General features: G+C 39.4%; 3 protein-coding genes and 8 pseudogenes across 11 annotated transcripts in view; 5 read left to right on the forward strand and 6 right to left on the reverse strand.

Moving 5' to 3' along the window:
• Window positions 1–740, forward strand: part of LOC308420007 (transcription initiation factor IIA subunit 2-like) — a 1951-nt pseudogene extending 1211 nt beyond the window's left edge. The window contains exon 2 of the transcript in view: window positions 561–740. The product of the transcript in view is annotated as a transcription initiation factor IIA subunit 2-like (transcript). The remainder of the gene's footprint in view (window positions 1–560) is intronic.
• Window positions 741–1284: 544 nt separating this feature from the next.
• LOC308420008 (transcription factor-like 5 protein) lies at window positions 1285–4319 on the reverse strand (annotated as a pseudogene). The gene is made up of 3 exons: window positions 4222–4319; window positions 3271–3332; window positions 1285–2706 (listed from the first exon to the last, which is right to left on the reverse strand). The product of its transcript is annotated as a transcription factor-like 5 protein (transcript).
• A 685-nt stretch (window positions 4320–5004) lies between these two features.
• Window positions 5005–10535, forward strand: LOC308420009 (serine/arginine-rich splicing factor 7-like; annotated as a pseudogene). Its single transcript has 3 exons — window positions 5005–5010; window positions 6198–6954; window positions 10454–10535. The product of its transcript is annotated as a serine/arginine-rich splicing factor 7-like (transcript).
• A 3398-nt stretch (window positions 10536–13933) lies between these two features.
• LOC308419491 (thioredoxin reductase-like selenoprotein T) lies at window positions 13934–14498 on the reverse strand (annotated as a pseudogene). Its single transcript has one exon. The product of its transcript is annotated as a thioredoxin reductase-like selenoprotein T (transcript).
• A 1152-nt stretch (window positions 14499–15650) lies between these two features.
• LOC308420010 (TD and POZ domain-containing protein 5-like) lies at window positions 15651–16748 on the reverse strand (the record flags this gene model as incomplete). The annotated part of the gene is made up of 1 exon (XM_080915976.1): window positions 15651–16748. The coding sequence occupies one exon, from the start codon at window positions 16746–16748 to the stop codon at window positions 15651–15653; it is 1098 nt and encodes a 365-aa protein (XP_080772102.1).
• Window positions 16749–34487: 17739 nt separating this feature from the next.
• Window positions 34488–35585, forward strand: LOC308420011 (TD and POZ domain-containing protein 5-like; the record flags this gene model as incomplete). Its single annotated transcript, XM_080915977.1, has 1 exon — window positions 34488–35585. One exon carries the CDS (start codon window positions 34488–34490, stop codon window positions 35583–35585), a length of 1098 nt encoding a protein of 365 aa, XP_080772103.1.
• Window positions 35586–36737: 1152 nt separating this feature from the next.
• Window positions 36738–37303, forward strand: LOC308420234 (thioredoxin reductase-like selenoprotein T; annotated as a pseudogene). The gene has a single exon. The product of its transcript is annotated as a thioredoxin reductase-like selenoprotein T (transcript).
• Window positions 37304–40938: 3635 nt separating this feature from the next.
• On the reverse strand, window positions 40939–48609 carry LOC308420012 (serine/arginine-rich splicing factor 7-like; annotated as a pseudogene). The gene is made up of 3 exons: window positions 48511–48609; window positions 44299–45055; window positions 40939–40942 (listed from the first exon to the last, which is right to left on the reverse strand). The product of its transcript is annotated as a serine/arginine-rich splicing factor 7-like (transcript).
• A 22-nt stretch (window positions 48610–48631) lies between these two features.
• LOC308420013 (transcription factor-like 5 protein) lies at window positions 48632–50019 on the forward strand (annotated as a pseudogene). The gene has a single exon. The product of its transcript is annotated as a transcription factor-like 5 protein (transcript).
• A 1960-nt stretch (window positions 50020–51979) lies between these two features.
• On the reverse strand, window positions 51980–52508 carry LOC308420014 (transcription initiation factor IIA subunit 2-like; annotated as a pseudogene). Its single transcript has one exon. The product of its transcript is annotated as a transcription initiation factor IIA subunit 2-like (transcript).
• A 13359-nt stretch (window positions 52509–65867) lies between these two features.
• LOC308420016 (TD and POZ domain-containing protein 1-like) lies at window positions 65868–66929 on the reverse strand (the record flags this gene model as incomplete). Its single annotated transcript, XM_080915980.1, has 1 exon — window positions 65868–66929. The coding sequence occupies one exon, from the start codon at window positions 66927–66929 to the stop codon at window positions 65868–65870; it is 1062 nt and encodes a 353-aa protein (XP_080772106.1).
• Window positions 66930–72089: the final 5160 nt, after the last annotated feature.

Below are 72089 nucleotides of genomic sequence, written 5' to 3' on the forward strand. Positions count from 1 at the left end.
CTTTCAATTAGATGCTTGTACATTTATCACCCACTTGCTCCTTAGTATAAAGACTTTCACCAGTAGAAATTTGAGGCTCTCCCACCCCCCAAAAAATCAGTACTGCATGTCATAACTAGATTGGAAAGGGAAGTGAGATGAGTGGAATGAAGACACTGCTATGAGTTTCCTCGGATCTGATCCTGTCTGTGTTTTGGGAGGATCACTGATATTTCTCTGGTACTACAAAAGTTATTTTGAGGCCAAGCTGAGCAATTCAGGAAAAGCTGAAATAACCCAGATTCAATCAGTAACAGCTCATAGGAGTTTTAAGTCATCCAGCCAGAGCTCAGAATAAACTAGGAAGGAGTGAGTTTATTCAGCTAAATGTCTCGATGACTAAAATGATCTAGGCCTAGAAAAGATTTTCCAGAGGCATTCCAGGCCTAGGTTGGCTGGTAGAGGTTGAAAGTACCAAAGATGACAATAAATAGAGGTGAACAATATTACTTTTATAATAAATACATTAAATTCAACTTCTCTGTCAATTCTGGAGGTAAGTCTGGTTAATGTATCTTCAGGTTAGATTCCAGTGTCCAGAAAATGTGAAAGATATTATTCAAGACTTTCCAGGACTCAGAACTGAGGCTTGGGTTTCTCCCACGAAGGTCTTGAAAAAAGGAGAAACAGTCAGTGATGTACCACCTGTGCCCGGAGAATTCTCGATGGTCTCTCCATGGATAGTCAGTGGGGAGAGATAGTGGCTGTCCACCAGTGTGCTCAGGTGGGAGAGAGTGCTTCTGAGGCTCCTCAGCTCTCTGTAGGCAGGCCCCGAGTCTTTTTTTTTTTTTTTTTTTTTTTTTCATTTTTGCTATTCTTGCTTTCATTTCCTTCAAAGTATTTTTTTTTCCTTCCCTGGGGCTTCATAAACACTAAGCAAGTACTCTGCTACGAAACTACATCTGCTGACCTTACCAAGTCCGTGGAGGAAAAAATCATGTCCTGAATGCTGTTCAGACCCAACATAACAGACTGTGCACAACAGGTACAATTTGGTATTTGACAATTGAACTTAACAGTCATATATTTCATAAGCATATCGTGAAAGTCCTGGTTGTGACTATGACTTCAATAAATGACATCAGCAGGGAGAACTCCCTTCATACTAGACTTCACTTCTGGCCTCAGAACCCAGGATACCCAGCGCAGTCTAGCAAGAGGGATCAGAGGCAACACTGACAAATAACAGAAAATTCTCAAGCTCTGCCCACCTGCTCAGTCACCACAGCAAGAGAATCCACATTTTCACTGAGCAAACTGAGGAATACCAAAGTCCACTTCACGAACACTCACCTTTTTAAGAGAATCCCCATGTCTTTCCTGAATGTACTTGAGGAATGCTGTGGTCCACTGAAGGGTTGTTGCTTTATCTGTCTCTGCATTGCAGAATGGAACTAAAAGATTCAGCTCATCACAGCAAATGCGGATTCTGTGCCTTCTATCTCGTTCCATTCGGTTATGTCTCTCGTGAAGCTGAGACCATCCTCCCTGGGGTCCGCTCTGAGTCTGCTCCCCCAAGTTTGACTGTGAGGACTCTGAAGACTGCCAGGTGCCCCGTGAGGCTGCAGCGCCTTCGCCCACGTTCTGAATCTCTCCAAGGGCTCCTCGCTCCACGCCTGTGTCCAGCTGGCGGATTCTACTCTGATTCCGCTTATTGATAGCTTGCTTACATAGCACTTCTTCTCCTACTTTAATCCAAACCTGCTCCAGCAAGGCTTTGTTTCTATCCCCTCCTGTTTGTTTGGTGGACTCAATCTCTTACTGGTAACAGAAAGAAAATGCTCTAGGCAGTCCAATATCCTGGTGCTTGGCAGCTTCCAGTATAGAACATGAGTTACTAGAACTCTGAGTCTGTCCCAGGCTGGCGTTCCCACCCGTGGAGCAGGCACTTGTAAACAGTGGGTAGGTGAACTGCAAAGCAGTGGTGGCAGCAGCAGTTTTATTTTTCACTAAGGTCGTACATTTTGTTGCTGGTGAAGAGGAACATTCATTAATTCAGATGGATGTCGAATAAGAGTTACCAAATTGTTGAGCGCCACGCCCGACTCAGCGGGCTCCGCACCGTGCGGCATGGGGGGCTTTGCCTGCACACTGTTGAAGCGGTCCTCCAGGCTGATGCGTACAGTCTGCTTGGCCCGGACCTCGGGTGCGCCTTCGGGCCCCGCGCCGCCCGCGCCTTCCTTGGCCGCGCCGTCTGCCCGCGTCCGCGTCCAGTCCGCACCACCAGGCGTCTTCTCCCTCGCGCCCGCCTCGCCAAGCAGCATCATACGCAGCTCCTGGAAATCTATGTGGCCCAGGCACGGCGCGCCGGCCGCCAGCGGCGGGCACAGCACTGGATACACCAGCAGCCGGAGTGCAGGCGCGCCTCGAGCTCGCCTTCAGCCGCATCCATGTGTGAATAGAGAATGTGCTGCAGCTGCGTGTACTCCACTTCCCTCATCTCCACCAGGCTCAGGTGCCTGGTCGTGAACCTCAGCCCTGGCTCTCCCAAAACTGTGTCCCCGCCGCCCGCGCCCTAGGGGCCCGCCTCGCCGCCCGTCACGCCCTCCTCAGGCGGCAGCTCCCGCGCCCAGGGCCCGACATGCCAGCGCGGCGTGGCCCAACGACGGGGCGCCGGCACCGGGAAGGCGACACGGACATGGGCGGGCGACGAGGAGGGGTGGCGGCCTCCTCAGACTTCGCGCCGGCCACCGCCAGCTCACCAATGAGGGAGGGAAACTGCTCAGGCCCTGAGTAGTACTCAGGACTACTAGTTCTTATTTTCAGATCCACTTTAACCTCCAATCTTCTTCAAGCAGAAATGCCAGGGGACCTGGATCCCAATAGCTGTGGCTACACACATATCTGTGTTCATGAATTCGGCTACAAATGTACTATTAGCAACTATTCATTTTGCATGGATGGAATTTGGACAAACTCTGCAAGCCCTGTGTTCTCATTAGAGGACACGGACCAAGAAGCATGGTGTTTGAAGGAACACGCAAATGGTTTTGACGAAGAAAGTAAAGATTACCGGTCAGTTTACCTGACACTTCTCAGGTGCCCAAATAGCCCAATTTGGGCCAAGTTTCAGTTCTGTATCACAAATGCCCAAGGAGAGAAATTCCAAAGTAGGATGAGGTCTAACATTATATGCTTTCGGCAAAACCAACACCGAGGACACAAAAAGTTTATTCACGGAGATTTCCTTCTCTCCTATCATCAGTGTTTTCGCCCTGAAAACCAACTCACCCTCTGCTTCCGGTTGAGCATAGTAGGAAACTTCTTTAGCATGCCTGGACAGAACATGATTCCTGCAAACAAGGATACAAAGCACATGTTGACTGATGACATGTGGACTGAGCAGAACAGATGACTGGAGCCAGAGCAAAGTAGTAATTGCACATGAATGCTTACTCTTCATAGAAGGAGAGGCAATAAGACATTTCTAAAGACTCAATTTGTGGAAACTCAGGTGCCAAAGCAATCACTGCTATCTGAGAGGCCTCTGGTTCAGTTCCCAGCCCCCACTAGAGAGTTTTTAACCACCTGTAACCGGTATTCCAGAGGATCTGAGACTCTCCTCTGTTCCCCATGGTCACAAACAACTCCATAGACAAAAAATTCACTTAATAAAAAATAATAAAAGTAAAACTTTTGAAATCAGTCTGTGGATTCCAGAAATGTTTATGATCAGAGAGGTCACAGGTAGTCCAATCAGCCAAGCTCATGTGTGGATGTCTGTGCAGAAAGAACCCTTGATGTCCCACCAACATTAGAAAATTTTAGTCTTTTTTTTTTTGCATATAGTGTTGGCACATTAGATCTCCACCATCACACTTTTATGATGGCTAGAAGAGTAGGCAAAAGCAGAGGGTGTCTAATTCTGAGACAGAAGTCTTTGTGGGTCAAGACATCCAAACATTTTTATCTGTTTTAAAAACAGAAGGAATTGATTATTTTCAAATTCATAAGTCTTAGGCCAAACTTCTTATGCTCTGACCCTTAATACAATTATTCAAGTTGTGATCGACCACAAATATTTAATTATTCTCTGTCTACTTCATAACTATAATATAGCTACAGAATATCTGACATTCAACCACTATGAAAGGGCCATTTGACTGAAAGGAGATAAAAATGCACACTTTGAGATACATGGCTTTAGGTCATGATTGGGAACAAATCAGGTAGACTGCTTACAGATAGTCTCTTACTTCAGTAAGAGAATTCCAAAATCTGAATTCCACCTCTGTGTCACTTAGAGATGACTCCTGAAGAACGATAGGATAAATCACCATCTTCAGGTGTTAGTAGAAGACACGTGTAAGGAATAACTGGATTTAATTAAAATTATATTGTTATTATCATAATTATTAAGTACCATAATATTCTTTGTACTCGTAACAAGGTTTAGAAATTGCTGGGCACTGTGGGTATTTGTTTTTATTGCTTTTTTGTTTTTATTGCTTTTTTGTTTTTATTTGATATTTTATCTATTTACCACTGTTATGTTCTTTCTTCACTTGCCCATTTCCCCTCCACCATTCTTCTGTTTTGTTGAAGATACTTTTATTGCCATCCACTCACTCACACCTCAACAACCTGGCATTTAACTACACTGGGGAAAGAAGCCTTCACAGGATCTAGGGCTGTTCCTCCTATTGATGTCATCCTCTGTACATATGTGGCTGGAGCCATGTGTCTCTCCATGTGTACTCTTTGATTGTTGGTTTAGTCCCTGGGAATTCTGAGGGGTCTTGTTGGTTGATATTGTTGTTCTTCCTATGGGGTTGTAAACCCCTGAAGCTCTTTAAGTCCTTGATGTAACTCTGTCATTGTGGCCCATGTGATCAGTTCGATGGTTGGTGCAAGTATTCTCATGTGTATAGGCAAGGCTCTGTGAGAGCCTCTCTGGAGATATCCATATCAGACTCATGGTATTTGGGCCTTTTCCCAGTGGTTATAGTTGTACACAGCTGACTTATGAAGGTAAAGGTATTTTTTTTAGGTAAACAGAAAGGGTGATGTGTAGATTTACCTTAAGGCAATACATGATTGGACAGTAGAAAAGTAGGGAAGGACTAGGAAAGCAGAAGAGGAAGTGGTAGGCTGAGATCACAGGAAGAGTGGAAGACAGATTCATATGTTTCTCTTGACACATATCTAGCTTTATGAAGTTGTCATGATTTAATCTAAGGGTTTGTAATAGGTCTAATTTATCTCCTATAGATGGTGAGTTTATATCTTTGTCCATTCCTTTAATTCTTATTGTGTAAAGGGTTTATGGATTGAGATTTTAACATATAAACATGTTTGATAAGTTTATAGATATAAGTGTTTTTTTTCCCGGGCTGTGGAGAATGTGAGATACTTTTCAGCTGGTAGAGTAGTAGTTGGTGGGAGTGGTTCCATCGTGCTGGCCTGTGGCTTTTGTAGAACTAGCAACCACAGCTCTACTCTGGAGTATCTCCTACAGAGAGACACCTAGCAGGACTGGTAGCAGCAGATTACTTTTAAATATTTACCTACAACACATGTTTTCATATAGTCTTTCACCAAAAGGTGTAGCACAGATTAATGGTGTATTTTATTTCACAATATCTGGATCACTAGTGGGAGTTCCTACATCAAAGCACTAGATTACAAAGAGATTTAAATACTAAAAACCAGTCAGTAAAAGTTGCATATGTCTGTTCTCCATTTTTTAAATAATAATTAAATCCAGATACCCTCAAACTTTTTACCAAGAATAGCCATCACAGTCCATGAGGACTACCATTCAATTTAAGCTGGAGCAGTGTTTTCCTTGCAAACTTAGGTGCCATTGGTCTTGGGGCACACATGGTACGAGTTAAAATGTCAGTTTGGGGCATTCTGGCCCAGCAAGAGGGCTGGGTCACTGACATTAAGACTCAGGACCTACCTGCAGATGGCTGAGACCCCAGAACTGTCTTATAATCACTCTTCTGCCTGAGCCCATAGGAAGATTGCCACATACCATTCAGGATCCAAATAACAGGAAATAAAAATCACTGTTACATAATTTCTCTGAAAATTAATGGACTCAACTCCCCAATAAAAAGACATAGACTGGTCATGCCGCCGGGATCATTCACAGAGGAGTTTTATCAGCCGCTTCTCTCCCTGCTACTTGCTCTGTGAGTCTTGCAAGCTAGAGCCGAGTATGCCGGCCGGCCATCCTGTCATGTTACGGGCTGTATGGAGGAGAAACCAAGGTGTATTTTGGCAATCTGGGTACTGGTGCTGGTAAAGGAGAATTAGGAAGGGCATTCAGTTACTATGGGCTCTTAAGAACTGTATGAATTGCCAGAAATCCTCCAGGATTTGCCTTTGTGGAATTTGGAGACCCAAGAGATGCGGAGGATGCTGTTCAAGGATTGGATGGGAAAGTGATTCTTGGTTCTCGAGTGAAGGTTGAATTATCAACAGGCATGCCTCAGAGATCTACTTTTAATAGGCCATCTGCGCGCCGTCCCTTTAATCCTAATGTTAGATGTTATGCATATGGTGAAAAGGGACATTATACTTATGACTGTCATCACTATAGCCTATGAAGAAGAAGCAGTTCATGATCTAGTTCACATTCCTGATCCAGCTGAAGGCGATATTTCGCTCATGCAGTAGGAGCCATGGAAGGAGGTCAAGATCACCATCTCCTCGGGGATCCAGGTCTGTGTCTTTTCCTAGATCAAGTTCAGCTTCACTCAGAAGATCTAGGTTCGGTTCTATAATACGATTGAAGTATTTCCAATTCCGCTCAAGGTCAAGATCTAGATCCAGGTCTATTTCACCACCAAGAAGCAGCCGATCACAATCCAGATCTCCATCTCCTAAAAGAAGTCGTTCCTCATCAGGAAGTCCACACCGAATTGCAAGTCCAGAAAGAATGGACTTAAGGTCTCAAGTTCAATGGTTAGGGAAAAGTTATTTTGTTTACATTGTTATAAGGGGTTTTATTATGTCTGTAATGTGTAACCTAGTAAGAATCATCAACCATCTAATAAAAATGGATCTGGATTATTACTCTGTGAATTTCACAGCAGTAAATATTGTTTTTCTTGACTGTATTAACACATTTTGGCCTGAAAATGTGGGTTTTTATTTGACACATTTAAATAAAATGTTTCGAACTAAAAAAAAAAAAAAAAAAAAAAAAGACATAGACTATCAGGCCTGATACATAAACAGGTTCTAGCATTTTGCTGCCAGCAGGAAACTCATCTCAGAGAAAAAAAGACACTACCTCAGGGTAAAAGGCTGAGAAAAAACTTCCAAGTAAATGGGCCCATGAAACAAGCTGGAGTAGCTATTCTAATGTCTAATAAAATAGATTTTTCAAACAAAAGTTATCAATAGAGTTAAGGAAGCATACTTTTTACTCATCACTGGAAAATTCCATCAAGACGAACTGTCAATCTTGAACATCTATGCCTTAAATACAAGAGCACCCACATTTATAAAAGAAATCTTATTAAAGTTCAAAGCATAAATTACACAATGTACAATAAGAGTGTGAGACTTTAACACCCCACACTCATCAATGGACATAACATGGATACAGAAACTGAACATAGACACCACACAACTAGCAGAGGTTATGAACCAACTGGATTTAACAGAGATCTACAGGACATTTCATCAAAAAATACAGAATTTATGTAATTCTCATCACATCATGGTACCTTCTCCAAAACTGACCATACATTTGGTCACAAAACAGACCTCAAGAGATACAAGAAGATCAAAGTATTCCTATACATTCTATCAGATTACCATGGACTAAGGCTTGTCTTTAATGACAAAAATAAACAAAACCAAAACAAACAAAAGCTTCCATACACATGGAAGCTGAACAATGCTCTGCACAATGATAACATGGCCAAGAAATAAATTTAAAAACATATGGATTTTTTAGAATTTAACAAAAATGACACCACTAAATAACCAAACTTTTGGGATGTAATGAAGCAGTACTGAGAGGCATACTCATGGCTCTGAGTCCCTCCAAAAAGAAGCTGGAGAGCACAAACACTAGCAGCTTGATAGCACAGCAGAAAGTCCTTGAACAAAAAAAAGCAGACACACCCATGAAGAGTATACTGCAGGAAATGATCAAACTCAGAGCATAAATCAACAAAATAGAGACAAAAAGAACTATACAAGGAATCAACGAAACCAAGAGCTGTTTTTTTTTTTTTGTTTTGTTTTGTTTTTTTGTTATTTTTATTTTTGAGAAAATCATCAAGATCAATGAACCATTATTCAGATTAACTAGAGGGCACAGAAAGAGACTCCAAATTAAGAAAATCAGAAATGATGGGGGAGACATAACAACAGAAACTGAGAAAATGCAAGAAATAATCAGATCCTACTACAAATGCTTATACTCAACAAAACTGGAAAATCTGGAGGAAATGAATAAATTTCTAGAGAGATGCCAGTTACCAAAGTTAAATGAGGATGAGATAAACCATCTAAAAAGTCCCATAACAAATAAAGGAATAGAAGAAGTCATCAAAGGATCCCAATCAAAAAAATCCCAGGACCAGATGGGTTTAGTTGAGAAATCTATCAGACTTTTATAGAAGACTTAATACCTATACTCTCCAAACTATTCCACAAAATAGAAACAGAAGAAACACTACCCAACTCCTTCTTCAAAATTACAATTATGCTGATACCTAAACCACACAAAGACACCACAAAGGAACAGAACTTCAGAACATTTTCTCTCATGAACACCGATGCAAAAATACTCAATAAAATTCTTACAAACTGAAACCAAATACACATGTAAAACATCATCCACAATGACTGTGTAGGGTTTATCCCAGGGATGCAGGAATGGTTCACCATATGGAAATCTATCAAAGTAATCCACCATATAAACAAACTCAAAGAGAAACACCACATGATCCTCTCACAAGACACTGAGAAAGCATTAGACAAAATTCAACACCCTTTTATAATAAAAGTCTTGGAAAGATGAGTAATCCAAAGCCCATAACTTAACATAGTAAATGCAATGTACAGCAAACCAATAGCCAACATCAAACTAAATGGAGAGAAACTTGAAGCAATCCCATTAAAATCTGGACTAGACCAGGCTGCCCACTGTTCCCCTACCTATTCAATATAGGAAGTCCTGGCCAGAACAATTAGGCAACAAAAAGAAATCAAATGGATTCATATCAGATAGGAAAGAAGTCCAAATAACACTATTTGCAGATGATATGATAGTATACTTAAGTGACTCCAAAATATCACCTGAGATCTTTTTTCCTTAATATTTATTTTAGAAAAATCATAGAAAAATGTACAGATTATTAAAAGGATTTTAGTGTAAATACATAGAAAAATATTTTTGTCAGTACTTGATTTTTTTAAATGTTTGATAGAATGCAGAGAAATCTTACTATGTACAAAGATCATAAAGTATATGTAAAAGAAGATATAACATGGAAATAGTCAATGTTTACTTGATGGGTAAAGATTGAACATAATAATTTTTATTTACCAAAAACTGCCATAAGGCTTTCTTCTTAGCTCTTGAGTTATTAATGATTTAAGGTCTAGGTGTACATAATTTTGTGAGGGTGCTATAGACTTAATGATTTTTTATTGTGAATAACTGAGGCTTCTAATATTTGGTCGTTTTTTTTTTTTTTTTTTTTTTTTTTTTTTTTTTTGATATGATCTGTGAGTTGTTTCTTGGGTATTCAGAGCTATCTGGGGCTAGTAACCAATCATCAGTGACTGCCTATTGTGTCTGTTCTTTTGTGACTGGGTTACCTCAGTAAGGATGATATTCTCTAGATTTATCTGTATTTTTCCACCATTCTCTCCTTTGTTCTGTCCTTTGTCAACAGCCTGGGATCCAAACACATGCTTCCAATTCATTTGCCTCTGAGATTGACCTTAGTTTTTCTAAGGATAAATGTGTGTGTGAGTGTATGTGTGTGTGCAGGGGAGGGCTTTAGGGAGCAGTTGATCTGGCTAGAGTCTACATCACTCTCTCCTGTGGAGGTGGGGTTTGGGGCATGGCTAGTGTTTTGCACAGATGCCTAATAGTGGTGTGTCCAGGAAAAGTGGATTTACAATCTGATTTCAGAAAGCACCTACTGGTTCATGATGATTTGCATAACCATTCTTCAGTGCTTCTACTGATCTCACAGCATTTACCTTTGTGTTTTGTATTTACAGCATTTACCTATCTGCCCCACGATTTTAGTTGCATTTCTTTAAGTTTCTCTCCATTTTAGTTGATGTTGGCTATAGAATTGCTCTAAGTTGCTTTCATTACAGTCATTTACATTCCTTGTGTCTCTTCAGTCTTTTGTCATATGTATCAATGATTTTCACCAAGGCTTTTTCTAAATCTAATGAGATGATTGTGGCTTTTGACTTTCAGTTTGTTCATAGGGAAGATTGTAGTATTAGTGTTGAAGATCCTATGCCAAATGCTCCAGCTCATCTTATACCAAGAATGGTAGATAATACTATAGAATGAACAGCAAAACTTTTTACACTGTGAGCTGGAAATCTGTTGGCATAAGCACCTTCTTTTCTTTTATACCCTCTTAATACCATATTATAGCCTGAATCCCTTCTGGTGACTTATTCTCTTTTTTTCAATGAAGACAAGTGTCAGTTTGTTATGAAGTTAGTATTTATTAGAGAAACAGTGTTTTCTGCATTTCTAACTTGCTTGAAGAAATCGATTTAAACCAGGGTTCCAGTAGATGGAGCCTGTGCTTTCATAATCCCACTGTGCACAGTAGTAGCCCGAGGCTCCATCCCAGTCTCTCTGATGGGCCTGATAGTATGCGTGAACACAAACATATTGATTTAGGATGTATTTTTCTCTCCTAGGGATCTAACTGGTGATACAACAAATTTTCCACATCAAAGTATTAAGTATATCAAATGTCTTAGTCAGGATAAGGGTACCTATTCCTGCACAAAGATCATGATCAAGAAGTATGTTGGGGAGAAAGGGTTTATTCAGCTTACACTTCCCCATGCTGTTTTTCACCAAACGTATTGAGGACTGAACATCAAGCAGGTCAGGAAGCAGGAGGTGGAGTCGGGGCCATGGGGGAATGTTACTTACAGGCTCATTTCCCCTCATTTTTTCAGCTTGCTTTATTATAGAACCAAGATCTACCAGCCCAGTGATGGCAGCACCCACAATGGGATAGGTGCTTCCCACTTGATCACTAGTTTAGAAAATGCCTTACAGCTGGATCTCATGGAGGCATTTCCTCAACTGAGGCTTTTTTCTGGGATAACTCTAGCTTGTGTTAAGTTGACATAAAATCAGCCAGTACAATTGACCCCTTCTCAATTTGACACACAAACATATGACTATTAATCCTCAACCCTTACTTTCCTGTTCTCTGCGAAGATCTAAATAACAATTTTTTCCTTTCACATTGGCTTAGTTATTTTCACAATACCACTAAGAAGTCCCAAATCTTTACAATTCTTTACCTGCTCTCATTTATTTAAAAAAGGCCCCTAGAATATCAAATTATGTTTAAAAAATTTAACTGAAATTATTTAAGTTATGACAATGATAGAATGTGCCAGTCAATCAAAATTCCAAACTATTAAACCTCTGAATTAAGAATGAACCATGACTGGATCTCACCCTGTTTCACAGCTCTGCCAGCTGAGCACCTATCACTAATGCTAGTGCTCGGCCATGCCATTCACATTCTGATAGCATGTGTCTATATTTGACACGCTGAGGTGTAAAGCAATGTCTTACCAACTTTTTATTTCTGCAAAAATCCTCACACAATGGCAACTGTGTTGAAAACTCCAGTAAAACTAGCAGGCCTGTGATAGATCCACGATCATCTTGTTAACAGAGCACAGATATTTTGTAACTATACAATTTATAAGAAACTAATAAATTTTGAAATATTTGTAATATAATGAAGTTATAAATAGTTTATCTTCTTCTTTTCCTTATATATTTCTATTTTCATGCACCTCATTTATCTGTCTAGTAGACTATTAAACTCTGGATTTAAATATGACTAAGCATAAAATAAAAGAGATGAGTGTGACTGTCTAAGCCAGTAAAAGCTACTAACTTGGAGACAAATTCAACCTAAGGCAAACATTGAGAAAGCTGGATTTGCCATTGGGTTCTTCATAGTTCGATCTGTCAAGTATACATGGACATCCATGGCTGAAATTATGAACTTCTATGTGCCATAAAGCTAACTCCATCACAAATGGAATGTCTACTACTTGAAAAAAGGCCCCTCCAATGTTAAACTTTGCAGGATGTGGAGTCTGAAATGGTAGGCAACCATATTAGCAAGGTTTAAGACCTAGTCAACATACACATATATGTGGAATTTCCATTTAAATTACAATGTCTATACCAAAAGAACCTAGGCTAGCTGTGCTACAGTGCTAACCAAAAGGTACCATTCCATCCGTTCAATCACTAGACTGTTTTCCTGTCATCTGAAGGCAATGGCAGACTCCACTTTGGGCTGTAAGAGGCTCTGCCTGGATGCACACAGGGTACATCCAGTGGTCAAGCTGCTCTCAGCATCAAGTCCCCACGCTGTGTCCCTTAAGCTCATAACCTCCACTCACAACCAGGTCATAGCGGCCTCTTCCACTTTACCCTTCTGTTGCCACAGGTGCTATGTAACTGCTACTCAAAACTAGTCTCTAGTTCCGGAAAATCATTCTTATTGTCTTTGTCAACTCTAAGTTTCTTTTTAGAATTCTGGAACAATATGAAAACATTAAAAATATTTTAATTTTGTCTTTCAAATACAATAAAATTCGGATATATGATGTTTTAAGATAATTCAATTACTAGATGAATGATCTCCATTTACATAATACATACTTTGTAAAGAGGTTTCATTGAATTGCTCTTTAGTGAGGTGAGTTTCAACTCTTCTAAAACAGTAAATTAGCTCATTACTTGTGTGTAAATCTGAAGTGTGTCTGTTAGGACATTATCTTTTAAGTCAAAAACAAATAAATTAGGCAGATGTTTATTTAAAACAATGCTAACAGATACACTGAGCAATAAACTTTTTCATTTAACTTAATGTCTGCTCAGTTTCTTAAAATTAGTTTAGTATAAAGAGCCCATTAATTAACTCATTAGATTGGTCAAGGCAGGGCATTTGAACTAGAATATAGGATTTTTAAAGCAGTTGGTTTTGCTGTTCTTGATAATCAATCTCTCTTTCCCTCTCTCACTCTCTCTCTCTCACACACATGCATGCGCACCACACTTGCTAGGCAACATACACACACACACACACACACACACACACACACACACACAAACACACATAGTATTCTGGATATTGGATTTCCTCCCATAATCCTGTATAATTTACTGTTCGCAATCTTCAGTGTTTTCAAAACTATGTATTAAACATGGCCAATTAGATCTATCTGAGGAACTCTTAAAAATTATTTGGGAACTTCAGTTCAGAAAACTGATGATTAACTATTTAAAAAATGAAAATTCATATAAAAACACAACCGACTTAACACAGGTGTTGAAAAAAAAACTCAAGTTGTAACTCAATTCTGTACTTTCTCAAACATGACGGAAAAAGAATTACAAGTAGTAATACTATGTAAGAAGAAACTATTAACAGTGGGCTTGGGGTGCTACACAGTATCACTGCACTACAAGTATGTGCAGAATTCAGCATGTGCCAGCATGGAAAACTGTCTTGCACTGAGGTTTTCCAAGAGGTACAATGAGCCTGCCAAGAAACATCTGGTCTGTACTAATAGCTTGCTGTCTTCAGTACAGGCCTTCATAATGTCAGCCACGCTGCTCTTGCAAAATCCCTTAGTGTAAAAGAGTTTTCAGTGCTGATAGGCAGGACTATGATCGATGATGTGGAATTGAATCCAATGCACATTGAGTTTCATTTCATTGTCAAGAATCTGAACAAGTTGTTGCCTTGGTGGAAGATGTCCAGACTCCAGCTTAGACCACACTGGCACCTCATTTAAAGTTATCTCAAATGCACCTGTTTACATATACTGGTTCTCAATCATGTTGCTCAAGATGAAAACCATTATACATGCATAAACCTTTTTTTCTTGGTCCCACTGCCAGATGCTAGGAGCTTGCATGCTGAAAAAAGCAAAAGGATCTTTGTCAACTACTATTAAGCCTATTAATACTAGTTTGAAGTGTCTATAAATTGGTTGAGGAAGATAATTCTCCCCTTCAATGTGGATGTCTGGATACCGCTGGCTAGTAACCCGCATGTACTCCTCAAACACCCGCCTGTACCCTCAGGATACACAAATCTGGAACTTGAGCAGCGGCCCGGGGCATACTGCATCCTTAATCTCTTGCTGGGCACGCTGCCCAGGTTGGCAGAGGCCTCGCTGCGGACCACCGCCAACACCACCACCAGCAGAAGCAGCAAGAGCCTCATCTTAACTGAGACAGCCGCTCCGGCCACTTCAGACCAAGACTGCAGCCCAAAACCTTAAATAACATTTTTTTTAATTGAATAATCTTTGTGTTTACAATTCAGGTGTTATCCCCTTTCCACCAATCCCCTCCCCCTCCTACTGCCTCCTTGAAGGTGCTCCCTCTACCAAACTCCCTCTTCTACCTCATCATTTCCCTACACTGGGAAAGGAACCTTTGCTGGCTCAAAGTCCTCTATCACTGATGCCAGAGAATGATATCCTCTGCTACCTATGCACCTAAAGCCACAGATCTCTTTAACAACACATTAGTTAGTGTTTTAGTCCCTGGGAGCTGCGGTGTGTTTGGTTAGTTAATAATTTTATTTTTCCCATGAGGTTGTAGACCCTGTCAGCTCCTTCCACCCTTTCTGTGTTTCCTTTATTGAGGTCCCTGTGTTCAATCTAGTGATTAGCTGCAAGCACCTTCCTCTGTATCAGTCTGTCTCTGGCTGCATATGTGGGTGAGCCCCCAGGTGAGGCAGTGTCTGGATTGTCTTTTCTTCAATCCTTGCTCCTCTATTTGTCCCATTATTTCCTCCCGTGAGTTTTGTTCTCCCTTCTAAGAAAGACTGAGGCATCCACCTGTTGGACTTCATTCTCTTTGAGCCTCATAATTTCTGTTAATTATTTCTTGGGTACAATTTAAATCTTATTTAGAGCAATAAGGCAACTGACAATGAAAAGGACAAACACTGGAAAGTTGGAAGAAAGCATATTTATTTGCAGATAATACACATAAGTTAGGTCAAATATTGTAAATGTAATATAGTAAACACGAGTTAGGTCTTCTGTTCTGCTCAATCAAATGCAGACAAGTCTCTCCAAAAATAAATCAGTTGGGTTGTGCTTCAGGACAGTTGAATTCTAGTTTCCAAGACATCAGACAAGAATATTAACAGGGTAGATGTCAAGAAGTGTCTGATACTTCAATGCTGCACTTCCTTCAGCCACCATTTTAACATATTACAAGTATTTTATTGTGAGTCACCATGTTGCCTTTCCCCAGATTCACTGCAAATGTTCCAGTCATACCACTGTCTAAACATAAATCATTGGTAACAACACTAGTTGTGGCTGTTGGAAGACCGGTGTGGCTCACCGATGTCCAGCTCTTAACATTGCTTTAGGCGTTTGCATGGGGGCTCCAAGAAAACACTCTGTGCAGAATCCAGTGATTGGAATTCTTGAGACACCAAGTAGGCATGTGACTCCACCATTGACTTCCAGCCCAAGGTCTCAGAGACCTTAGAAGCATGAAGTGTAATAAAATCCAGGGCCTGAGTCTTTAGGTGTTTTGTGCTGTGGAGGTCAGCCAGGATGAGAGTGTGTGCAGCATTCTCCACAGAGAGGTTCTTGCAGAGGGCATCCTCACACAAGTCCTTCAAGTCCTCCAGTCCATACCTGTCAGCAGCTGCCAGGACACCAGTAGCCACCGAGTGGTTGTCGAGGTGTGGGGCCTTCCCTGTGTAAATGAAGCCCATCATCTCCTTGAACACTTGAACATCCAAGTCATGGATCTTAACTCGGTTCGTTAGCCTCTCTTCCATTTCATGTTCAAACATGGCTCTGAAGACTGGAGAGCGAGCAGCTAGGATGGCCTTGTGAGCCCTGAATTCCTGGCCAGCTACCACCAGGCAGCAGTCTGTGAAGAGGGAATTCTCCCACAGTTTTCCTAGGTCATCTGACAACATATGGCTTGGATTGTTGATTGCAGGTGGCCTGTTCTGTCCAGGAATGCTAAAGAATTTTTCTACTACACTGACCTTGCAGCACAGGGTGAGCCGGTCTTCAGGAAGAAGCCAATGCTGATGGGAGAGAAGTAAATCTCGAAGGATGAACTTTTTGAATCCCCTTCCTTCGTTTTTTAGAAAGCTGAAGACACTGGAGGTTTCCCTAGTTAGATATTTCTCTCCTTGGGCATTTATGATCCAGAACTGGAACTTTGCCCAAACTGGGCTATCTGGACAGCTGAGCAACATCAGGTAAACTGACAGGTAATCTTTGCTTTTTTCATCAATACCATCTGGACGTATTCTCAAACACCATTCCACTTCTTTCTCATTGACCTCTAATGAGAACGTTGGGCTTGAAATTGTTTGCTGAATTCCCTTCATGCAAAATGAAAAGTTGGTAATGGTCCACTTATAGCAGACTTTCTTAATACTGATATCAGTGCAACCCCAGCGCTGGGCTTCCAGTTGGCCTGACATTTCTGCTGGAGGTAGTTTGGAGGTTAAAGTTGATCTGAAAAGAAGAACATGAATTATATCCTGTAGGATAAGTAGTATAGATACACTTTCCATTTTACTTTCAATTTCTCCTAAATTTCACCAGCTATGATCTCAAAAGCTGACCTGAAAAACAAGGTTTTTTTTTTGGGGGGGGGGGTTAGACTTTTTCAAAACTCCCCAATTCAATGTGAGACCCTAAAGACACAGAAATGGTTAAAATCAGATCTCATAAGTCATCACAAGACTATGAGATCCTGCTTGTGCCTGACAAATAAAAACAATGGCCCAGAGTAATTATCGGAGAAAAAAAAAACCCATAGAGTATACTGATTAATAGCCACCTGGCTTTCTAGAAAGCCCTAGAAAGGATCCTGACACATGCCATAGTTAAATCATGCTCTAATCACCCAGTTTTGAGAAACAAAACAAGGACAAAACCCCTCAATGTTTTAAAATATATAAACAAGTTTCTGAAAATATAAAAACAACGTTTTAGTAGACAGGTCAATCTATATTGACCAAGCTGAGTTAAGAAAAAACAAAAATGACTGCTTTAGGGACAGTTCCCCTACCCCTCCCTGTACTGAATATCAAGGAGAATGCAAATTGTCCACAACCTTACTGCAAATGTTTCTCCCCCACCCCCACGTTTCCTCCTCCTTCCTCTCCTTTTTCTAAAAATTATACTGCTGACCAATGGTAAAATAGTACTTCACAGCCCTCACATAAAAGTATAAAAGATGTATACTTTTTGAGTTTGGGGTTGCACTTCCTCACAGGTAGAGCAACCCCATGTACATGGAAATAAACATCTTGCCATTGCAGTGGTCTATGGTTTAATTGTGTTCTGTGGGTTGCACTCCTGAGCTAAGACTGCTTGGGGTCTTACAACAAAACGTTTACTTCTTTGTACTTTTTAGGTTTCAATATTTATTCTACTGAAGACAATACAGACCAGTAGTGGTTGGTGAAACTCTATCTTTGTCTCTCTCTTTCTCTATCCATGTCTCTGCCTCTCTGTCTGTGTTTCTCTGTCTCTTTCTGTGTGTGTTTCTGTGTGTGTCTCTCTCTCTACCCCCACTCTGTGTCTGTGTTCTTCTCTGTGTTTATTGAATCTTAGGTCAATGGTATCTAGTTTTGGCTATTTTATCCATCTTTGGAAGAACTTGGAAAAATTTTTATGTTCCTATTCAAATAGGTATTAGTCAGCATCCTGTAGAATAAATACAGAATGAGTTTCTCTCTATACAGTGGAAAACAAGAAAAATCTGAAAGGTGAAGTCCTAAGACTAAAGCCAGTACTTACTTATTTGAGTAGGTTTGAAATCTCAGGTGCTTTTCAGTATATACTGGAATCCTGTAGAAGTAGGTTCTTCCAGTGAAGAAATGGGCTTGCTAATAAGATGAGAGCAAGCAGACAAAGACTCAGAGCTTCCTTCTTCTGTGTGCTTATATAGGCCTCCAGAGGAAGGTGTGATCCAGTTAAGGGTGTGTCACCTAATCTCAAAATAGGATTAAAGGTGTGTGTTTTCCTGCCTCAAGGCACAGATTAAAGGAGTGTGTTTTTTCTGTATTCAAACTGGATCTATCTACTTCAACTTAAGCCAAAAAATTTAAGAGACCTGTTTTCCAGATTTGTTTGTTACCTAAGTCCTTAGGTAGTCCAGACAGTTAGATATTGAGGGCTCCTCTACTACCAAAACCATGTTTCTTTAAGGTGGTGCACTGCCATGGGGATGCAGGGGACTGAGTGACTCATACCTTTTTTTTTTTTTTTTTTTTTTTTTTTTGGCAGGGATCACTAACCTTTCTCTGATACCTCATACTTCCTCAGAAGCAAAGGCCAAGCAGAGCAGTTCATGAAAAAACATGAAAGAACCAAGATTTATTCAGTTACACTGGAAAGGAGTTTATAGAAAAAAATCATAATAAAAAGAACTAGGAAGGAGTGAGCCCATTCAGCTATGAACCCAAGGTTCTAAAATCATTTTAGGCCTAGAAGAGATTTTACAGAGGCTAGGCTCTTCTGGGACTATGCATAGGTTGGCATGTGGAGGAAGAAAGCCTCAGATATGTCAATAAATAGATGACCAATAGTTACTTTTACAATAAACATATTAGAAAATCAACTGCTCTGTCACCTCCGGAGGTAAGTCTGGTAAAAACATCTTCAGTTTAGAAACCAATTTAGACACCAGGATCCTGAAACTGTGAAAGATTTGATTCTAGTCTTTTTAGGACTCTGATGTGAGTCTGGGTTTCATCCAACCAAGGTCATACAAGAACCTGATGAAGTGACCCTGATGCTAATAGTAGCCATAATTCTAAGGGAGGAATCAAAACTCAAAACCAATTGATTAATTTATCCTGAGGGAAAAGCAGCATTGCAGCCAGACACACAGGAGAGCTGGGAGTGGCTGAGCTGATTGAATCACTGTAGTTATGAATGTGTCCTCTAGACTGTAGGACTAAGACAGGAAAAACTCTAGAGATGAGAGATGTAGGCAGAATATTACATTTCATTTTATATAAGGGCAGTAATAACAAAGCCTAATCATTGATATCTTCTGGGTACATGCTACAGCCCTTGGGAAACAGCAAATTTTCTCTATTTTCAGGACTTACAGAGTAAGTGTGGCAGTTTCAAATCTGAAGAGGTCAGAAATCACCAGTGGATGATGCAGTCTATGAAGTATTGATAAGCTATATCTTGCCATATAAAATGATTGAATTGAGAAGCATTTAGGATATTCTTGAACCACACCCTTACGTGACCCTGAAAAAGAATTTCCAAGGAGGATTTCCTGAGGGGAATTTCAAGACGACTACCAAATTAGGAGGAGTCATCACAAAGTCTGTGGTTCTGTATTGAATGAAATTCCAGAAAGAAGAAAGCCATCTTCAAAGGTTTGGGGCTCTGCTTCCTCTCCCCTTCCCCCCATATAGGAGCTTTTCCACTTGGCCTCCATTTTGTGAGCACTCAGACTTCAGACAAAATAAGGACAAAACCTCCTTCCTGCCTATGTTTATGGCAGGAATCAGTATAAGGCCAGCACAAGAAAAATACCAGCTGTGCAGAGATTGACTTGGTCCCTTCATTTATGGAAGATTGACCCCAGTAAGCAAAGCGAACTGGTGATAGCTCTTCTTCCTGTGTGGAGTACAGTGGATTTAAGTAACTTACAAAACCGGAGGTCAAGCCTTTCAAATGTTTTTGACTTATGTTGAAGTATTTAGATACAGTTCAAATACAGACACTTCTAATAGAAAAGCTTTGATATGAGTCTTTTAAATTTTATTTTTAAATTGGATATTATCTGTATTTACATTTCAAATGCTATACATTTTTCCCTCTCTCCTATCCCCCCTCCCCCTCCTCTTGATTTCATGAAAGTACTTGCTCTCCCAACCACTCTCTCCATCTCAGTGCCTTGGCAATCCTCTACTCTGGGTAAATGCACCTTCACTGGACCATTAATGGCAGACAATGCTATCCTCTGCTCCATATGCAACCAGAGCCATGGGTCTCTCCGGGTGTGCTCATTGGTTGGTGTTTTAGTCCCTAGGAGTTCTGGAGGGTTTGGTCAGTTGATAATGTTCTTCCCATGGGGTTGCAAACACTTTCAGCTCCTTCAGTCCTTTCTCTAGCTCTTTCATTTGGGTCCCTGTGTTCAGTCCAATGGATATCTGCAAGCATCCTCACATGTATCTGTATGACTCTGGCAGAGCTTCTGAGGAGGCATCGATAGCTGGTTCCATCCAGTAAGCACTTCTTAGTATCAGCAATGTTCCTTGAGTTTGCTGACTGTATATGGGGTGCATTCCCAGGTTAGGCAGTCCCTGATTAAATTTGCTAAATACAGATTCTGCAATAATGTTTGGACTTTTGTAATGCATGATGTTGAATTCAGAGGGGCAATAGTAGATAAAGCAAAAATTGTAGCCTGTGATGATAAATACACTGGGTATATATATATTCCCCAGGAGTCCCATAGGTAGAAGCATGTGACTCTCTGTTCTTTTAAGTAAACTTTAGTACACAGTATAAGGAAATGTAACCTTTTTAAAAATATGACAAATCAAAAGTGGTTGTCTTCATAAGAATAAGAGTCTCTCTGTGCCCTCCAGTTAATCTGTCTAAATGTTTATCTATCTTGTTGATTCTCTCAAAAAACCAGCTCTTGGCTTCGTTGATTCTTTGTATAGTTTTTTGGTTTCTATTTGGTTGATTTCAGCTTTGAATTTGGTAGTTTCCTACCATCTACTCCTCTTGGGTGTATCTGCTTCATTTTGTTCTAGAGCTTTCAGGTGTGCTGTCAAGGTGTCAGTGAATGATCTCTCCAGTTTCTTTTTGTTTTTAGAAAGTATCATTTCTTTTTTTTAATTAAACAAGTTTATTTTACAAAACAAAGATAAATGTACAGATTTTAAGAGCATTTTTGCATAAAAGTATATGAATACATTTTATCAGTACTTGATATTTTTTAAACTTTATTTTAATAAACAAAGATAAAAGAAAAAAATTTCAAACATTTTTGCATAAATGTATACAAATATAATTGTGTCAGTGCTTGGCTTTTTTTTTCTTTTTTTTAAGTTTTGATACTCTGAATTAAGGACTTATTAGTTACAATGAGCAAAAAGTACATGTAAAACAGGATAAAACCCGGAATTTGTCAACGCTTTCTTGGTGTGTAAGGATTGAGCATGACTTTTTTTTTGTTTTTTGTTTTGTTTTGTTTTCTTTTCTTTTTTTCTTGAACTTCACACAGTCTGTGAATTGTTTCTGGGGCAGTCTGAGCCTCTGGGATTAGCATCCAAATATCAGTGACTGCATATTATGTCTGTTCTTTTGTGACTGGGTTATCTCACTCAGGATGATATTTTCTAGATGCATCCATTTTCTTAAGAATTTGGTTAAGTCATTGTTTCTGATGGCTGAGTAGTACTCCATTGTGTAAATATAACACAATTTTTGTATCCATTCATCTTCTGAAGGACATCTGGATTCTTTCCACCTTCTGGCTATTATAAATAGAGCTGCTGTGAACATTGTGGTGCATGTATCTTTGTTGTATATTGGAGTGTCTCTGGGGTATATGCCCAGAAGTGGAATAGCTGGATCTCAGGTAAGTACTTGATATTTTTAAAGTTTGATAGTATACCTTAAAATCTTACTAGTTACAATGAGCATAAAATTCATGTAAAATAAGATGTAACTTGGAAACAGTCAAAGTTTTCTTGGTGTGTAAAGATCAAGCATAATAATTTTTCTTTTCTTTTCTTTTTTTCTTTTGGCCTTTGTTTTCCTTGAATTTCATATAGTCTGTAAGTTGATTCTGAGGTGTTCAGAGCTTTTTGGGGTTAGTGTCCAATTATCAGTTACTGCATATTATGTCTTTTCTTTTGTGACTGGGTTACCTCACTCAGGATGATATTCTCTAGATTCATCCATTTTCTTAAGAATTTCATAAGGTCATTGTTTCTGATAGCTGAGTAGTACTCCATTGTATAAATGTACCACAATTTTTGTATCCATTCATCTACTGAAGGACATCTGGGTTCTTTCCAGCTTCTGGCTATTATAAATAGGGCTGCTATGAAAATTGTGGTGGATGTGTCTCTGTTGTATGTTGGAGCATCTCTGGGGTGTATGCCCAGAAGTGGAATAACTGGGTCTTCAGGTTGTACAATGTCCAATATTCTGAGGAATCACCAGACTGATTTTCAGAGTGGTTGTACCAGTTTACAACCCAACCAACTGTGGAGAAGTGTTCCTCTTTTTTCTGCATCCTCGTCAGCATCTGCTGTTATCTGAATTTTTGATCTTAGCCATTCTGGCTGGTGTGTGGTGGAATCTCAGGGTTGTTTTGATTTGCATTTCCTTGATGGCTAAGGATGTGGAGCACTTCCTTAGATGCTTCTCTGCCATTCGATATTTCTTGATTGAGAACTTTTTGTTTAGCTCAGTACCCCAATTTTTAATAGCACTGTTTGATTATCTGGTGTTTAATTTCTAAGTTCTTTGTATACCTTGGATATTAGGCTTCTATCAGATGTGGGGTTGTTAAAGATCTTTCCTCAATCTGTTGGCTGCTGTGTATAATCACAGACAACAGATGGCAAGAGGAAATCAAAAGAACTTACCCCAGGAAAACCAAGACAACCTGGCAAAACCAGAACCCAGGTCTCCCATCACAGCAAACAGCGGAATGCCAAACACTCCAGAAAAAAAAGAGTCAGACCTGAAATCATACCTCATGATGATGATAGAGATCCTTAAACAAGAACGGGAGGAAAAGCATAATGAAATAGAAGCTTTTTTTAATTTAAAAACTTTATTTTACAATACAAAGATAAATGTACAAATTTTCAGCATTTTTTGCATAAAAGTATACCAGAACATTTTTAAGGTTGTAATTAAGTATTTGTGGGTACATATACATAGTCACACCTGAAATCATACCTCAAGATGATGATAGAGATCCTTAAAAAAGAACAGGAGGAAAAGCATAAAGAAACAGAAGCTTTTAAAGAGGAAACAAGAAAAACACTCAAAGAAATCAAAGAACTAGAGAAAAACAGAACCAAAGAGATGAAGGCATTGATGAAGGAATTTAAAATGGAAATGGAAACAATACAGAAAACAGTAAAAGAGACAACCCTGTAGGTAAAAAACCTAAAAAAAAAAAAAAATCAGTAGTCACAGATGCAAACATCTCTCCAGTTTCTTTTCTAGGCCTAGACCCTTTTAGACAATGAGACATAGCTGGATGAACTCACTCCTTCCTCATTTTTTTTTTTCTGAGCTCTAGCTGGGTGACCCAAAACTCCTACCAGCTGTAACTAATTCAATCTGGGTTCTTTCAGTTTTTCCTTAATTGCTCTGCTTGGCTTCATACTAATTTTTGTAGTACCAGGGAGATATCAGTGATCCTCTCAAAACACAGACAGGATCAGATCTGATGCAACTCATAGCAGTGTCTTAATTCGAGTATCTCACTCCCCTTTCCCAACCAGTTATGACTGACATGCTGGACTGTTTTTTTGGGGGGGTGGGAAAGCCCCAAATATCTACTTGTGAAAGTCTTTTTACTAAGGAGCAAGTGAGTGGTAAATGTATAAACGTTTAGTTGAAAGCTATTCTGGCCTTTAAGATAATTGCCTCCTGCTGAAATTCATATGTTGGGGATTAGCCTAGAGACTGTGTTAACCCTAGAGATTTTGGGGGCAACTGGTTAAGTAATGCTAGGTAGCAGCCTGTTAGTTCACCTGAATTCAAATGTAGGTAAAGTTCTTTAAAAATGAAGTCTGTATTTAAAAGTTTTGGCCTCTCATCTCCCTTCTTTTTTCTCTTGTGACTGTAAGGCCCTACAAGGTCTTTCTGAAGCTTCATGGAAATAGCAAAAAGGCTACCTCTTTGTGGTGTCCCTGAGGCAAGGGTAGGAGCCCATCAATGGGAGATAGGAGGGAGTTTTGAGGTTGAATTCTCCAATATCTGGGATAAAGTGGGTGGAGCTCCAGAGGTAGTCCTGTTTTATGGATGTACAAAATTTAAGCCAAACTGCTTTGTGTAACCTCTGGACACCCTAGAGATTATGTAATAACTTTTGTCATTAGGTGAACCAAATATAGCTTCAAAAGGGTGAGTCCTATCTAAAATGTGTGTTCTGTACTCTGTAAAGAAAGAAGCAGAGAAGAGTCAGTCAGTCACCATCAGCCTCTAAGCTCAATGTAGTTAAGGTTTCTTTTAGGGTTCTATTATCTTTTATACCTGTCCTGAGCTCTGAGGTCTATAAGCACAATGAAATTTCCAGTCAAAGCACAAATATTAGCTAACCTTTAACTAACCCGGGACACAAATGTAGGTCTATTATCTGATCCTATGAGCTTAGAGAAACCATACCTTGTGAGAAATTATTTAGTAATTTCTTGGTGACTGTCTCCACAGTCTCAAGCCTAGTTGTGGAAGTCTCAGTCTGAAAAAGCCAGAATTGTGATCAATCTAAGTCCAGTAGGAATATTCCAAAGAAATCTCTGAGCACAAAGACCCCTCAGTTCTAGGAAGAAAAAGAATTGTGAGTTTAGTTCCTGGAACAGCTGCAAGCCAAACTCTCAAACAAAGCTTCCTGTGACTCCCAACCTACTCTCCCTTGAACATTCCTGAATGGCACACTGAATTGGTTTGACAGTTTTTCTTTCTACCAAATGTGCAAGTACCCTGTCTACGTATCACTGTGCAATTTCTGCCCAAATTGCAAGGTATATAATCCCCTGATAGAATAGGCTCAGAGTCAGCTTTCCCTGGAAATGGAATGATCCTGACATGTTCGAATAATTAACGTCCTTCTACTTTTGTATTTGTCACTGTCTCTGAGACTCTCATTTAAGGAGGTCCAGGTAAAGGTCCAATTTCAACCTCACAAGTCTATCCTGAAAATGTGTCTATAAGTATTTTCAAATATTTGTATCAGAATTTTCTTAGTTTTACCTCTGTGAAATCTATGTCCTGAAAGTCTCCTGGCTTGGTGCTGTGGTTTTGAGTACTGGGTTTTTTGTCATTGGCAGCCACATTGGTCAACTGACAGTCCTGCTAGCTATTTTTAATAACTTCAGCTATTTTCAAATTGATATTTCTAAAAATGATGTGAGACTGGCAGACTAAGTCCTGCATGTTCCAGGGTTCCATGTGTGAAAAATGATGGATTGTTTTCAATACATATTTTCACTGGTGCAGTTAGTTTCTACTCATCTGGTCTCCATAAACTATTATGACACTGAGAAATGGGCAGGATTTTAGCCCAGATCACATTTTCTCTCTGGTCAGAGAATATGAGACATCCTAGGTATGGAAAATCAAGATGAGGGGTCCAATTTTAGGACCACCAGGGGGTGGTCTTGTTACCCTCTGGATAGGAGTTAATCCTTCCTTCTGTAGTCAGAAGTTCTCTTTCCATATAAATAGCCCCAAGGTTATGAGCAGTAGCAAAGGGACACTGGCTATCTGTGTCTCTTAGGTTTTGTCATCTCTAATCCCTTGGTCAGAGCTCTCAGTTCATCTTTCTGAGCTGACATTTCTGTCAGGAGTTACTCCACCCATAAATCTTAGTGCATGGGACCACTGCTGCCCCAGCATACCTCAGTCCATTCTAAATGAGCCTGTTGTTATAGGTTAACAATGTTCCTCTGCAAAAACAAATAAGTCATGTAGCCATTGATCAAGCTCAGGTTCAGACAGCAGAGGAACTGAAATGTTATTCTGGAGGCATTCAAGAAGAGAGCCTGGTAATGAATCTTCTGGCATCCTCTCTAACCAGGATGTCATTCCTGCACTAATGTGTGAACAAGAGGAGAGGGGAATGCTAGCAGTTGATGACAGACTGGCTATTGACTAACTGACACCAGGTCCTGAGTCCCCTAGGTCTAGGGAGGCCACCTGTAGTTGGCATAGTAAGAAGTCCTTCTTTTCATAGGCTCAAGAATTTGTAGATTTCAGGTACTCTAAGAGATTCTGGGTTTTTGTTTCATTTCTGTGTCCTCTAGGGACACATGCATGGGTTTGATATGTTTGTTATAATTCACATATTGATAGAAACACACCAACAAATTTGGTAATTTCCGTATATTATTTCCTTAAAGATGTTTTGTCACAGGTATCACATTTCTAAAAGAGTTATGAGAACTACTCTCAATCTAAGGATATATCGATCAAAGACAAAGTATGTTGTCAGCCACACTGCCATCAGGAATGCCTGCAGAAGAATGAGCACCCAGGGGAGTCACAGGAAAGCTTTATCCAATGAACCCACTGGTGAACCCAAACTCTCTCTCCACTGATTGTCTGGGGGAGGATCTCTGGAAACTCTTGAGGGGAGCAGGGATCAAAGTACAGTCTGCGATCTGACTGGTCCAGTCTCTCTCTCAGCCCAGAGTCACAGGAAGATCAGAAACAGTCATCAGGACTCTCTGCCTAATGCAGAGAACTGAGTGCCCAGTGAATATGCAGGAGCACTCCCCTACAGAGGTGAGGAGTCTTAATCTGCAAGCTCTGCTAGTTCCTGCCAAATGCCATCAGATCTCACAGACTGCTCATACAGAGCTGAACACCAGTTAGGAATGGTGGTCTGCCCACAGGCTGTTGAGCACTCTGAAGAGCCACAGAATGGCTCTAACTCCCAGAGCAAAGGTGAATTCATGTTCCCTCCCAACTGTCTATAGAGGAAGAAGCCACCTGGAACTCACAGGGCACAAGTGAAGGTGCTTCCTGGGAGTGCACACTCCCAGCCCAAGGGCAGAACTGACTCAGTTTCATCAGGACTTGCTGGGCATCTGGTAGAAACACAGTAGGACTCTCACTTCTGAGTGCAGGGTCATGTCCAAATTCTCTTCCCACTGTCTATCCTGGGAGGGACAGCCCAGTACTCTCAGAGTACATGGTGCAGGGAGTGGTGATACCTGGAAACAGACACTTCTAGACCAAGTCCACTTGCATCTGGACTGGGCACTGCCTTTGGAACTCACAGGCTACCCAGAGAGCAGAACACCCAGGAGCAATCTCCCTCTAGAACACAATCCACAGGGGAGACAATCTCCACTAAGAGAAAACAAGATCATTTAGCTTTACCAATAACAAAAGAACATACTTTCTTCCCAGCACCTCGAGGCACATTCTCCAAAATTGACCATATAGTGCATCACAAAACAGGCCTCAACATATTTAAGAAGATCAAAATGCTCCCATTCATCCTATCAGATCACCATGGACTAAGACTGGTCTTCAATAACAACAAAAGCAACAAACAACCCACATACACATGGAAGCTTAACAATGCTCTATTCAGTGATAGCTTGGTCAAAGAATAAAGACAGAAAGAAATTAAAGACATTTTAGAATTTATGAAAATGAGTGCACCACCAACCCAAACACATGGAATGCAATGAAAGCAATGCTAAGAGAAAAACTCATAACTCTGAGCACTGCCAAAAAGAAACTGGAGAGATGTTTGCATCTGTGACTACTGATTTTTTTTTTAGGTTTTCTACCTACAGGGTTGTCTCTTTTACTGTTTTCTGTATTGTTTCCATTTCCATTTTAAATTCCTTCATCAATGCCTTCATCTCTTTGGTTCTCTTTTCCTCTAGTTCTTTGATTTCTTTGAGTGTTTTTCTTGTTTCCTCTTTAAAAGCTTCTGTTTCTTTATGCTTTTCCTCCTGTTCTTTTTTAAGGATCTCTATCATCATCTTGAGGTATGATTTCAGGTGTGACTATGTATATGTACCCACAAATACTTAATTACAACCTTAAAAATGTTCTGGTATACTTTTATGCAAAAAATGCTGAAAATTTGTACATTTATCTTTGTATTGTAAAATAAAGTTTTTAAATTAAAAAAAGCTTCTATTTCATTATGCTTTTCCTCCCGTTCTTGTTTAAGGATCTCTATCATCATCTTGAGGTATGATTTCAGGTCTGACTCTTTTTTTTCTGGAGTGTTTGGCATTCCGCTGTTTGCTGTGATGGGAGACCTGGGTTCTGGTTTTGCCAGGTTGTCTTGGTTTTCCTGGGGTAAGTTCTTTTGATTTCCTCTTGCCATCTGTTGTCTGTGATTATACACAGCAGCCAACAGATTGAGGAAAGATCTTTAACAACCCCACATCTGATAGAAGCCTAATATCCAAGGTATACAAAGAACTTAGAAATTAAACACCAGATAATCAAACAGTGCTATTAAAAATTGGGGTACTGAGCTAAACAAAAAGTTCTCAATCAAGAAATATCGAATGGCAAAGAAGCATCTAAGGAAGTGCTCCACATCCTTAGCCATCAAGGAAATGCAAATCAAAACATCCCTGAGATTCCACCACACACCAGCCAGAATGGCTAAGATCAAAAATTCAGATAACAGCAGATGCTGACGAGGATGCAGAAAAAAGAGGAACACTTCTCCACAGTTGGTTGGGTTGTAAACTGGTACAACCACTCTGAAAATCAGTCTGGTGATTCCTCAGAATATTGGACATTGTACAACCTGAAGACCCAGTTATTCCACTTCTGGGCATACACCCCAGAGATGCTCCAACATACAACAGAGACACATCCACCACAATTTTCATAGCAGCCCTATTTATAATAGCCAGAAGCTGGAAAGAACCCAGATGTCCTTCAGTAGATGAATGGATACAAAAATTGTGGTACATTTATACAATGGAGTACTACTCAGCTATCAGAAACAATGACCTTATGAAATTCTTAAGAAAATGGATGAATCTAGAGAATATCATCCTGAGTGAGGTAACCCAGTCACAAAAGAAAAGACATAATATGCAGTAACTGATAATTGGACACTAACCCCAAAAAGCTCTGAACACCTCAGAATCAACTTACAGACTATATGAAATTCAAGGAAAACAAAGGCCAAAAGAAAAAAAGAAAAGAAAAGAAAAATTATTATGCTTGATCTTTACACACCAAGAAAACTTTGACTGTTTCCAAGTTACATCTTATTTTACATGAATTTTATGCTCATTGTAACTAGTAAGATTTTAAGGTATACTATCAAACTTTAAAAATATCAAGTACTTACCTGAGATCCAGCTATTCCACTTCTGGGCATATACCCCAGAGACACTCCAATATACAACAAAGATACATGCACCACAATGTTCACAGCAGCTCTATTTATAATAGCCAGAAGGTGGAAAGAATCCAGATGTCCTTCAGAAGATGAATGGATACAAAAATTGTGTTATATTTACACAATGGAGTACTACTCAGCCATCAGAAACAATGACTTAACCAAATTCTTAAGAAAATGGATGCATCTAGAAAATATCATCCTGAGTGAGATAACCCAGTCACAAAAGAACAGACATAATATGCAGTCACTGATATTTGGATGCTAATCCCAGAGGCTCAGACTGCCCCAGAAACAATTCACAGACTGTGTGAAGTTCAAGAAAAAAAGAAAAGAAAACAAAACAAAACAAAAAACAAAAAAAAAGTCATGCTCAATCCTTACACACCAAGAAAGCGTTGACAAATTCTGGGTTTTATCCTGTTTTACATGTACTTTTTGCTCATTGTAACTAATAAGTCCTTAATTCAGAGTATCAAAACTTAAAAAAAAAAAAAAATGCCAAGCACTGACACAATTATATTTGTATACATTTATGCAAAAATGTTTAAAATTTTTTTCTTTTATCTTTGTTAATAAAATAAAGTTTAAAAAATATCAAGTACTGATAAAATGTATTCATATATTTTTATGCAAAAATGCTCTTAAAATCTGTACATTTATCTTTGTTTTGTAAAATAAAGTTGTTCAATTAAAAAAAAGAAATGATACTTTCTAAAAACAAAAAGAAACTGAAGAGATCATTCACTGACACCTTGACAGCACACCTGAAAGCTCTAGAACAAAATGAAGCAGATACACCCAAGAGGAGTAGATGGTAGGAAATTACCAAATTCAAAGCTGAAATCAACCAAATAGAAACCAAAAAACTATACAAAGAATCAAGGAAGCCAAGAGCTGGTTTTTTGAGAGAATCAACAAGATAGATAAACATTTAGACAGATTAACTGGAGGGCACAGAGAAACTCTTATTCTTATGAAGACAACCACTTTTGATTTGTCATATTCTTAAAAATGTTACATTTCCTTATACTGTGTACTAAAGGTTACTTAAAAGAACAGAGAGTCACATGCTTCTACCTGTGGGACTCTTGGGGAATATATATATATACCCAGTGTATTTATCATCACAGGCTACAATTTTTGCTTTATCTACTATTGCCCCTCTGAATTCAACATCATGCATTACAAAAGTCCAAACATTATTGCAGAATCTGTATTTAGCAAATTTAATCAGGGACTGCCTTACCTGGGAATGCACCCCATATACAGTCAAGGAACATTGCTGATACTAAGAAGTGCTTACTGGCAGGTGCCAGCTATCGATGCCTCCTCAGAAGCTCTGCCAGAGTCATACAGATACATGTGAGGATGCTTGCAGATATCCATTGGACTGAACACAGGGACCCAAATGAAAGAGCTAGAGAAAGGACTGAAGGAGCTGAAAGTGTTTGCAACCCCATGGGAAGAACATTATCAACTGACCAAACCCTCCAGAACTCCTAGGGACTAAAACACCAACCAATGAGCACACCCGGAGAGACCCATGGCTCTGGTTGCATATGGAGCAGAGGATAGCATTGTCTGCCATTAATGGTCCAGTGAAGGTGCATTTACCCAGAGTAGAGGATTGCCAAGGCACTGAGATGGAGAGAGTGGTTGGGAGAGCAAGTACTTTCATGAAAGCAAGAGGAGGGGGAGGGAGAATAGGAGAGAGGGAAAAGTGTATAGCATTTGAAATGTAAATACAGATAATATCCAATTTAAAAATAAAATTTAAAAGACTCATATCAAAGCTTTTCTATTAGAAGTGTCTGTATTTGAACTGTATCTAAATACTTCAACATAAGTCAAAAACATTTGAAAGGCTTGACCTACAGTTTTGTAAGTTACTTAAATCCACTGTACTCCACACAGGAAGAAGAGCTATCACCAGTGCCCTTTGCTTACTGGGGTCAATCTTCCATAAATGAAGGGACCAAGTCAATCTCTGCACAGCTGGTATTTTTCTTGTGCTGGCCTTATACTGATTCCTGCCATAAACATAGGCAGGAAGGAGGTTTTGTCCTTATTTTGTCTGAAGTCTGAGTGCTCACAAAATGGAGGCCAAGTGGAAGAGCTCCTATATGGGGGGAGGGGGAGAGGAAGCAGAGCCCCAAACCTTTGAAGATGGCTTTCTTCTTTCTGGAGTTTCATTCAATACAGAACCACAGACTTTGTGATGACTCCTCCTAATTTGGTAGTCATCTTGAAATTCCCCTCAGGAAATCCTCCTTGGAAATTCTTTTTCAGGGTCACGTAAGGGTGTGGTTCAAGAATATCCTAAATGCTTCTCAATTCAATCATTTCATTTGGCAAGATTTAGCTTACCAATACTTCATAGACTGCATCATCCACTGGTGATTTCTGACCTCTTCAGATTTGAAACTGCCATACTTACTCTGTAAGTCCTGAAAATAGAGAAAATTTGCTGTTTCCCAAGGGCTGTAGCATGTACCCAGAAGATATCAATGATTAGGCTTTGTTATTACTGCCCTTATATAAAATGAAATGTAATATTCTGCCTACATCTCACATCTCTAGAGTTTTTCCTGTCTTAGTCCTACAGTCTAGAGGACACATTCATAACTACAGTGATTCAATCAGCTCAGCCACTCCCAGCTCTCCTGTGTGTCTGGCTGCAATGCTGCTTTTCCCTCAGGATAAATTAATCAATTGGTTTTGAATTTTGATTCCTCCCTTAGAATTATTGCTACTATTAGCATCAGGGTCGCTTCATCAGGGTCTTGTATGACCTTGGTTGGATGAAACCCAGACTCACATCAGAGTCCTAAAAAGACTAGAATCAAATCTTTCACGGTTTCAGGATCCTGGTGTCTAAATTGGTTTCTAAACTGAAGATGCTTTTACCAGATTTACCTCCGGAGGTGACAGAGCAGTTTATTTTCTAATATGTTTATTGTAAAAGTAACTATTGGTCATCTATTTATTGACATATCTGAGGCTTTCTTCCTCCACATGCCAACCTATGTATAGTCTCAGAAGAGCCTAGCCTCTGTAAAATCTCTTCTAGGCCTAAAATGATTTAGGAATCTTGGGTTCATAGCTGAATGGGCTCACTCCTTCCTAGTTCTTTTTATTATGATTTTTTTCAATAAACTCCTCTCCAGTGTAACTGAATAAATCTTGGTTCTTTCATGTTTTTTCATGAACTGCTCTGCTTGGCCTTTGCTTCTGAGGAAGTATGAGGTGTCAGGGAAAGGTTAGTGATCCCTACCCCCCCCCAAAAAAATGGGGGATGAGCCACTCAGACCCCTGCATCCCCATGGCAGTGCACCACCTTAAAGAAACATGGTTTTGGTAGTAGAGGAGCCCTCAATATCTAACTGTCTGGACTACCTAAGGACTTAGGTAACAAACAAAACTGGAAAACAGGTCTCTCAAATTTTTTGGCTTAAGTTGAAGTAGATAGATCCAGTTTGAATACAGAAAAAACACACACCTTTAATCTGTGCCTTGAGGCAGGAAAACACACACCTTTAATCCAGATTTTGAGATTAGGTAACACACCCTTAACTGGATCACACCTTCCTCTGGAGGCCTATATAAGCACACAGAAGAAGGAAGCTCTGAGTCTTTGTCTGCTTGCTCTCATCTTATTAGCAAGCCCATTTCTTCACTGGAAGAACCTACTTCTACAGGATTCCGGTATATACTGAAAAGCACTTGAGATTTCAAACCTACTCAAATAAGTAAGTACTGGCTTTAGTCTTAGGACTTTACCTTTCAGATTTTTCTTGTTTTCCACTGTATAGAGAGAAACTCATTCTGTATTTATTCTACAGGATGCTGACTAATACCTATTTGAATAGGAACATAAAAATTTTTCCAAGTTCTTCCAAAGATGGATAAAATAGCCAAAACTAGGTACCATTGACCTAAGATTCAATAAACACAGAGAAGAACACAGACACAGAGTGGGGGTAGAGAGAGAGACACACACAGAAACACACACAGAAAGAGACAGAGAAACACAGACAGAGAGGCAGAGACATGGATAGAGAAAGAGAGAGACAAAGATAGAGTTTCACCAACCACTACTGGTCTGTATTGTCTTCAGTAGAATAAATATTGAAACCTAAAAAGTACAAAGAAGTAAACGTTTTGTTGTAAGACCCCAAGCAGTCTTAGCTCAGGAGTGCAACCCACAGAACACAATTAAACCATAGACCACTGCAATGGCAAGATGTTTATTTCCATGTACATGGGGTTGCTCTACCTGTGAGGATGTGCAACCCCAAACTCAAAAAGTATACATCTTTTATACTTTTATGTGAGGGCTGTGAAGTACTATTTTACCATTGGTCAGCAGTATAATTTTTAGAAAAAGGAGAGGAAGGAGGAGGAAACGTGGGGGTGGGGGAGAAACATTTGCAGTAAGGTTGTGGACAATTTGCATTCTCCTTGAAATTCAGTACAGGGAGGGGTAGGGGAACTGTCCCTAAAGCAGTCATTTTTGTTTTTTCTTAACTCAGCTTGGTCAATATAGATTGACCTGTCTACTAAAACATTGTTTTTATATTTTCAGAAACTTGTTTATATATTTTAAAACATTGAGGGGTTTTGTCCTTGTTTTGTTTCTCAAAACTGGGTGATTAGAGCATGAGTTAACTATGGCATGTGTCAGGATCCTTTCTAGGGCTTTCTAGAAAGCCAGGTGGCTATTATTCAGTATACTCTATGGGTTTTTTTTTTTTTTTTCTCCGATAATTACTCTGGGCCATTGTTTTTATTTGTCAGGCACAAGCAGGATCTCATAGTCTTGTGATGACTGATGAGATCTGATTTTAACCATTTCTGTGTCTTTAGGGTCTCACATTGAATTGGGGAGTTTTGAAAAAGTCTAACCGCCCCCCAAAAAAAAAAACTTGTTTTTCAGGTCAGCTTTTGAGATCATAGCTGGTGAAATTTAGGAGAAATTGAAAGTAAAATGGAAAGTGTATCTATACTTCTTATCCTACAGGATATAATTCAAGTTCTTCTTTTCAGATAAACTTTAACCTCCAAACTACCTCCAGCAGAAATGTCAGGCCAACTGGAAGCCCAGCGCTGGGGTTGCACTGATATCAGTATTAAGAAAGTCTGCTATAAGTGGACCATTACCAACTTTTCATTTTGCATGGAGGGAATTCAGCAAACGATTTCAAGCCCAACATTCTCATTAGAGGTCAATGAGAAAGAAGTGGAATGGTGTTTGAGAATACGTCCAGATGGTATTGATGAAAAAAGCAAAGATTACCTGTCAGTTTACCTGATGTTGCTCAGCTGTCCAGATAGCCCAGTTTGGGCAAAGTTCCAGTTCTGGATCATAAATGCCCAAGGAGAGAAATATCTAACTAGGGAAAGCTCCAGTGTCTTCAGCTTTCTAAAAAACGAAGGAAGGGGATTCAAAAAGTTCATCCTTCGAGATTTACTTCTCTCCCATCAGCGTTGGCTTCTTCCTGAAGACCGGCTCACCCTGTGCTGCAAGGTCAGTGTAGTAGAAAAATTCTTTAGCATTCCTGGACAGAACAGGCCACCTGCAATCAACAATCCAAGCCATATGTTGTCAGATGACCTAGGAAAACTGTGGGAGAATTCCCTCTTCACGGACTGCTGCCTGGTGGTAGCTGGCCAGGAATTCAGGGCTCACAAGGCCATCCTAGCTGCTCGCTCTCCAGTCTTCAGAGCCATGTTTGAACATGAAATGGAAGAGAGGCTAACGAACCGAGTTAAGATCCATGACTTGGATGTTCAAGTGTTCAAGGAGATGATGGGCTTCATTTACACAGGGAAGGCCCCACACCTCGACAACCACTCGGTGGCTACTGGTGTCCTGGCAGCTGCTGACAGGTATGGACTGGAGGACTTGAAGGACTTGTGTGAGGATGCCCTCTGCAAGAACCTCTCTGTGGAGAATGCTGCACACACTCTCATCCTGGCTGACCTCCACAGCACAAAACACCTAAAGACTCAGGCCCTGGATTTTATTACACTTCATGCTTCTAAGGTCTCTGAGACCTTGGGCTGGAAGTCAATGGTGGAGTCACATGCCTACTTGGTGTCTCAAGAATTCCAATCACTGGATTCTGCACAGAGTGTTTTCTTGGAGCCCCCATGCAAACGCCTAAAGCAATGTTAAGAGCTGGACATCGGTGAGCCACACCGGTCTTCCAACAGCCACAACTAGTGTTGTTACCAATGATTTATGTCTAGACAGTGGTATGACTGGAACATTTGCAGTGAATCTGGGGAAAGGCAACATGGTGACTCACAATAAAATACTTGTAATATGTTAAAATGGTGGCTGAAGGAAGTGCAGCATTGAAGTATCAGACACTTCTTGACATCTACCCTGTTAATATTCTTGTCTGATGTCTTGGAAACTAGAATTCAACTGTCCTGAAGCACAACCCAACTGATTTATTTTTGGAGAGACTTGTCTGCATTTGATTGAGCAGAACAGAAGACCTAACTCGTGTTTACTATATTACATTTACAATATTTGACCTAACTTATGTGTATTATCTGCAAATAAATATGCTTTCTTCCAACTTTCCAGTGTTTGTCCTTTTTATTGTCAGTTGCCTTATTGCTCTAAATAAGATTTAAATTGTACCCAAGAAATAATTCACAGAAATTATGAGGCTCAAAGAGAATGAAGTCCAACAGGTGGATGCCTCAGTCTTTCTTAGAAGGGAGAACAAAACTCACGGGAGGAAATAATGGGACAAATAGAGGAGCAAGGATTGAAGAAAAGACAATCCAGACACTGCCTCACCTGGGGGCTCACCCACATATGCAGCCAGAGACAGACTGATACAGAGGAAGCTGCTTGCAGCTAATCACTAGATTGAACACAGGGACCTCAATAAAGGAAACACAGAAAGGGTGGAAGGAGCTGACAGGGTCTACAACCTCATGGGAAAAATAAAATTATTAACTAACCAAACACACCGCAGCTCCCAGGGACTAAAACACTAACTAATGTGTTGTTAAAGAGATCTGTGGCTTTAGGTGCATAGGTAGCAGAGGATATCATTCTCTGGCATCAGTGATAGAGGACTTTGAGCCAGCAAAGGTTCCTTTCCCAGTGTAGGGAAATGATGAGGTAGAAGAGGGAGTTTGGTAGAGGGAGCACCTTCAAGGAGGCAGTAGGAGGGGGAGGGGATTGGTGGAAAGGGGATAACACCTGAATTGTAAACACAAAGATTATTCAATTTAAAAAAATGTTATTTAAGGTTTTGGGCTGCAGTCTTGGTCTGAAGCGGCCGGAGCGGCTGTCTCAGTTAAGATGAGGCTCTTGCTGCTTCTGCTGGTGGTGGTGTTGGCGGTGGTCTGCAGCGAGGCCTCTGCCAACCTGGGCAGCGTGCCCAGCAAGAGATTAAGGATGCAGTATGCCACGGGGCTGCTGCTCAAGTTCCAGATTTGTGTATCCTGAGGGTACAGGTGGGTGTTTGAGGAGTACATGCGGGTTACTAGACAGCGGTATCCAGACATCCACATTGAAGGGGAGAATTATCTTTCTCAACCAATTTATAGACACTTCAAACTAGTATTAATAGGCTTAATAGTAGTTGACAAAGATCCTTTTGCTTTTTTCAGCATGCAAGCTCCTAGCATCTGGCAGTGGGACAAAGAAAATAAGGTTTATTCATGTATAATGGTTTTCATCTTGAGCAACATGATTGAGAACCAGTATATGTAAACAGGTGCATTTGAGATAACTTTAAATGAGGTGCCAGTGTGGTCTAAGCTGGAGTCTGGACATCTTCCACCAAGGCAACAACTTGTTCAGATTCTTGACAATGAAATGATACTCAATGTGCATTGGATTCAATCCCACATCATCGATCATAGTCCTGCCTATCAGCACTGAAAACTCTTTTACACTAAGGGATTTTGCAAGAGCAGCGTGGCTGACATTATGAAGGCCTGTACTGAAGACAGCAAGCTATTAGTACAGACCAGATGTTTCTTGGCAGGCTCATTGTACCTCTTGGAAAACCTCAGTGCAAGACAGTTTTCCATGCTGGCACATGCTGAATTCTGCACATACTTGTAGTGCAGTGATACTGTGTAGCACCCCAAGCCCACTGTTAATAGTTTCTTCTTACATAGTATTACTACTTGTAATTCTTTTTCTGTCATGTTTGAGAAAGTACAGAATTGAGTTACAACTTGAGTTTTTTTTTTTCAACACCTGTGTTAAGTCGGTTGTGTTTTTATATGAATTTTCATTTTTTAAATAGTTAATCATCAGTTTTCTGAACTGAAGTTCCCAAATAATTTTTAAAAGTTCCTCAGATAGATCTAATTGGCCATGTTTAATACATAGTTTTGAAAACACTTAAGATTGCAAACAGTAAATTATACAGGATTATGGGAGGAAATCCAATATCCAGAATACTATGTGTGTTTGTGTGTGTGTGTGTGTGTGTGTGTGTGTGTGTGTGTGTGTGTGTGTGTATGTTGCCTAGCAAGTGTGGTGCGCATGCATGTGTGTGAGAGAGAGAGAGTGAGAGAGGGAAAGAGAGATTGATTATCAAGAACAGCAAAACCAACTGCTTTAAAAATCCTATATTCTAGTTCAAATGTCCTGCCTTGACCAATCTAATGAGTTAATTAATGGGCTCTTTATACTAAACTAATTTTAAGAAACTGAGCAGACATTAAGTTAAATGAAAAAGTTTATTGCTCAGTGTATCTGTTAGCATTGTTTTAAATAAACATCTGCCTAATTTTTTGTTTTTGACTTAAAAGATAATGTCCTAACAGACACACTTCAGATTTACACACAAGTAATGAGCTAATTTACTGTTTTAGAAGAGTTGAAACTCACCTCACTAAAGAGCAATTCAATGAAACCTCTTTACAAAGTATGTATTATGTAAATGGAGATCATTCATCTAGTAATTGAATTATCTTAAAACATCATATATCCGAATTTTATTGTATTTGAAAGACAAAATTAAAATATTTTTAATGTTTTAATATTGTTCCAGAATTCTAAAAAGAAACTTAGAGTTGACAAAGACAATAAGAATGATTTTCCGGAACTAGAGACTAGTTTTGAGTAGCAGTTACATAGCACCTGTGGCAACAGAAGGGTAAAGTGGAAGAGGCCGCCATGACCTGGTCGTGAGTGGAGGTTATGAGCTTAAGGGACACAGCGTGGGGACTTGATGCTGAGAGCAGCTTGACCACTGGATGTACCCTGTGTGCATCCAGGCAGAGCCTCTTACAACCTAAAGTGGAGTCTGCCATTGCCTTCAGATGACAGGAAAACAGTCTAGTGATTGAACGGATGGAATGGTACCTTTTGGTTAGCACTGTAGCACAGCTAGCCTAGGTTCTTTTGGTATAGACATTGTAATTTAAATGGAAATTTCACATATATGTGTATGTTGACTAGGTCTTAAAACCTTGCTAATATGGTTGCCTACCATTTCAGACTCCACATCCTGCAAAGTTTAACATTGAAGGGGCCTTTTTTCAAGTAGTAGACATTCCATTTGTGATGGAGTTAGCGCTATGGCACATAGACGTTCATAATTTCAGCCATGGATGTCCATGTATACTTGACAGATCAAACTATGAAGAACCCAATGGCAAATCCAGCTTTCTCCATGTTTGCCTTAGGTTGAATTTGTCTCCCAGTTAGTAGTTTTTACTTGCTTAGACAGTCACACTCATCTCTTTCATTTTATGCTTAGTCATATTTAAATCCAGAGTTTAATAGTCTACTAGACAGATAAATGAGGTGCATGAGTATAACAATATATAAGGAAAAGAAGATAAACTATTTATAACTTCATTATATTACAAATATTTCAAAATTTATTAGTTGCTTATAAATTGTATAGTTACAAAATATCTGTGCTCTGTTAATCAGATGATCGTGGATCTATCACAGGCCGGCTAGTTTTACTGGAGTTTTCAACACAGTTGCCATTGTGTGAGGATTTTTGCAGAAATAAAAAGTTGGTAAGACATTGCTTTACACCTCAGCGTGTCAAATATAGACACATGCTATCAGAATGTGAATGGCATGGCCGAGCACTAGCATTAGTGATAGGTGCTCAGCTGGCAGAGCTGTGAAACAGGGTGAGATCCAGTCATGGTTCATTCTTAATTCAGAGGTTTAGTAGTTCGGAATTTTGATTGACTGGCACATTCTATCATTGTCATAACTTAAATAATTTCAGTTAAATTTTTTAAACATAATTTGATATTCTAGGGGCCTTTTTTTAAATAAATGAGAGCAGTTAAAGAATTGTAAAGATTTGGGACTTCTTTGTGGTATTGTGAAAATAACTAAGCCAATGTGAAAGGAAAAAATCGTTATTTAGATCTTGGCAGAGAACAGGAAAGTAAGGGTTGAGGATTAATAGTCATATGTTTGTGTGTCAAATTGAGAAGGGGTCAATTGTACTGGCTGATTTTATGTCAACTTAACACAAGCTGGAGTTATCCCAGAAAAAAGCCTTAGTTGAGGAAATGCCTCCATGAGATCCAGCTGTAAGGCATTTTCTAAACTAGTGATCAAGTGGGAAGCACCTATCCCATTGTGGGTGCTGCCATCACTGGGCTAGTAGATCTTGGTTCTATAATAAAGCAAGCTGAAAAAATGAGGAGAAATGAGCCTGTAAGTAACATTCCCCCATGGCCCCGACTCCACCTCCTGCTTCCTGACCTGCTTGATGCTCAGTCCTCACTTCGTTTGGTGAAAAACAGCATGGGGAAGTGTAAGCTGAATAAACCCTTTCTCCCCAACATACTTCTTGATCATGATCTTTGTGCAGGAATAGGTACCCTTATCCTGACTAAGACATTTGATATACTTAATACTTTGATGTGGAAAATTTGTTGTATCACCAGTTAGATCCCTAGGAGAGAAAAATACATCCTAAATCAATATGTTTGTGTTCACGCATAGTATCAGGCCCATCAGAGAGGCTGGGATGGAGCCTCAGGCTACTACTGTGCACAGTGGGATTATGAAAGCACAGGCTCCGTCTACTGGAACCCTGGTTTAAATCGATTTCTTCAAGCAAGTTAGAAATGCAGAAAACACTGTTTCTCTAATAAATACTAACTTCATAACAAACTGATACTTGTCTTCATTGAAAAAAAGAGAATAAGTCACCAGAAGGGATTCAGGTTATAATATGGTATTAAGAGGGTATAAAAGAAAAAAAGGTGCTTATGCCAACAGATTTCCAGCTCATAGTGTAAAAAGTTTTGCTGTTCATTCTATAGTATTATCTACCATTCTTGGTATAAGATGAGCTGGAGCATTTGGCATAGGATCTTCAATACTAATACTACAATCTTCCCTATGAACAAACTGAAAGTCAAAAGCCACAATCATCTCATTAGATTTAGAAAAAGCCTTGGTGAAAATCATTGATACATATGACAAAAGACCGAAGAGACACAAGGGATGTAAATGACTATAATGAAAGCAACTTAGAGCAATTCTATAGCCAAAATCAACTAAAATGGAGAGAAACATAAAGAAATCCAACAAAAATCGTGGGGCAGATAGGTAAATGCTGTGAATACAAAATACAAAGGTAAATGCTGTGAGATCAGTAGAAGCACTGAAGAATGGTTATGCAAATCATCATGAACCAGTAGGTGCTTTCTGAACTCAGATTGTAAATCCACTTTTCCTGGACACACCACTATTAGTCATCTGTGCAAAACACTAGCCATGCCCCAAACCCCACCTCCATAGGAGAGAGTGATGTACACTCTTTCCAGGTCAACTGCTACCTAAAGCCCTCCCCTGCACACACACATACACTCACACACACATTTATCCTTAGAAAAACTAAGGTCAATCTCAGAGGCAAATGAATTGGAAGCATGTGTTTGGATCCCAGGATGTTGACATAGGACAGAACAAAGGAGAGAATGGTGGGAAAATACAGATAAATCTAGAGAATATCATCCTTACTGAGGTAACCCAGTCACAAAAGAACAGACACAATAGGCAGTCACTGATGATTGGATACTAGCCCCAGATAGCTCTGAATACCCAAGAAACAACTCACAGATCATATCAAAAAAAAAAAAAAAAAAAAAAAAAAAAAAAAAAAAAAAAAACCCGACCAAAAATTAGAAGCCTCAGTTATTCACAATAAAAAATCATTAAGTCTATAGCACCCTCACAAAATTATGTACACCTAGACATTAAATCATTAATAACTCAAGAGCTAAGAAGAAAGCCTTGTGGCAGTTTTTGGTAAATAAAAATTATTATGTTCAATCTTTACCCATCAAGTAAACATTGACTATTTCCATGTTATATCTTGTTTTACATATACTTTATGATCTTTGTACATAGTAAGATTTCTATGCATTCTATCAAACATTTAAAAAAATCAAGTACTGACAAAAATATTTTTCTATGTATTTACACTAAAATCCTTTTAATAATCTGTACATTTTTCTATGATTTTTATAAAATAAATATTAAGGAAAAAAGATCTCAGGTGATATTTTGGAGTCACTTAAGTATACTATCATATCATCTGCAAATAGTGATATTTGGACTTCTTTCCTATCTGATATGAATCCATTTGATTTCTTTTTGTTGCCTAATTGTTCTCGCCAGGACTTCCTATATTGAATAGGTAGGGGGACAGTGGGCAGCCTGGTCTAGTCCAGATTTTAATGGGATTGCTTCAAGTTTCTCTCCATTTAGTTTGATGTTGGCTATTGGTTTGCTGTACATTGCATTTACTATGTTAAGTTATGGGCTTTGAATTACTCATCTTTCCAAGACTTTTATTATAAAAGGGTGTTGAATTTTGTCTAATGCTTTCTCAGTGTCTTGTGAGAGGATCATGTGGTGTTTCTCTTTGAGTTTCTTTATATGGTGGATTACTTTGATAGATTTCCATATGGTGAACCATTCCTGCATCCCTGGGATAAACCCTACACAGTCATTGTGGATGATGTTTTACATGTGTATTTGGTTTCAGTTTGTAAGAATTTTATTGAGTATTTTTGCATCGGTGTTCATGAGAGAAAATGTTCTGAAGTTCTGTTCCTTTGTGGTGTCTTTGTGTGGTTTAGGTATCAGCATAATTGTAATTTTGAAGAAGGAGTTGGGTAGTGTTTCTTCTGTTTCTATTTTGTGGAATAGTTTGGAGAGTATAGGTATTAAGTCTTCTATAAAAGTCTGATAGATTTCTCAACTAAACCCATCTGGTCCTGGGATTTTTTTGATTGGGATCCTTTGATGACTTCTTCTATTCCTTTATTTGTTATGGGACTTTTTAGATGGTTTATCTGATCCTCATTTAACTTTGGTTACTGGCATCTCTCTAGAAATTTATTCATTTCCTCCAGATTTTCCAGTTTTGTTGAGTATGAGCATTTGTAGTAGGATCTGATTATTTCTTGCATTTTCTCAGTTTCTGTTGTTATGTGTCCCCCATCATTTCTGATTTTCTTAATTTGGAGTCTCTCTCTGTGCCCTCTAGTTAATCTGAATAATGGTTTATTGATCTTGATGATTTTCTCAAAAAAAAAAAAAAAAAACAAAAAACAAAAAACAAACAAACAAAAAAAAAAACAGCTCTTGGTTTCGTTGATTCCTTGTATAGTTCTTTTTGTCTCTATTTTGTTGATTTATGCTCTGAGTTTGATTATTTCCTGCAGTATACTCTTCATGGGTGTGTCTGCTTTTTTTTTGTTCAAGGACTTTCTGCTGTGCTATCAAGCTGCTAGTGTTTGTGCTCTCCAGCTTCTTTTTGGAGAAACTCAGAGCCATGAGTATGCCTCTCAGTACTGCTTCATTACATCCCAAAAGTTTGGTTATTTAGTGGTGTCATTTTTGTTAAATTCTAAAAAATCCATATGTTTTTAAATTTATTTCTTGGCCATGTTATCAATGTGCAGAGCATTGCTCAGCTTCCATGTGTATGGAAGCTTTTGTTTCTTTTGGTTTTGTTTATTTTTGTCATTAAAGACAAGCCTTAGTCCATGGTAATCTGATAGAATGCATAGGAATACTTTGATCTTCTTGTATCTCTTGAGGTCTGTTTTGTGACCAAATGTATGGTCAGTTTTGGAGAAGGTACCATGATGTGATGAGAAGTACATAAATTCTGTATTTTTGATGAAATGTCCTGTAGATCTCTGTTAAATCCAGTTGGTTCATAACCTCTGCTAGTTGTGTGGTGTCTATGTTCAGTTTCTGTATCCATGTTATGTCCATTGATGAGTGTGGGGTGTTAAAGTCTCACACTCTTATTGTACATTGTGTAATTTATGCTTTGAACTTTAATAAGATTTCTTTTATAAATGTGGGTGCTCTTGTATTTAAGGCATAGATGTTCAAGATTGAGAGTTCGTCTTGATGGAATTTTCCAGTGATGAGTAAAAAGTATGCTTCCTTACCTCTATTGATAACTTTTGTTTGAAAAATCTATTTTATTAGACATTAGAATAGCTACTCCAGCTTGTTTCATGGGGCCATTTACTTGGAAGTTTTTTCTCAGCCTTTTACCCTGAGGTAGTGTCTTTTTTTCTCTGAGATGAGTTTCCTGCTGGCAGCAAAATGCTAGAACCTGTTTATGTATCAGGCCTGATAGTCTATGTCTTTTTTTTTTTTTTTAGTTCGAAACATTTTATTTAAATGTGGCAAATAAAAACCCACATTTTCAGGCCAAAATGTGTTAATACAGTCAAGAAAAACAATATTTACTTCTTTGAAATTCACAGAGTAATAATCCAGATCCATTTTTATTAGATGGTTGATGATTCTTACTAGGTTACACATTACAGACATAATAAAACCGCTTATAACAATGTAAACAAAATAACTTTTCCCTAACCAGTGAACTTGAGACCTTAAGTCCATTCTTTCTGGACTTGCAATTCGGTGTGGACTTCCTGATGAGGAACGACTTCTTTTAGGAGATGGAGATCTGGATTGTGATCGGCTGCTTCTTGGTGGTGAAATAGACCTGGATCTAGATCTTGACCTTGAGCGGAATTGGAAATACTTCAATCGTATTATAGAACCGAACCTAGATCTTCTGAGTGAAGCTGAACTTGATCTAGGAAAAGACACACACCTGGATCCCCGAGGAGATGGTGATCTTGACCTCCTTCCATGGCTCCTACTGCATGAGCGAAATATCGCCTTCAGCTGGATCAGGAATGTGAACTAGATCATGAACTGCTTCTTCTTCATAGGCGATAGTGATGACAGTCATAAGTATAATGTCCCTTTTCACCATATGCATAACATCTAACATTAGGATTAAAGGGACGGCGCGCAGATGGCCTATTAAAAGTAGATCTCTGAGGCATGCCTGTTGATAATTCAACCTTCACTCGAGAACCAAGAATCACTTTCCCATCCAATCCTTGAACAGCATCCTCCGCATCTCTTGGGTCTCCAAATTCCACAAAGGCAAATCCTGGAGGATTTCTGGCAATTCATACAGTTCTTAAGAGCCCATAGTAACTGAATGCCCTTCCTAATTCTCCTTTACCAGCACCAGTACCCAGATTGCCAAAATACACCTTGGTTTCTCTTCCATACTGCCCGTAACATGACAGGATGGCAGGCCGGCATACTCGGCTCTAGCTTGCAAAACTCACAGAGCAAGTAGCAGGGAGGGAAGCGGCTGATAAAACTCCTCTGTGAAAGATCCCGGCGGCACGACCAGTCTATGTCTTTTTATTGGGGAGTTGAGTCCATTAATTTTCAGAGAAATTATGTAACAGTGATTTTTATTTCCTGTTATTGGATCCTGAATGGTATGTGGCAATCTCCCTATGGGCTCAGGCAGAAGAGTGATTATAAGACAGTTCTGGGGTCTCAGCCATCTGCAGGTAGGTCCTGAGTCTTAATGTCAGTGACCCAGCCCTCTTGCTGGGCCAGAATGCCCCAAACTGACATTTTATCTCGTACCATGTGTGCCCCAAGACCAATGGCACCTAAGTTTGCAAGGAAAACACTGCTCCAGCTTAAATTGAATGGTAGTCCTCATGGACTGTGATGGCTATTCTTGGTAAAAAGCTTGAGGGTATCTGGATTATATTATTATTCAAAAAATGGAGAACAGACATATGCAACTTTTACTGACTGGTTTTTAGTATTTAAATCTCTTTGTAATCTAGTGCTTTGATGTAGGAACTCCCACTAGTGATCCAGATATTGTGAAATAAAATACACCATTAATCTGTGCTACACCTTTTGGTGAAAGACTATATGAAAACATGTGTTGTAGGTAAATATTTAAAAGTAATCTGCTGCTACCAGTCCTGCTAGGTGTCTCTCTGCAGGAGATATTCCAGAGTGGAGCTGTGGTTGCTAGTTCTACAAAAGCCACAGGTCAGCAAGTTGGAACCACTCCCACCAACTACTACTCTACCAGCTGAAAATTATCTCACATTCTCCACAGCCCTGGAAAAAAAAGACATATCTATAAACTTATCAAACATGTTCATATGATAAAATCTCAATCCATAAACCCTTTACAAATAAGAATTAAAGGAATGGAAAAAGATATAAACTCATCATCTATATGAGATAAATTAGACCTATTACAAACCCTTAGATTAAATCATGACAACTTCATAAAGCTAGATATGTGTCAAGAGAAACATATGAATCTGTCTTCAACTCTTCCTGTGATCTCAGCCTACCACTTCCTCTTCTGCTTTCCTAGTCCTTCCCTACTTTTCTACTGTCCAATCATGTATTGCCTTAAGGTAAATCTACACATCACCCTTTCTGTTTACCTAAAAAAATCTTTACCTTCATAAGTCAGCTGTGTACAACTATAACCACTTGAAAATGGCCCAAATACCATGAGTCTGATATGGATATCTCCAGAGAGGCTCTCACAGAGCCTTGCCTATACGCATGAGAATACTTGCACCAACCATCGAACTGATCACATGGGCCACAATGACAGAGTTACATCAAGGACTTAAAGAGTTTCAGGGGTTTACAACCCCATGGGAAGAACAACAATATCAACCAACAAGACCCCTCAGAATTCCCAGGGACTAAACCAACAATCAAATAGTACACATGGAGAGACACATGGCTCCAGCCACATATGTACAGAGGATGGTATTGTCTGGCATCAATAGGAGGAACAGCCCTAGATCCTGTGAAGGCTTCTTTCCCCAGTGTAGTTAAATGCCAGGTTGTTGAGGTGTGAGTGAGTGGATGGGAATAAAAGTATCTTCAACAAAACAGAAGAATGGTGGAGGGGAAATGGGCAAGTGAAGAAAGAGCATAACAGTGGTAAATAGATAAAATATCAAATAAAAACAAAAAAGCAATAAAAACAAATACCCACAGTGCCCAGCAATTTCTAAACCTTGTTACGAGTACAAAGAATATTATGGTATTTAATAATTATGATAATAACAATATAATTTTAATTAAATCCAGTTATTCCTTACACGTGTCTTCTACTAACACCTGAAGATGGTGATTTATCCTATCGTTCTTCAGGAGTCATCTCTAGGTGACACAGAGGTGGAATTCAGATTTTGGAATTCTTTACTGAAGTAAGAGACTATCTGTAAGCAGTCTACCTGATTTGTTCCCAATCATGACCTAAAGCCATGTATCTCAAAGTCTGCATTTTTATCTCCTTTCAGTCAAATGGCCCTTTCATAGTGGTTGAATGTCAGATATTCTGTAGCTATATTACAGTTATGAAGTAGACAGAGAATAATTAAATATTTTTGGTCGATCACAACTTGAATAATTGTATTAAGGGTCAGAGCATAAGAAGTTTGGCCTAAGACTTATGAATTTGAAAATAATCAATTCCTTCTGTTTTTAAAACAGATAAAAATGTTTGGATGTCTTGACCCACAAAGACTTCTGTCTCAGAATTAGACACCCTCTGCTTTTGCCTACTCTTCTAGCCATCATAAAAGTGTGATGGTGGAGATCTAATGTGCCAACACTATATGCAAAATAAAAAGACTAAAATTTTCTAATGTTGGTGGGACATCAAGGGTTCTGCACAAACATCAACACATGAGCTTGGCTGATTGGACTACCTGTGACCTCTCTGATCATAAACATTTCTGGAATCCACAGACTGATTTCAAAAGTTTTACTTTTATTATTTTTTATTAAGTGAAATTTTTGTCTATGGAGTTGTTTGTGACCATGGAGAACAGAGGAGAGTCTCAGATCCTCTGGAATACCGGTTACAGGTGGTTAAAAACTCTCCAGTGGGGGCTGGGAACTGAACCAGAGGCCTCTCAGATAGCAGTGATTGCTTGGGCACCTGAGTTTCCACAAATTGAGTCTTTAGAAATGTCTTATTGCCTCTCCTTCTATGAAGAGTAAGCATTCATGTGCAATTACTACTTTGCTCTGGCTCCAGTCATCTGTTCTGCTCAGTCCACATGTCATCAGTCAACATGTGCTTTGTATCCTTGTTTGCAGGAATCATGTTCTGTCCAGGCATGCTAAAGAAGTTTCCTACTATGCTCAACTGGAAGCAGAGGGTGAGTTGGTTTTCAGGGCGAAAACACTGATGATAGGAGAGAAGGAAATCTCGGTGAATAAACTTTTTGTATCCTCGGTGTTGGTTTTGCCGAAAGCATATAATGTTAGACCTCATCCTACTTTGAAATTTCTCTCCTTGGGCATTTGTGATACAGAACTGAAACTTGGCCCAAATTGGGGTATTTGGGCACCTGAGCAGTGTCAGGTAAACTGACCGGTAATCTTTACTTTCTTCATCAAAACCATTTGTGTGTTCCTTCAAACACCATGCTCCTTGGTCAGTGTCCTCTAATGAGAACACAGGGCTTGCAGAGTTTGTCCAAATTCCATCCATGCAAAATGAATAGTTGCTAATAGTCCATTTGTAGCAGAATTCATGAACACAGATATGTGTGTAGCCACAGCTATTGGGATCCAGGTCCCCTGGCATTTCTGCTTGAAGAAGATTGGAGGTTAATGTGGATCTGAAAATAAGAACTAGTAGTCCTGAGAGAGAAGTGGATCAACACCATCAAGACTCGGGGCCTGAGCAGTTTCCCTCCCTCACTGGTGAGCTGGCGGTGGCCGGCACGAAGTCTGAGGAGGCCGCGACCCCTCCTCGTCGCCCGCTCGTGTCCGTGTCGCCTTCCCGGTGCCCGCGCCCCATCGTTGGGCCACGCCGCGCTGGCATGTCGGGCCCCGGGCGCAGGAGCTGCCGCCTGAGGCGGGCGCGACAGGCGGCGAGGCGGGCCCCTAGGGCGCGGGCGGCGGGGATGCAGTGCTGGGAGAGCCAGGGCTGAGGTTCACGACCACGGACCTGAGCCTGGTGGAGATGAGGGGAGTGGAGTACACGCAGCTGCAGCACATTCTCTATTCACACATGGATGCGGCTGAAGGCGAGCTCGAGGCGCGCCTGCACTCCGCGCTGCTGGCCGGCCCGGGCGCGGGCTTGGGCGCGGCGGCTGGCTGGCGCCGGCTCCGCCCGTGTATCCAGTGCTGTGCCCGCCGCTGGCGGCCAGCGCGCGGTGCCTGGGCCACCTCGATTTCCTGGAGCTGCGTATGATGCTGCTTGGCGAGGCGGGCGCGGGGAAGAAGACGCCTGGTGGTGCGGACCGGACGCGGACGCGGGCAGACCACGCGGCCAAGGAAGGCGCGGGCGGCGCGGGGCCCGATGGCGCACCGGAGGTCCGGGCCAAGCAGACTGTACGCATCCGCCTGGAGGACCGCTTCAACAGTATGCTGGCAAAGCCGCTCCTGCTGCGCGGTGCGGAGCCCGCGGAGTTGGGCGTGGCGCTCAACAATTTGGTAACTCTTATTCGACATCCATCTGAATTAATGAATGTTCCTCTTCACCAGCAACAAAATGTACGACCTTAGTGAAAAATAAAACTGCTGCTGCCACCACTGCTTTGCAGTTCACCTACCCACTGTTTACAAGTGCCTTCTCCACGGGTGGGAACGCCAGCCTGGCACAGACACAGAGTTCTAGTAACTCATGTTCTATACTGGAAGCTGCCAAGCACCAGGATATTGGACTGCCTAGAGCATTTTCTTTCTGTTACCAGTAAGAGATTGAGTCCACCAAACAGGAGGTGGTAGAAACAAAGCCTTGCCGGAGCAGTTTTGGATTAAAGTAGAAGAAGAACCGCTATGTAAGCAAGCGATCAATAAGGGAAATCAGAGTAGAATCCGCCAGCTGGACACAGGCATGGAGCGAGGAGCCCTTGGAGAGATTCAGAACGTGGGCGAAGGCGCTGCAGCCTCACAGGGCACCTGGCAGTCTTCAGAGTCCTCACAGTCAAACTTGGGGGAGCAGACTCAGAGCGGACCCCAGGGTGGATGGTCTCAGCTTCACGAGAGACATAACCGAATGGAACTAGATAGAAGGCACAGAATCCGCATTTGCTTTGATGAGCTGAATCTTTTAGTTCCATTCTGCAATGCAGAGACAGATAAAGCAACAACCCTTCAGTGGACCACAGCATTCCTCAAGTACATTCAGGAAAGACATGGGGATTCTCTTAAAAAGGTGAGTGTTCGTGAAGTGGACTTTGGTATTCCTCAGTTTGCTCAGTGAAAATGTGGATTCTCTTGCTGTGGTGACTGAGCAGGTGGGCAGAGCTTGAGAATTTTCTGTTATTTGTCAGTGTTGCCTCTGATTCCTCTTGCTAGACTGCGCTGGGTATCCTGGGTTCTGAGGCCAGACGTGAATTCCAGTATGAAGGGAGTTCTCCCTGCTGATGTCATTTATTGAAGTCATAGTCACAACCAGGACTTTCACGATATGCTTATGAAATATATGACTGTTAAGTTCAATTGTCAAATACCAAATTGTACCTGTTGTGCACAGTCTGTTATGTTGGGTCTGAACAGCATTCAGGACATGATTTTTTCCTCCACGGACTTGGTAAGGTCAGCAGATGTAGTTTCGTAGCAGAGTACTTGCTTAGTGTTTATGAAGCCCCAGGGAAGGAAAAAAAAATACTTTGAAAGAAATGAAAGCAAGAATAGCAAAAATGAAAAAAAAAAAAAAGACTCAGGGCCTGCCTACAGAGAGCTGAGGAGCCTCAGAAGCACTCTCTCCCACCTGAGCACACTGGTGGACAGCCACTATCTCTCCCCACTGACTATCCATGGAGAGACCATCGAGAATTCTCCGGGCACAGGTGGTACATCACTGACTGTTTCTCCTTCTTTCAAGACCTTCGTGGGAGGAACCCAAGCCTCAGTTCTGAGTCCTGGAAAGTCTTGAATAATATCTTTCACATTTTCTGGACACTGGAATCTAACCTGAAGATACATTAACCAGACTTACCTCCAGAATTGACAGAGAAGTTGAATTTAATGTATTTATTATAAAAGTAATATTGTTCACCTCTATTTATTGTCATCTTTGGTGCTTTCAACCTCTACCAGCCAACCTAGGCCTGGAATGCCTCTGGAAAATCTTTTCTAGGCCTAGATCATTTTAGTCATCAAGACATTTAGCTGAATAAACTCACTCCTTCCTAGTTTATTCTGAGCTCTGGCTGGATGACTCAAAACTCCTATAGCTGTTACTGATTGAATCTGGGTTCTTTCAGCTTTTCCTGAATTGCTCAGCTTGGCCTCAAAATAACTTTGTAGTACCAGAGAAATATCAGTGATCCTCCCAAAACACAGACAGGATCAGATCCGAGGAAACTCATAGCAGTGTCTTCATTCCACTCATCTCACTTCCCTTTCCAATCTAGTTATGACGTGCAGTACTGATTTTTTGGGGGGTGGAAGAGCCTCAAATTTCTACTGGTGAAAGTCTTTATACTAAGGCGCAAGTGGGTGGTAAATGTACAAGCATCTAATTGAAAGGGACTCTGACCTGTAAGATAATTGGCTCCTGCTGAAAGTCATGTACTGGGGATTACCCTAGAGACTGTATCTAGACTCAGGTTTTTGGGGACACCTTCTCCAAAATTGACCATATAGAGCATCACAAATCAGGCCTCAAGAGATATAAGAAGATCAAAATTCTCCCATGCATCCTATCAGATCACCATGGACTAAGACTGGTCTTCAATAACAACAAAAGCAACAAAAAGCCCACATACACATGGAAGATTAACAATGCTCTATTCAGTGATAGCTTGGTCAAAACAAAAAAGAAAGAAAGAAAGAAATTAAAGACATTTTAGAATTTATGAAAATGAATACACAACCAACTCAAACTTATGGAATGCAATGAAAGCAGTGGTAAGAGAAAAACTCATAACTCTAAGTGCTTCAAAAAAGAAACTGGAGAAAGCATTCAGTAACACCTTGACAGCACACCTGAAACCTCTAGAACAAAATGAAGATACACCCAAGAGGAGTAGAGGGCAGGAAATAGTCAAACTCACAGCTGAAATCAACCAAATAGAAACCAAAGAACTGCACAGAGAATCAACAAAACCAAGAGCTTGTTCTTTGAGAAAATCAACAAGATTTTCAAAGCCTTAGACAGACTAACTGCAAGTCACAGATTGAGTCTTATTCTTATGAAGGCTACCACATTTGATTTGTCATTTTTTAAAAAAGTTCCATTTCCTTATTGTGAGTACTAAAGGTCCCTTAAAAGAACAGGATCTCATGCTTCTATCAGTGGGACTCTTGGGTCGTATATTAAGCACAATGTTGTCATTTTGCACCACGAGAATAAATTGTTTAAAGTCTCTTCTATCTGTTTCTTCTAAAACTGTGATATCTACAGAAGAGAGCATAAAAAAGACCCATTTCTCTATTTGTTCGATAGTATTGGTGCCAGTATTTTTACCATCACAGGCTACAATTTTCACTTTATCCACTGTCACCAGTTTAATTAACATCATGCAATACAAAAGTCCAAATATTATCACAGAATCTGTATTTAGAGAGCCCCTAGAAATGACTCTGTTGCTGAATCTGAGCCAATGCTGAATTTTTAGCTTTGTCAAATGGAAGTAGAACTGGAAGGGCAAGATAGGGGGTGATCTGTTCAGACTGTATGGGTTCATCAAGGCTCTCTTGAAGACTGATTTCCAAAGTTTTATTTTTGCATAGCTTATATGCCATGGCTTAAAAGAAAGCAATTGCTTTTTCTTCAGGCTTGCATTGATGTCCTGAGTTGGGGAGCCTTCTTCACCCTTCTCCTCAGAAGAGGAAAACCTGATTCTTTTTTTATTAAATATTTTATGTAATTACATTTCTAATATTATCCTCTTTCCCCTTTCTCCCATACCCCCTGCTCCCTCCCCTGCTTCTCTAAGGATGCTCCAACTCAACCCATCCATTACCACCCCAACATGCAGGAATTCTAATACACTGAGAAAATGAGCCTTCACAGGACCAAGAGTTTCTCCCCCTATTGATGCCAGACAATGCCATCCTCCGAGACATATGCAGCTACAGCCATGAGTCCCTCTATGTGTGCTGATTGTTTGGTGGTGTAGTCTCTGAGTGCTCTAGGTGTGTGGGGGGAGGGGATGTCTTTTTGGTTAATATTGTTTTTTTTTTCCTCTGGGGTTACAAACCACTTCAGGTCCTTCAGTTCTTTCCTTAACTCCTCTATTAGGTTCTCCATGTTCAATCCAATGGTTAGCTGCAAACATTCTCATTTGTACCAGTAAGGCTCTGGCAGAGCTTCTCAAGATACATCCATATCAGGCTCTTTTCAACAAGCATTTCTAGGCATTGGCAAGAAGGGTGACTCTGCAAAGCCTCAGGAATTGTTTTTCCTTTATATAAGTTCCCAAGTGATTCTACTGTGCTTCCGTGTTGAGAGACAGTGCTCTAGAGACAAAGTTTACATACTCAGAAACATACAACCTTTTAAGAATTGCTAGAAAAAAATTTTAAAAATAGCATTTTGGTTCAGTACAAAGTAATTCTTATGGCAAACATTTAGTTGAGGCTGGCTTGCCCCATTGGAGGTTTAGTCCATTATCACCATGGTCGGAAGCATGCCATCATGCAGTAAGGCTTGGTGCTGGAAGAGCCAATAGTTCTGAATCTTCATCAAAACATGACTCAAACAAAGAGCAACATGGGCCAAGCTACTCACAACTGATGCTTACTGGGACTGGAACATGTCTCCTTTTTTCTATTACATCTTTCACTGCCTTGGCTTAGATTTCTTAGAACTTGTTCTGTAAAGTGGCATTGTAGTTCAAAATCTGTATCCTCTGTCTTCTGAATGTTTTGATTAAAGACATGTACTACCAAACATGGACCTATTCTCCTCTTTACATTTGTCCAAGATCTTTATAAATTCTGGATTGCTTTGCACCTACAACAGTCATCTGCCAAAAGAGATGATTAATGTAGATTCATTTTTCTTCCCCTTCAAGTAAAGTTTAAATACCCTATTATGAAGCTGTTCCCACATTAACATAGAATTTTAGGATAGAATCATAAAAGTATTTTGAAAAGAATATGAAGAGGTATTTCTTCCTTATTCCAAACAACAATTGGTTATTGCAAAATACTAATACTCGGCCTATTGTGTGTGCAAACTTTTCAGGCAAACTTGATAATCATTATCCAAAAGACAGGTGGTTCAAATTTTTTTCTTTATGCATGCTTTTGCATTTTCTGTAAATTTATGCATGCTGCCCATAGATAGTTCACTCGCTGTATTTATACACAGCTCATATAATGAGAAGGCAGTATATGTAATTTGAGCACATGTTCATTCTCTTTTTTTATTATCAGATACTCTGTATTGACATTTGAGATGTGATCCTTTTAGCCTGCCCTGCTCCCATCCCCTCCCCTACATTTACCTTCACAAAGGGGCACTCGATCCTGATCACATGCTCTTCCTCATTGTCTTGGCATTCTACTACCTTGGGAAAATATTCTCTTCCTGGGACAAAAGCCTCTTCTCACTTCTTACATTGGTGGCAGACATTGCTATCTTCAGCTACCTATGCAACTGGATCAATAGGTCTCTCAAAGGTTGGTGTTTTACTCCATGGGAATTTTGGAGGGTTTGGTTGGTTGATGATGTTGTTTTTCCCATCAGGTTACAACCTCTTTCAGCTCTTTAGGTACTTTCTTTAGCAACCTCATTGGGATACCCAATTTCAGACCAATGGTTAGCTGAAAGCATGCTCAGCTGTATCCATATGACTCTAGCATAGTCCATGAGTAGGCATCTCTATCTGGTTCCTGACAGTAAGTACTTTTTGGGATCAGCAATTGTGCTTGGATTTGGTGACTGCATATGTGGTGGGTCCCAATGTTAGGCAGCTTCTGTGTGATCTTTCCTTCAATACCTGTTCCTCTATTTAACCTTGCATTTCCTCCCATGAAAGTTTTGCTTTTTTTTTTCCTAAGGAAAACTGAGGCATCCACATTTTGGCCTTCCTTCTATTTAAGCTTCAGTATAGTATCAACAAAAAAAGATATAAAAATGAAAGTTTGCAGGCAGCCTGCCAGACTTGAAAAAAAAAAAAAAAAAAAGAAAGAAAGAAAGAAAAAGAAAAAGAAAAAAGAAAGAAAAAACTATTCACAGGTTAAAGATGTAAGTTTGAAAATGAAATTAAAATTATCAGTAGATATATCCAACATTGATATAATGTTTAAAAGAGTAAACACACGCTGGCATTTTATTAATATGAAACATTTCTATCTAGAAAATATAAATGTAGCCTGCTATGTCCTAACAGGTAAACAACATAAGAACAAATTGTCTGTCTTCCTATGAGGTGCCTGCACCACAAACAACTACTCTGAAGCGGGACAAGGCCTAAGGGTTTGAAAGAAAGACAAAACTCCACTATTTGTGTTACCAGAAAGTTTACTCCACTTTGAACTGCAGTCTCTTATGAGTGAATCCAGTCTCAGTATGTGCACTTAGGTGATTACAAAGGAGTGACATATGTAACTTGGGGCTACTGGAAACAGGAAGACCAGGTAAGGAATAGACTTGTAACTGGGACAATTATCATAACAAAAGGGGGTTTGTATTTCTCTCACAGTCAAGGCATGCAAGCAGGCAGTCTAGCTAACCCTATTCGGATGGGGGTTAGTATAATAACAATAGTTCTCCCAAAGGTATGTTTTAAAGTTAGGGACTTGACTTAGGCTCACAAGGCATCAGCACTTGCTCTTACCTGTCTTAGAATAATCAGTGCAGCTCCTGTGGATTGTTTGTCTTAGGTCTAGCAGCACCCTCCACCCTCCCCCCCCGGGTTTTCCAGTCTCTGGTCACCTAATTTATACAGGCTCCACCGAGCACTACCTATAGGGTTGCTTACTGCTAGTCTGTCAGCTGACAGCTTGGCTACAGTGCTGGTTAATTCAAATTTAACATTCCTGATTGAATGCATATCCAGTTAAATGAAAGGATTAAAATTATTAATTTAATAACAGCTTGGGTTAAGAAACAACAATTTTCAAAGGTAAGGCTCGTAAATGTACCCATAAAAGAGGCCCTTCCTCTCAGAATACTCTTGTTGGAGTATGATCAGATGGAATACCAATAATTGAATATGTATTGGACAATCTATACAATTTAAGTGACCATAAAACACCTTCCAATACTTTTCGGACCTTTTGTAAACAATCTCTGGCTTGAGCTGCAATTTGTCTATCAGAGATGAGATCAGTGTTACTCTTAAAGACAATTGTCCAGAGGCTATACATATTTAGTTGCTTTTCATGTTAAAACAGTTGCAACTAGATAGCTGAAAATGTGTTAATATTTCAATAAATATTTTAATTTTCTAAAACCATAAATATGAGGAATATCTATTTGTCATAATGGGTTAGGTACAAGTCCTCAAGGGTTAACACCAATGTGTGGTGTAGGAAGACACTGAGGACATTCACGACAAATTTTTACAATTTAACATGGATATTCTCTACATGTTTCAAATTGTTGTTTTAGGCCATTTGCATTTTTATAGCAAAAAAATAAGATTATAATCTGCCTGGTATACAAATCTGCAGTGGCATTGCCTTTTTTAAGGGACCTAGGCAATCCAGTATCTCTTAAATACACCAGAAAAGATGAAACAGTACATTCTCTTAAATTAAGTTGTATTTGCATAAACAATTGCAAAACTCAAGAATTAGCAATTTCTAAATAAGGAACAAATTTAAGCAATTATAAAACATTAACTATATCTATTGGTGCAAACATTTATCTATATATATTGGCTATAGGTATATAAATTTAAAGTTCAACTAATTTTTTCAACATTTAAAAACAGTGGCTAAAGCACATAATCTATGCTGCAGAAGGCAGCAACTCAGGAGAATGAACATGTGATCCAATTGTATATACTGCTTTCCCATAGATGAAACATCTAGAAATACATCGATTGCATTATCTATGGGATGCATGCATAAATTTAAAGGAAATATAAAACATACATAAAGAAACGAACTTTAACCACTTGTTTTGTAGATAATGATTTATTAATTGTTACCTGAAAAGTTAGCACATGCAATAAGCCAAACATCAGTATCTAGCAATAACCAATTTAATTGCTGCTCAGAATATGGAACAAACATATCATCAGGTTAAGACATTTCCCTTTAAAAATAATCATCTATAATACAGTTCTATATTAACACAGCAAAGGATATTAAGAATTTACTTAACTAGAAAGAAAGGTGAATTCAAATTAATGATTCCTTTTGAAAAAAGACTGCTGTGGGTATAAGGCAAAAATACAGACATCCAACAATTAATTATAATCTATATAATATCTTCTGTTAACTAATTCCTTCCTCTATATTCTCTGCAAAACCCTTCACCTCTCAGTAAACTGTAGAGGGACTAGGATTTGCATCCCTTGAGAAGAACAGACAATGGTTTGATAACTTATCTGGTGAACTTAAGGTGAGGTTCTAGCCAGCTAACATCTGATGATTTTCGAAAATCACATTAAATAAGTAAATTATCTTTATGAATCTTTTATGCCACAATCTGACTAGGGACTGTTTAACTAACAAAGCGTCTACAACAGTAAACATTGAGGATTTTAAGTCTCAATGTACAGCCATCAAGGCAGCAGAAAACAAAAAACCACTATCAACCCTTCCCTGAGGCAAAGCTTTACAATGCCACTCATTGCTTTAAGGGCTCTTCAAAACCACAAGCAGACAAGCCAAAAGCAAACAAACCCTTTACAATCATGAGGATGTAAAAAAAAAAAAAATAGTATAAAAACAATCTTTTAAACCTATGATAATTTTTGTTTGGAATGGTAGCTGAAACATTAAGCTAGGCTGTAATGCTCCTTTAGGTTCCTACATAAGAAACCACTTGGATCATGCCACCTGTTGCTCTTTAGGATGATTCCAACCAACTTACTAGTTTTAAACAAACTTTTGTTACCAAAGTTGCAAATTTGTATTCATACTCAATTGCGTATAGGCCAATATTGTAATACCAAGTTATTCAGAGCACATTTATACCTTTTAAAACCAGTCAAAATCAAACATGAAGTGACCACACATCTTATATATTTAAACCAGATAAAATACTCACTTTTCCTAGCTGTAAATTCAAGAAATGAGCACATTCCTGGATATATTTCTATATGATCAATTAGCCCCTGATGGTTGGCCCCTAAGTTTACTTCCTGGTGCTCCTTGCTTAAGGACTGAGGTGTTCACAGTCTGGCAGGTGGGAAGTGTGAGGCTGCCTGATTCATCAATTGTCATGAGTAACATATGTTGTATCCTTCCCTGGTAGCAATTGCTTTAATTTTGAGGGACCCATGTATGAAGCTTGATAAATCTAATGGATGAATAGTTTAGCAAACTCTTTAGATAGGATGATAAGGCTCTCAAAGGTAAGAAACCATCAGTTAATTCTGTAAATTTCACTGCATTTGTTTTGATCTTGTTACTATTCAGTAGCATATTTAGGGATGGCTGGGGAGCTCAGATGTGGCAAGGCTTCCAGGCTTTTTGTGGTGGAAGCTTGGCTGGCCTATCTGTGGCTCTATTAGCTTCTCTGTTTCCTTCAGCTATCCTCATATTCATTTTTGATGCCCAGGGCAAGGAATTTTGGCCACTTTGAGAGAAAACCATAATACCTCCAGAAAAGCAAGTATTTCTTTCTTATATTGATAGTATTTCCTTCAGCAGTCACTGATCTTCTCTCTTGATATATGGACTTATATACATGAGATGTGGCAAAGGCATATCTGCTGTCAGTACAAATGTTAGTTGTAAACCCCTCTGTCAACTTCAAACCCTAGGTGGAGCTGTCAACACAGTCTTTTGGGCTGAAGTGCCTGACAGTATAGGAGGGGCCCAAACAACAGAGTCCAAATTTATCACTGCCAATACTGCATATCTGATTCTGTCCTGGATGAAGTTGCTGCCATAAAGATGGTGCACTCTACATCTTGGCTGAGTATGTCAGTCAAGACTGGCCTGACGTTCTTTCCATGCCACAAATCAATAGAGAAATTATACTGTATATTTGAGGATAGGTCAGGTAGCATGGGGACTTCATTTAGGTCATATGATGGGTTATATCTTTTGTGAGGGAATTCTTAAGTAGTACCTGCAACTTCATTAATCTGGAATTGGACAACCATTATCAACATTTTTGATAAATATGCCACTGGTCTATTCCATGGGCTCAATTTTTGGTGAGCACCATCTTTACTATCCTTTATCTTTCATCAGTGTACTGGTAGGACAGTTTATGTTCAGAATGGCAAGAGCCAGTGCCTCCAACAAGGCTTTTTCCAAAGTCTTAAAATCAATGTCTATCTCAGTGGTCTATTCTATCTTAACTTCCTGTCCTTTAGTGACTTCATATATTGGTTTGACTATCTCAGAGAATCCTGAAACCATGAATCTGCAAAACCTGACAGATCTCAGAAATTCCTATACTTGCCTCAGAACTTATAGAACCGGCAAATAAAGGATGGATTGTATCTGGGCTTCTGACAGTGTGTTACCCAACCCCTTGAGTATGTACCCCAGGTAGGTCATTTCAAGTTGAAAAACCTGACCCTTCTTAACATACATTTGGTCATTTGGTTGCCCAACTGACTCCTCTCCTGTAGCACATGTCATGTGGACTCCTGACATGTCTCCAATTTAGGCATGCTACGAGGGTAATCCCCATTCAGGCCTCTCTGTACATTGGGTATTTTCTGATTCAGACTGGGATGGCTTCAGGTGCACCATAACTGAGGATTGATAATGAACAAGTCACACTGGGTTCTTTTTGTCCCAGACCTCAAGGATTTTTTCCATGAACCTCTACAGGTAAAGAGAAGGTTCGATTTGTGGCTGGGTTAAGGGAACGATTTGTACCTTCATTCAGTCGCTAAAGTGAGAGCATGGATTGAGTCATTTATATTCAATCATTTAACTCCCTGTGAGTCAAAATGTATTTGGGATCCACTTTTGTGAGTAAATGTTCCCATTAGGGAGTGTGAGCACCCATAGACAACCATGAATGTGTGGGCATCTGTCCCAATACCAAGTTCATCTTTATTTGGTTAGTCCAAGAATAGATCTTGGTGCCCATTGCCCCTGAATCTGTGGTGTTTTATTTGAAATTAAAAGAAGTGCCTGTTTCCAAACAGAATGTTTTACCCCTGTGCCCAGACTTTCCCCTTAACTTTTGGGTTATCCATGGCTCAGTGAGTGCCATTGATCCCCAAGTCACTCAGTCATATAGTAATTCCTATATGAACTTAAAGGAAGTTCCTTACAAGAAAAACCATCCAGGCACTGAAGATCCTGACAAATATCAGCGGCAGTTTGTTTAAAAATAGCCATGTTTAAAATTCAGATGACAGCAGATGCTGGCAAGGATGTGGACAAAGAGGATGTGGATGTGGACTTCTCCACTGTTGGTGGGGTTGTAAACTGGTACAACTACTCTGGAAATCAGTCTGGTGATCTCTCAGAAAATTGGACATAGTACTACCTGAAGACCCAGTTATTCCACTTCTGGGCATATACCCCAGAGAAGCTACAATGTACAACAAAGATACATGCAACAAAATGTTCATTGCAGCTCTATTTATAATAGCCAGTAGCTGGAAAGAACCCAGATGTTCTTCAGTAGATGAATGGATACAAAAATTGTGGTACATTTACACAATGGAGTAATCTCACCTATCAGAAACAATGACTTTATGAAATTCTTAAGAAAATGGATGCATCTAGAGAATATCATCCTGAGTGATATAACCCAGTCACAAAAGAACAGACATAATATGCAGTCACTGATAATGGAATACTAACCCCAGAAAGCTCTGAACACCCCAGAAACAACTCAGACTATATGAAGTTCAAGAAAAACAAATGCCAAAGAAAAGAAAGAAAATGAAAAACCATTATGCTTAATTTTTACACACAAAGAAAACTTTTACTATTTCCAGGTTACATCTTGTTTTACATTTACTTTATGCTCATTATAACTAATAAGATTTTAATGCATACTATCATACCTTTAAAAAAATCAAGTACTGACAAAAATGTATTCATACTTTTATGCAAAAATGCTTAAAATCTGTACATTTCTCTTTGTTTTTTAAAGTTGTTCAATTTAATTTAAAAACAAAAAGAAAGGCCACGTTTGCCACTGAATATTTTCTCTTGTTTCTGGGTCAAAAGGCGTGTATTCCTACAGGCTTCAAAACACTCTTCCTAAATATTCTCTAGTGCTCTCATTATTATACCTGGTTTTCCTTAGATAAATTTGTAGCCAACTAGCTAGCAGCTTCTCCTAGGCCCACTGAACAGAATCTTGTGGTATACTCCCACAGCCTCTCACAACTTCAATGCTATACAAATCCCAGCTGGGTACAGTCAAAGTTAAGGCTGATTGATAATAGCCTGGACTTGGGTGGGCAGTCAATGTGGTCCCTGAACCAAATTAAGAGCATCTCCCAATTATCTCTTCTGTTGTGAAAAGAACCTGGAGCAGTTGCTGACAGTTATCCCAGGTAGGTTGAGGGGTCAGCATGATTGAAATTAAAAGACCTATAAGAGGTGAGAGTCTTTGATAATGGGGTTGAGGGTGTTACAGCTTCCAATTTTAAAGGTGAACATTGGCCAATGATACATCAGACATAAACTGTCTCACATGTACATTTTTTGTTCAGAAGACTGAAGGAGGAAGTTCATAGAAGAATCAAGCCTCTGGGCAGTACAGCCTGAGTGTGAGTTGAGCTATTAATGTGAGTCAGGGAAGTCAGTGTGGTCAGGTGATCCTCCTTTGTCTACAGTTTGTACAGGTTGATCTTGGCCACATACACAATTACTTTCGCTTTGTAGATTGTTAGGGGGATGCAAAGTTCCCTCCTCATGCTATAGTTCTTCATAAGTGGACTATTTGTTCCTACAACAGATGGTTTGTTTGCTGGGAATAATAACCAAACTTGAATCTCCTACAACTTAGAGGAAATCTTTGAAATGTCTGAGAACCAAACCAGTGAGGTACTCTGTGCCTGTACCATCTTAGGGATCAAAAATATTATACACAGGAACAAAAACCACAGAAAAAAACACAGAGAAAAGTACAGACACAGAAAGACAGAAACCATAAATAAAATACACACAGACAAACACAGAATAATGTTCCCAGGATAGCAAAACCAAAAAGAAAAGGCTGTTTTTGATGGTCTTTCTTCCTGTGCAAGAAAGGTCCACAAACACACATCTGATTCAGAAATCAGATGAGCACTACCAAGTTTTACAGAAGAGGTTTAGGTTTGTCCTCCATAGTCCCAGGCATGCTACCAGAAACCATGCCTAATCTGTCCCTCTTGGACTCTAGATTGAACCAGAATAAGAAAACTCAAAATTGACAATTGACAAAACAAGAAACAAACTTACAGATCAGTAAAGAAAAGAAAAGAAAAATCTCAACAATTTGGGTCAAAGGTTTTTAGCAAATAACAAATGACCCCCCAAATATAAGGGTTCAAAATTCATTGAAGAACAATATCCCATACCCAAATGTTATGTCGCAGACATGCAGCATTCAGGGGTCTGGCATACAACAGCGGTTAAGACAAAGGTATGCACTTTACAGGGTTAATTTAAAACCTGCTAGGGTGGGAGTGGGTGGCATTTATGTTACTTTCCCTTGAACAGTTAGTTGGATCTGTCTCCAGTGCTCTGGGTAAATTTGGGATTGGTCAAGATTCTGAGAAAATTTGGGGTCTTTTAGGGAATTTCTATTAATTGTTTGGGGTTTAGGTTTGGCTTAGGCCCAGTTGGGTGCAGCTGCTGGCAGTTCCTATGAGAGGTAGTTTTTTTTTTTTTCCTGGAGTTGACATGTTTTGGACTTTCTAGTTCTGGGCAACAGAAACTAAGACTATGAAGTTTAACAGCTTTAAAGATTTAGGACCAGATTGAAGAGTCAGGAAAAAGGTCTGTATTATTTACTAAAATTAAACATGCCCTCCCCCAAGAAAAACTTTGATTTTTGACAAAATTGAATTCAGCTGTGAGTAAAATATCAGGTGACATAAATTTAAATTGATTCAAGATTTTTTTAAATGTTGATTGGTTCCTTGGCTTTTAAAAATGTTAATTCAGAACACAATAAATGTTATTAGATCTTTACAGGCAATTTCAGCACCAATAGAAGAATGAATTAGAGACACTGGTGATGTAAGATAGCATTGTTATTGTGCTAATTTGATACAATTCATTTCTAAATATAGTTGTAAAGTTAAAAATGACAGATGGTTTAATTGTGGTTAGCAAGGACTATAAGCAAGGCATCCCTAGAAACATTGTTTTTGTTCTACTTTTGTTTTCTTAGAAATGATCCAAAGAAAAGACCTGAGCCTTTGGAACATGCTGAAGGTGAGGAAATCTGGCATTGGACTAATAAATGCAGATAAAAAAAAAATAGGGAACACAACTCTGCAATCAGATAATGCCCTAGGTGGCATTCTACATATTAACTTCAATCATTACCTGTTATGATCAGAGAAACACAGTCACAAAGATATTTTTTTTAATTTTAAAAGACTAGCTCTGGAGATTACCAATGTCAAACCTGCTCCAGTAGCTAAAACAGAAATTACGACAGACTAGAAAACAAATAGTTTAGCAAACTGTTATAAATGAGCAGAGGCCAAAGGTAAAAAATACAAAGAAACAACATTGAGATTGAATGTTTATTAAACAGAGGAGAAGATCTAAAAAATAGGACCATCAAACTCCTGGCAGTCAGAGAGTCTGGCTTATGAAGTAACTAGTATACTTCTAAAAATTGTAACTTTAAAAAAGTGCAAGATGGGTATTGAGGCAGAAGTACAAATAGGTAAACTAAACCCATATATAGCTAGTAGAGCCATATATACATTGGGGCATGGTTAGTTATAGCAATAGAAAACAGATTAACATTCCTTAAATAACAGAAACAAACCAAAAACTAAAGACTACCCCTCAAAAATATTAAAATGCATTATCAAGAATAATCACAACCTGTCCAAGATGTCCAAAACAAAGACATGGCAGGTGTTGGTTTTTCAACAGTAACAACACCAGTATATAGTGGCTAAGTAATATCTCTGTCAGAGTGGGTCAACATCCTGGCACAAAAGAAAAATTACAAGTGGATTCTTGATAGAGGAATGACATGAAAGAGCCAAAATGATTTCAGTCCCCCAAAACAGGTGTGAACACAAATTTAAGGTAGGTAGGGAGGAATCCTTATATTAGTGAAAGTCACTGTTCATTGCTTGAGTAAATCATGAAAGAAACACACACACACACACACACACACACACACACACATTCACACACACACACACACACATCACATCACATCACATCACATAGCAATGATATATCAACATTCCACCACCACTCAAAAAAGTATAACAAGATACAAGGTATCAACAACTACTGGCCATTAATAGCTCTCATTATCAGCAGTTTTGATTTCCCAATAAAGACACAAAGTAACAGAGTACATGGAAAAAAAGGTTCCATCCTTCTGCTGATCCAAGGAATCTAAATCAACTGAAGAATAGAGAGCATCTCAGAGTAACAGCTTAGAAAAATAATTTTCCAAGCAAATGGACCTAAGAGGCAAGATGCTATAGAAATTCTAAGATATAATCAAACAGAATTTTACTGAAAACTAATCAGAAAAGATAGGCAGGGGCATTACATACTCAAAGAAAAAGGTCCCAAGCTGACATTTCAAATCTCACCATGTGTATGCACCAAATCAAAGGCACAGTTTGCAAGGGAAACACTACTCCTGTTTAAATTGCATGGTGGCCTCATACAGTGATAGTGGCAGATTATCAGTAAAAGAACATCAACCACTAAATATCTCCCCATTAAAACAGGCCCAGGACATGATAATTTTTAAACAAAATCCCAGAAGGAGTTTTTGTTTCAAATTATTTAAATGTAAAAACAAAAGGATCATTGCTCAATTTCTTTTATGAGACTACAGTAACACTGATACCCAAACCATGGATCATTTTCCCTTATAGTCTTTAATACAAAAATATTCATTAAATACTTGCAAACAGATTTCATGAACACATTAAAATATCATTTACAACAAAAGTAGGCTTTGTCTCAAGATATGTAGGGATGCTTCAATATATAAAAATAAAAATATTAAAAAATATAATTGACCACGGAAACCAACTGAAATGGAATAAATACAAAATCAAAACAAAACTAAACAAACAAAACCTGGAAAACATGATCATTAACCCTGGTTCAGGCAATGTTTTTTAAAAGGCACCCCTTTTTGTTCTCAAGATATTGGCAAATAGCTGATATACATAAATATAGTTATGGTAGTATATAACAAGCCCATAATCAACATAAAGTTAACTGGAAAGAAACTCAAAGCCCAGTTTACAAAAATCAAAGCAAGTCATGATTTTTCACTCCTTTAGCTACTGAATAAAACAATTAAAACTTTAATTAGAGCAAAAAGGCAAGTGGAAATCAACATGAGAGAAATTAGAATGTTGGAAGAAAAGATATTTATTTGAAGATATCACACATAGTTAGTTAAAAGATGTACATCTAAAATCTATAATACTCAGTCCAATACAGAGAAGTTACTCAAAAAAAAAAAAAAAAAAAAAAAAAAAAAAAAAAAAAAAAAACCCTCAGTTGGGCTGTGTATCAGGCCAGTTTTATCCCAGTTTTCAGGACATTAGACAAGACCATCAGCAGGGTAGATGTCAAATAAAGTGTCCCAGATTCCAGTGCTGCCCTTCTTCCACCCACCATTCTAACATACTTATAACATTTATCATATAGCAGCTGTTTTAAACCCTGAGCCACCATGCTGTTTTTCCCCAGATTCAATGTAAATGTTCCAGCCATACCATTATCCAAACAGAAGTCACAGGTAACAATGCTGGTTGTTGCTATTGGAAGATGTGTAGGTCATACCTATGCAGCTCTTTAAAAACATTATATGCATTTGAGCAACTAAACACTTTGTGTAGAAGCTTCTGAATGGAATGCTTGAGCCACCAAGTGGGGATGTGACTCCACCACCGACTGCCACCCCGAGGTCTCACAGACCTCAGAAGCATGAATTCTAATGAAAACCAAGGCCTGAGTCTTCAGCTTCTCTGTGCAGTAGAGGTCAGCAAGGATGAGTGTGTGTGCAGCATTCTTCACAGAGAGGTTCCTGCAGAGGGCATCCTCGCACATGACCTTCAAGTCCTGCAAGCAATACTTGTCAGCAGCTGCTAGGACACCAGTGGCCAAGGAGTGGCAATGGAGGTGTGGTGCCTTTCCTGTGTAAATAAATCCCATCATCTCTTTGAAGACTCTGGGATCCAGGTCATGGATCTCAACTCTGTTCTTTAGCCTCTCCTCCATCTCATGTTCAAAAATGGCTCTGAAAACTGGAGAGCGAGCTGCTACAATAGCCTTGTGAGCCCTGAATTCCTGGCCAGCTACTACCAGGCTGCAGTCTGTGAAGAGGGACTTCTCCCACAACTCCCCTAGATCATCTGTCAACATGTGCCTTGGATCTTTGATTGCAGGTGGCCTGTTTTGTCCAGGCATGCTTAAGAACTTTCCTACTATGCTCACCTCACAGCAGAGAGTGAGATGGTCTTCAGGGAGAAGACATCTATGCTGGGAGAGGAGGAAATCTTGAAGGATGAACTTTTTGAATCCCCAGTCTTGGTTTTGAATAAAGCTGAAGACACTGGCGCTCTTCCTACTTTGACATTTCTCTCCTTGGTCATTTATTATCCAAAACTGAAACTTGGCCCAAATTGGGCGATCTGGACGACTGAGCAACATCAGGAAAACTGACAGGTAATCCTTGCTTTCTTCATCAATCCCGTTTGGATGTACTCTCAGACACCATGTCACTTTTTTCTCATTGACCTCTAATGAGAACGCTGGGCTTGTAATCTTTTTTTGAATTTCCCCCATGAAAAATGAAAAGTTGGTAATGGTCCACTCGTAGCACAATTTGTGAACACTGATATCTGTGCAACCCCAGCACTTGGCTTCCAGTTTCCCTGACATTTTTGCAGGAGGCAGTTTGGAGGTTAAAGTTGATCTGAAAACAAGAACAAGAATTATATCCCATAGGATACAATTATAGATACACTTTAGATGTTAGTTTCAAATTCTCCTAAATTTCACCAGATATGATGTCAGAAAATTGTATTTCTATGTACTTTTTTCTTTAGGCTTCAATATTTGTTCTACTGAAGACAATAAAGATGGGTAGTGATTGGAGAAACTCTCTGTGTGTCACTCTATTTATGTTGCTATCTCTTATTCTCTCTCTCTCTCTCTCTCTCTCTCTCTCTCTCTCTCTCTCTCTGTGTGTGTGTGTGTGTGTGTGTGTGTATCTCTGTGTGTTTGTGTATGTGTCTGTCTTTCTTCCTCAACTCTAAGTCTGTGTTATTCTGTGTGTGTTTATTGAATCTTAGGTTAATGACCACCAGTGATGGCTACTTTATCCAACTTTGGTAGAGTTTACCTTTGGTAGAGTTTGAAAATTTTCATACGTTTTTATTCAGATATTTCTTATATTACTCAGGGTACTTTAGAGTAAATACAGAATAAATTTTTTTATGAATATTTAGTGGATCAATGAGAAAAACCTGAAAGGTGAAGTCTTAAGACTAAAGACAGCACTTAATTGTGTTGAAGTCTCGGGTGAAATTCAGTATATGCTGGGATCCTGATGAAGTGTATTCTAATGACAATGAAGAAATGAGCTTGTTAGTAAGATTAGAGCAAGCATGCAAAAACACTGATTCCTTCTTCTATGTGGTTATATATGCCTGTGACAGAAGGTGTGATCCAGTTAAGGTGTGTCACTTAGTCCCAAATTTGTGATAATGTTTGTGTTTCCCTGCCTCAAGACTCATATTAAATGTGTGTGTTTTTCTTTATCCAAACAGGATCTGTTTACTTCAACTTAAGCCCAAAAAAATTTTAAAGACCTTTTCTACAGTTTTGTATGTTACCTAAGCCCATAGATAGTCCAGACACCTATTCAGGGCACCTCCACTACCAAAACCACGTTCCCTAAAGTGGTGCCCTGGGGTGTGAGCAGTGGGGGTCTGAGTGGTTCTTCTTGTTTTTTTAGGGACCACTAACATTTCCCTGACACTACATACCCCCTTAGAAGCAAAGGAGAGAAGAGAGGGGTACTGGGATGTACAAACATTTGGGGTGTGAATAAATAAAATAAACAGTGAAGACAAAAAGCCACTGCAGAGACAAACAGAAGAGAGTAGTCAGTTCTACCAAGAGAGTTTTTCAGACACATGTTTGAGGGAGAACAATGGAGACACATAAGAGAAAGAATGATTCAGAAAAGGAGAAGGAGCCAGAAGATTGTAACAGATGGTCAAAGTTACTAAGAATACAAGCAGAGCACTTCAGAAAAAATTAAATAACCCAGATTGTATTAGTCATATAGGAAAGGAGATTTAAATCAGCCAGCCAAAGCTCAGATAGAAGTAGGAAGGGAGGGCTGGAGAGATGGCTCAGTGGTTAATCGCACTGACTACTCTTCCAGAGCTTAATTTCAGCAACCACACAGAAAATTACAACCATCTGTAATAAGATCTGAGGCATTATTCTGAAGGGTCTGAAAACAACTATAACGTACCTATATATAATAAACACATATCTAAATAAAAAGATAACTAGGAATTGATTTCATTCAGCTATAAATCTCAGAGTCTAAAATCATTTTAGGCATAGAAGCTTCTACACTAGGTATGTGATGGCATGTGGAGGAAGAAAGCCTCAGAGATGTCAATGAATAGATGAACAATAGTTACTTTTACAATAAACCTGTTAGAAAATCAACTGCTCTGGAGGTAAGTTTGGTATAGGCATCTTTAGTTTAGACAGCAGTTTAGACAGAAGAATCCAGAAACTGTGAAAGTTGTGATACTAGTCTTTTGAAGTCTCTGATGTTATTCTGTGGTTCATCCAACCAAGGTCTTACAAGAACATGATGAAGAGGCCCTGGTGCTAATATTAGCAATAAGTCTAATGAAGGAGTCAAATTTCAGAATGAATGTTTAATTTTTCCTGGGAATAAACATTGGGGCCAGATCTAGAGGAAATCAGGGAGAGGCAGATCCGATTGATTCACTGTAGTTGTTACTGTGCCCTCTAGACTGTGAAGACATGAAGAATTGTAGAAGTTCAAGATGTAGGCAGTGTTTTACACTTCATTTTACATAAGGACAGTAATAAAAAAAAAACCCTAATCTTTAATATCTGTTGAACATAAGCTGTAGCCCTTGGAAAATAGCAAAATTTGTTGCTTTTCAGGACCAAGGGTAAGCAACACAATTCCAAGTTTGAAGAGGACAGAATTCACCACCTTATTGGCTAAGGATGTTGAGCTTTAATTCTATTGGCTAGAAAGACTCAGCCAGTTGAATCTGAGAATTTTCTACTCAAGAATGGTCCTGTGGGTGGAGAATGGAACTCAGCCTAGCTTTGACCTGTGGCAGGAAACTGGAACCTGGACTGCTTTGGCTGCGGGCAGGTGGATGTAAGGCTGGCAAGAGTCTTTCAGCCTTATCTTAGGCATTATGAGACATTTAACTCTCTTGGTATCCTCAGATTGACAACAGTGTATGCCAAGTCTGAGCACCGAGGTAATGCAGTGGAGCACTGTTTCTCAGTAGTTATCGGTAAAGTTTTGTCACTGTGACTATATCTTCTTTAAGACCTTGTGGTTTGGATTGTAACTGTTATGCTTTGGAAGTTGCTGTCTCTCAAAATAAGATTAAACATTAAAAGTTACATTAAGCAGATTTCTGAAAAGACTGAAAGCAATTATCTATTAAACATATCTGAGTCAATTAACTTGAGGCAGTGATCTTTAACTTTTTACTGTTATAATCTTTAAATTAATATTAAAATTATTATTCACCAAGGCAAGACAGAAATGAGAGAATCTAAATCAGGATGTAGTAAATTGAGGAGGTAGAGAGGTAGAAACTGCCTATAACAAATGTGATTAAGTGACTGTCATTAAGGTGGCACTGAAACTACAGCCAGTCATGTGACATGCTTTAGCTAAGATGGCACTGAAGCAATACCATAGGAAAACCTTATCTGCACACAACAAATGACAGACACCTTTACTCCAAACGAGAAGTTGACTAGGTGTTCGGAAACATTCTTCTCAGCCTGGGTGGAAGCAGCAGAGATGAGCAAAGCAAAGTGCCATCGCCCCATGGTGTTAGACTCAAGGTACAGGCTATGCCAGTTTCTCTCTGACATAGGGTACTATGTCTCAGGAGGCACAAGAAGGAGTTAAGTCACACATCTCCAGGCTCCTCCTGCTTGGGGTGTTGCATAAGTGCTGTTTGGCCTGGAACAAACAGCTCCTGCCAGTTAAGAAGCTGGCCACTAACAATTATTACATAGTCCAGAATTTACTAGAGGTAGGAGGTAAACTGTTGAGCAGCTGTAGTGCCTGACCCCTACACTATGTTGAGTTCTTTTTCAATTTCCAGACTTTGGTACACAGTTTTAAACTTGAAATATTCCTTCTCCTGCCTGTTCTTGGCACCTCAAAATCAAGAAATCTTCAGCTTTGAATAGAATGACCCGGAGGATGGGACCACCTGTGAGCTGCCTTGGACTAGATTATCCACGTTTGTATCAATCCAGCCACCTTCCAACCAGATCCAGACCTCCAGCCATGACAGCACTAGTATCAAGAAAACCTGGCAGAAACCCATGGGTGAAGGAAAGACCTCTCCCAGCAAACCCTGCCAGGACCGAGGCTAACTTGTTTAACAGATCAAGGAGCATCTGGAGAGGTTTCAGTAGTTGAAGGTGCTGGTGAATTATTAAGCCAATTCCAGATTCTTCCTTATATGCTTGCTCCTCTAGAACTACCCCTGGTACCAACTTCTCTATTGGTCAGGGTTCTCTAGAGTCACAGAACTTATGGTTAGTCTCTAAATAGTAAGCAAATTTGTTGGTGACTTACAGTCTGTAGTCCAAGTCCCCAGCAATGGTTGGCAGCAGCTGTTTGTCTAAGAAGAAGGATGTAGAAGATGCTCAGTCACACAAGGCAAGCAGGCAAAGAGAGTGAGCCTTCCTTCTTCCAATGCCCTTATGTAGGTCTCCAATGGAAGGTGTGTCCCAGATTAAAGGTGTGTCCCAGATTAAAGTTTCATACCACCACACCCAGATCTGGGACTTTCTTAGTCTCAGATGACCCTGAGCTCAGAGATCTCCTTGCCTCAGTTTCCTAAGATCCATAGCCTCTATGCCTCAAGATCAGGATCAAAGGTGAGCCTCCCAATTCTGGATTGTGGTTCATTCCAGATATAGTCATGTTGACAACCAGGAATAGCCACCACACCCTGTAACCCTAATCCCTCCAGGATGTTTGTTATTAAGGGTTGCTGGATTTTTGTGAAAAGCCTTTTCTGCATGTAATCAGATCATTATGTTTGTATTTCTTTCAGTGTGTTTATATGGTGCATTGCATGTATTGATTTTTGTCTGAAGAACAAGCAGTGTATCTCTGCAAGGAAACTGAATTCATCTTCTTAATGTCATCTTGGATTTGGTTTGTGAATATTCTATTAATTGAATTTGCATTTGTGTTCATAAAGAAAATAGGTTTCTAATCCTCTTGCTTTGCTGGATCTTTGTGTGATTTGGATATAGGGTTACTGTGTTCCTCTACATTGTATGAAGAAATGTTTCCTCTATTTCCATTTTGTGGAATAATTCGGGGAGTACTGATATTAACTCCTTTGTGAAATGGTTGTAGAATTCTGTGCTAAAGATTACTTACCCTCAGATTTTTTTCCCCATGTGGGGGAGTGAATTTTAAAGGCAGGTTCAATTTCACCAGGGGATATAAGTCTGTTTAAACTTCTCATGTTTACTTAATTTGAATATGGTAGGTTGCCCCTATTGAGGAAATAATTCATTCTTTTAGAGATTTCAATTTAGTGGAATGCATGTTATTAAATGTGTCCTCAGGATTATCTGGATTTGTTTGGTGTCAGTTGTTCTATCCAGTTTTCTTGTTTCTAATTTTGTTAATTTGTATCTACTCTCACCAATTTTTAGTTAATTTGGATAAGGGTTGGCTGATCTTACTGACATTCTCAAAGAATCAAATCTGTTTTATTGGTCCTATGTATTGTTTCTTTGTTTCTACTTTAT

This window comes from Micromys minutus (genome assembly GCF_963924665.1).
Source record: "Micromys minutus genome assembly, chromosome: 4".
Classification (NCBI taxonomy): domain Eukaryota; kingdom Metazoa; phylum Chordata; class Mammalia; order Rodentia; family Muridae; genus Micromys; species Micromys minutus.